At 43.8% G+C, this 72,089-nt stretch overlaps 1 protein-coding gene across 1 annotated transcript; it reads right to left on the bottom strand.

The window, feature by feature from the left end:
* Window positions 1–48,767: 48,767 nt before the first annotated feature.
* RBP2 (retinol binding protein 2) lies at window positions 48,768–70,766 on the bottom strand. The gene is made up of 4 exons (XM_037827882.1): window positions 70,628–70,766; window positions 57,646–57,824; window positions 50,534–50,635; window positions 48,768–49,002 (listed from the first exon to the last, which is right to left on the bottom strand). Exons 1-4 carry the CDS (start codon window positions 70,698–70,700, stop codon window positions 48,922–48,924), a joined length of 435 nt encoding a protein of 144 aa, XP_037683810.1. The 5' UTR covers window positions 70,701–70,766; the 3' UTR covers window positions 48,768–48,921.
* Window positions 70,767–72,089: the final 1,323 nt, after the last annotated feature.

The raw sequence follows: 72,089 nt of genomic DNA, 5'->3' as shown, positions 1-72,089 counted from the left end.
GAAGTTGTGGTGTTTAGTGAATTTTCTCAGCCACTGAATTATTGCCTTTTGTCTCAGAGCTCTCTTAGTTCTGCTCTTGACTTGACGTGCCCAAATTGAAAGTCTTTGAAGCTTTCTGTATTGGGCTTCTTAGATTAATTGTTTTAGAAAAAGAAAAAAGGATTAAAAAAAAAAAAAAAAAAAGGGTCCTCCTCAGAGATCTAATGGGTTATTGAAATGCTAAGAGACAAAGCAACCAGGGCCATTAAGGAAAGGTCCACAGGGCAGAGGGATCGGCTTTTCTTCGGGATTTGCATATGCGCCTTAGGGCCTGAGCTCCGCCCTTCCCCTTTCTGTGTTCACCAGAACTCTAAAACTCCTCTGCTTTTATTTTGGAGTTTTTCGTGTTGTTTTTTTTTTCTATGCCTGTCTCCTCTCTGCTGGGCTGGCTGCTCTCAGATTCTCTGGTGTCTGGTCTCCGTCTATCTATGGTTGGAGTTTGGATCAGTAGAATGAGTTTCCGATAAGAGCAGCCACTGCAGTTCTCCCTTCTTCCCGGAGCTGACAGCCCCTCCTCCCACGGGACTGAGCCTGGCAGGGAGGGGCGCGGGTCCCCTGGCCGCAAAAACTTACAGATTTCGCTGATCTCAGCAGTTCCACGTTTTCATGAGTGTTGTATGAAGTATGCCCAAAGTCAGATTGCTCTGTGGTGTCCAGTCCACGCAGTTCCTGGCTTTCTACCTACTTTCCTGGAGGAGTAACTAAAACATACAGCTCACCAGTCCGCCATCTTGCCCCGCCTCCGTCTATTGTTTTTAATGAAGAGTCCTGCCTAGCACTGTATCTGATACTATGCCACACACAAAAAAGATGTAATAGTGTGCTCAACAGTGCTTTTGAAACCTGAAGGAAGGCCCCAAGTGTCATGTTTGTTTTAATGAGCAAATTTGGGATAGCCAGAAACTGTTCCAAGTTGGACTTAGGTTTGGTTATCATTTACGGAAATTGTGCTCTTTTCTCTCTAGCTATATGGCAGCAAGAAAACTATCGGAATCAATCATCAAACCAGGCCTGATCCTTGGCTCTGGCTGCTCAGTGGGCTTCTTGGTTCATTTCTTATTTTATCTAAAGCCAGGTCAGACTAGCTGCATGGAATGTTCATAAAAACCAAAGCCTTAGTGTGAACATTTTCTTTAAGGTCAGGGTAATTTACAGTCTATCCAGAGAAGCTTTTAGAGTCCTAAAATGTGACTATAATCCACAAGGCACTCTCATTGCCCTTCTCTCCTATTAGAAATTGATTCTGGCACAGTTCCTTCAGGTGGAAAGTGACTCTGTCAGCAATTGCTATTTCTTTTTTCACACATTGGGGTTCCCTCCACCAAAGTATTAAAGCCTCTTTAATGTTCCTTTAGGAAAGGTTAAATACAGTTATCATCACCGTTTAGAATTTCATATCTGCCTGTTATTTCTACTCTGCTTTGCTCCTTGAGCAATTAACAGTCATGCAGAGTGGAAGACTTTTCCTGACATTACCCAAGCTTGCCCATTCTGGGTGCCAGATGACCTGGAGGAAAATGCAACCAAAAAGGGCACTTATCCCTGGCCATGGTTGGCAGCCCCTGTCTCCCTTTTTTCCTATCCCTGTAGATATCCCTTGCACTTTAGGAACAGATAACATGGTCACCAAACTATTTCCAGCATCTTGCGGCTTGACTCTAGACATCCCAGAGACATGTTGGCTTCTTTCAGTAGATGAGCAGGAGCTGAAGTAAGGATGTGGTCAGCTCATTTTGTTTATGGCCACTGGAGTTCCTATAGCTTTCAGGTACAGGATAATATCTCTTAATAGTGCCCATTGTGTTCAATTTCTGATACCATGCTTTTTAACCTGTTTACATTCATGCCCCTTTGGTTAAATGTAACAATTCCCTAACCCCATATGTTGCATGCTGCTAAAACAAATACCATACAGTTGGTTAGCTTAACAACAGGAATTTATTGGCTCATAATTTTAGAGGCTAGAAGGCTTACTTTCTCTGGGGGTCAGTAATCTTTGTGGTTCCTTGGCTTTTCAGTCATATGGCAATGCACATGGCCTTGTCTTCTCTTTTCTCTTCTGGGTTCCATTGATTTCCAGCTTCTTTTTTCTCTCATGGCCTCTTTTTCTGTTTCTAATTTTCTTTGCTTATAAGGACGTCAGCCATATTGGAGTAAGGACCACCTTCATTCAGCCTGGGCACATCTTAACAAGTAACATCTTCAAAGGCCCTGTTTACAAATGGGTTCACACCCACAGGACCAGGGGTTGGGACCAGAACATACCTTTTGTGGGGGACGTGATTCAGTCCCCCAAATCATATTTTTTCCCAGAAGTCAAGTAGATGCTGTTAATTCTCTTTAAATTTATTATTCATTTTTAAGTTATCAAATATTAAACCCTATCTTAATATTGAATGTGCTTTTTTAAAATAGAGTAGGCTCCCTGGAGGTTTGGGTCAGGCTGTGTAGGGGGGATAGTCCCTGGCTGACAGTCCAGGATTATGGCAGACCTGCAGGGTGAAAGACCCAATAGCATTCAACCTTCTTATTGTCATCTACTTTAAACATCCACTTGTTTTTCCAGACTCCCTTGTAGTGAGGGATTGCCATGTGATACAGTTGTAATAGCAATGATATACAGCAAGGATTCTGTTGGTTGGGGGTTCTGGGAAACCTCTGCGTTCTTCCTTGGGGAAGTCTGCCACCTCTAGCCACCTGTCTTTTCAATATAAAATGATAACAATACCTAACTCATGGATTGCTACAAAGGATTATAAATGTATTTGAAGTAGAGTTATCTTTTTAAAAATATCAACCTCCAAGTTTTTGTGCCTGGATTTCCTTTTACCCCTTGGGCTACAACTCCCCCACCCTCGTCTCCCATATTCATAGTCACCCATTCTGTGGTTATTACCACAGTGGTGAGATGTACTGGTGAAGTTGGTTAAACAAGGACTCACTTCTAGTCACTGGGTAGGTGGGGGTGGTGAAAGAAAAGACTTCAGGCATTGACTAGAGAATTCCTAAAGATTCAAGATGTTTTGAAATTTATAAATATCAGTACTCGACTTTCATATGTAGCATGACGAAGATGTACTTTTCCCTAGTCCTCCTCCTAAGTTCAACTAAAAGCCCTGAACATTATATATAAAACAAACATAAGAAGACTGAAAGTTGGAGAGAAGAAGACAGACAAGCTAGGGTCCTCAGGACTCAAAGAATGACATGGTGGTGAGTTCCCTGGGTTTTCTTTTTGCCTCATATATCCCAAACTTGGAGCTGAAGAAGCCAGCAACACAGAAACACCAACAGATGTGGACACAAAAACTCCAACAAAAACCTGCTCTCACAAGTCAAAGGATTAGGAAAGGGGCAGCCCAGCAGTACAGAAATCTTTTAGACAATAGCTACTCTACTCCAACCAAACATCACAGAATTAAAAATAAAAAAACAAAACCCACCCCACCAATGCCAGGATAGACTTAGTGTGCAGTCTAGACTTCTAACATCACCAAGCTATAAAGAGGCATACAGTTCCCCCACTGCTCTCACTAAGATGGTGTCAGCGAAGGCTGAATTGGGAGCTGAAATTTTCATCCCCCTGAAACTGGATAGTAACAAGCGCCTCCGCCCCAGTGTCAGTGGAGATCACCTGAGGAACCTAGACTTCCACCCTACCTGGCAGAAATGAGGCCTCTCTCCCCCAATCCTCCTGGGGTGGTATTAGAAGACGCAGAGTAGAGAGTTAGGACTTTTGCCACCACCCACTGACAATAAGGCCATCCTCCACAATTTCTCCTGCCCTGTGGTGTCAGTGGTGACTTGTTGGGGAGCTGGAACTCCCACCCTCATTAGCAGTAACCAGGAATTCTCTACCATGGGTGTCAGAAGAGGCTAAGGTGTGGGGGTAGGGTGGGGGGGTGTGGAGTGAACTTCTACTGGCACCTGGAAGCAATGAGGCAGTGCCCTCCTTCCCCTCCTGGAGGAAGCCAGCTAAAATATAAGATCCAGAATCTCAAAACATACTATCCAAAATGTCCAGATTTCAATAAAAAAAACCACTCGTCATACCAAGAACCAGGAATATTTCAAACTGAATGTAAAAGGACAATCAAAAGATGCCAAACCCAAGATGACAGAGATGTTAGAATTATCTGATAAATATTTTAAAGCAGCCATCAAAAAATATTTCAAACACATTTAAAATTACAAACATACTTTAAACAAATGAAAAAAAAAATAAGTCTTGGCAAATAAATAGAAGATATAAAGAAAACCCAAATGGAAATTTTAAAACTGAAAAAAAAAAACCCTGAAATTAAAATAAATTCAGTAGATGGATTCTTACTGGATGGAACATGGGAGAGAATCAGTGAATTGAAAGATGGAACAATAGAAATTATCCATTCTGAACAACAGAGAGAAAGTATACTACAAAAGTGAACAGAACCTCAGGGACTTGAGGAACTATAACAAAAGATCTAAAATTTGTGCCATCAGGGTTCTGGAAGGAGAACAAAAGAGGGTGGGATTGAAAAAGTATTCAAAGAAATAATGGTTGAAAATTTCCCAAATTTGGCAAAAGACATAAACACACAGATTCAAGAAGCTGAGAGCACCCCAAACAAATTCAAAGAAATCACACAAGACTACATCATAGTCAAACTTTTGAAAGTTGAAAAGTAAATATAAAGAAAGAAATCTTGAAAGCAGTGAGAGAGACATGACACTTTATATATATGGGAAAAACAATTAGAATGACAGCAGATTCCTCATCTAAAACCACAGAGGCCAGAAGGAAGTAGCACAACATTTTTTCAAGTGTTGATAGAAAGAACCATCAACCCATAATCCTATGTCTAACAAAATTAACCTGCAGGAATGAAGGGGAAATCAAGACATTCTTAGGTGAAGGAAAACTGAGACAATTTGTCACTACCAGACCTACTTTAAAAGAATGGCAAAGTAAGTTCACTAAACAAAAAAAGAAAAGATAAAATAAGGAAACTTGGAAAATCAAAATGGAAGAAAGAACACAGTAAACAATATATATGTGTGTGTGTGTGTGTGTGTGTGTGTGTGTAAATACAGTAGGTTGTTTTTCTCTTCTTGAGTTTTCTAAATTAAGTTTGATGGTTTAAACAAAAACTATACTACAATATGATGTGGTTCAAATGTATAGAGAGGAAATATTTAAGACAATTATATCATAAATAGGAGAGAATAGAGAGACATAAAGGGAAATCAAGCTTTTATACTTCACTTGAATTGGTAAAATGATACCACATTAGATTGTGAGTATTTATTTATAAAAAATGAAAGCAACCACTAACAAAGCTGTATGAAGAAATATACTCAAAAATACTGTAGGTAAGTCAAAATGGAATTCTAAAACATGTTCAAGTACTCCACAGGAAGGCAAGAAAAATAGAACAGAAAAATGAAAAACAGAGAGAACAGAAAATTAAAAATTAAATGACGACAAACCCTAATGTATCAATAATTGCATTAAATGTAAATGGTCTAAAGACACTATTACAAGATAGCGATTGGCAGATGGATTAAAAGACATGACCCAACTATATGCTATCTATAGGAAGCTCACTTAAAATATAACCATATAGGCAGGTTGAATGCAAAAGAATAGAATAAGATATATAATGCAAACAATAGTCAAAAGAAAGCAGAAGTGTCTATATTACTACCAGATAAACTAGACTTCAGAACAAAGAAATTTATCAGAGAGAGAAGGACATTATGCAATAATATATTATCAATACATTGGTCAATCCACCAATAAGACATAGCAATACTAAATGTATATTCCCTAAATAGTAGAGATGCAAAATATGTGAAGCAAAAGCTGATAGAGCTGAAGAAGAAATAGGATAAATCCACAATTATAGCTGGAGGCTCACCACCCCTCTCTCAACAATAGAACTAGACAGAAAATCAACAAGGACTCAACAACAGCATCAACCAACAGTATCTAATCAACATATATAATAGATTCCACCCAGCAACACTAGAATAAATATCCTTTTCAGATGCCCATGAAACATATAACAAGATAGACCATATCCTGGACCATACAACAACACTTGTCAACCAATTTAAAGAATTGAAATCATACAGAGTGTGTTCTCAGGTAACAGTGGAATCAAACTAGAAATCAATAGCAGAATGATAACAGAAAAATCTCCAAATATGTGAAAACTAAACAATATTATTCTAAATAATCGATGAGTCAAAGACGATGTCTCAAGGGAAATACAAAATATATTGGACTGAATGAAAATGAAAACACAGCGTTTTGAAATTTGTGAGACACAACTCATACAGTGATGAGAAGGAAATTATAGCACTAAATGCATGTATTTAGAAAAGTCTCAAAACACCTTAAGAACCTAGAAAAAGAAGAGCAAAATAAGTCTAAAGTGAGAAGAAAATTAAAAAGAGCAGAAATTAATGAAATGAAAACAGAAAACAATAGAGAAAATCAATGAAACAGATGGTTCTTTGAAAAGATCAAAATAGACAAACCTCTAGCAGACTGACAAAGAAAAAAAAAGGAGACTCAAATTACCAACATCAGGAGTATATAAAAAGAATCATACATCATGACCAAGTGGGGTTTATTCCAGGGATGCAACCCCACTTAGCCATGATGTATAATTCTTTTCATAAATTGCTGAATTTTATTTTCTAATGTTTACTTACAATAAATCAATAAAGACATCAAAGGTATAAGACCTAATCCTCCAAACCTATGAATGTTACTTTATATGGCAAAAGAGACTTTGCAGATGTGATTAAGTTAAGGATCTTGAGATGGGGAGATTACCTTGGATTTTCCAGGTGGGCCCTGCATGTAATTACAAGTGCCCTTATAAGAGGAAGGCGGGGATTGACTCAGGAGAGGAGGGGCAATGTGGCGAGGGAACTAGAGATTGGAGCAGGTGGAGACGCCGGAAACCTAGCAGCCATCGGAAGCTGGAAGAGCCAAGAAACAATTCTCCCCTAGAGCCTCCAAAAGGAATTGGCCCTGCTGACACTTTTGACTTTAGCCCAGCGGAACTGATGTCAGGCACCTGGCTTCCAGAACAGTAAGAGAATAAACCTGTATTGTTTTAATGTATGGCAGTAGCAGTAGGAAATGAATACAGTTATGCACAGTATCAACAGGCCAAAGAAGAAAAACCACGTGATCGTATCAATCAATGCAAAAATAAAACCATTTGATAAATCTCAACACCCAATCATGATAAAAACTTTCAGAACACTAGGAGTAGAGGAGAATTTCCTCAACTTGATAAACAGCAGCTACAAAAAACCTCAGGCTAACATACTTAATGGGTAAAGACTGAATTGCTTTTCTCCTAATATTGGGAACAAGGCAAAGATATACTCTCTCATCTTTACTCTTATTCAACAAAGTGCTGCAAGTTCTAACCAGTGCAATAAAGCAAGGCAAGAAAATACAAGGCACACAGATAGTTTGCAGATGACATGATTGCCTATGTAGAAAAATCCAAAGGAAATCTCTCTCTTAAGAAATCCTAAAATAATAAGTGAGTTCGGCAAGGTTGCAGGATACAAGGAAAACATAAAAAAAAATTAATTTATTTCTATATACTAGCAATGAACACACAGACACCAACATTAAAAATACAATAGCATTTACAATTGCTCTAAAAATAAACTACTTCAGTGTAAATCTAACAAAACTTGTACAGAGTATGTATGCTGAAAGCTACACAATGCTGAAGAAAGAAATAAAAGAAAATCTATATAAATGAAGAGCTTCACCATGTTTTTGGATTGGAAGACTCAACATAGTAAAGAAGTCGGTTCTTTCCAAACTGAAATACAGATGTAATTCAATTACTATCAAAATCCAGCAAGATAGTTTATAAAGGTAAGATTATTTTAAAAGTTATATGGAAACACAAAGAAAATAGAATAGCTAAAACAATTTTAGAAAAAAAGAATGAAGTGGGAGGAATCAGTCTACCTGATTTCAAGTCTTATTGTAGGGCTACAGTAATCAAGGATATGTGGCACTAGAGGAAAGTACACACAAAGATCAATGGAAGAGAATAGAGGAGCCAGAAATAGAGCCACAAAAATATGTCCAACTAATTTTTGACAACGATGCAAAAGCAGTTCAATGGAAGAAAGCCTTTTCAACAAATTGTGCTGGAGCAAGCATCAGCTGGGGGGAATAAAAGAACTGCGACCTAATTCTCACATCTTATGCAAAAAATAACTCAAAAAGAAAAGTGAATCACAGACTTAAATGTAAAGTGTAAAACTATAAAACTTTTACAAAAAATAGGATAAAATCTTCAGAATCTAGGACTTGGGAAAGAGTTCTTAGACTTAATATCAAAAGCATAATCTATAAAAGGAAAACTTGCTAAATTGAGCTCCATCAAATTAAAAAAAAAATCTTTGCTCAGAACAAGACGCTATTAAGAGGTTGAAATGATAAGCTACAGACTGAGAGAAAATATTTGTATACCACATGTCTGATAAAGGACTAGTATCTAGAACATATAAAGAACTCTCAAAATTGACAGTAAAAGAAAAAAAATCCAATTTAAAAATGTACAAAGACATGAGACATTTCTCCAAAAAGGACACACAGATGGAAAATAAGCACATGAAAAGATGTGTAACATCACTAGGCATTAGGGAAATGCAAACTAAAACCACAAGGAGATATCACTACACAGCTACCAAAATGGCTAAAATAGAAATTAATGAGAAAAAGCAAACACTTAGAAGATGCAGAGAGACTGGATCACATTGGTGGGAATGTAAAGTAGTGAAGTCATTCTGGAAAACAATATGGCAGTTTCTTAAAAAAAAAAAACTAATCATGCACCTTCCATATGATCTAGCAACTGTGTTATTGGAATTTATCCCAGAGAAATAAACATTTATGTTCATACAAAACTTGGGCATGAATGTTTACAGCAGCTTTATTCATAATAGCCCAGACTTGGAAACAACTAGATGTCCTTCAATTGGTGAAAGGTTAAACACACTGTGGTACATCCATACCATGGAATACTATTCAGCAATAAAAAGGGATGAACTACGGATACACACAGTGACCTGGATGAATCTCCAGAGAATTATGCTTAGTGTAAAAAAGACAACACTGAAAGATTACATACTGTATGCTTCCAATTATATTCAAATGACCAAAATATAGGAGAAAAGATTAATGGTTCCAGGAGGCAGTGGGCAGGAGGGAAATTGGTGTGGCTAAAAGGGCAAGATGAGGCATCCTTGTGGTAATGGAAAGCTTGACTGTATCAAAGTTATTATCTTGGTTGTGATATACTGTAGTTTTGCAAGATGTTTTCATTGGGGGACACCATGTAAAGCGTACATGAGCTCTCTATTATTTCTTATGACTGGATAATGAATCTACAATTACCTCAAAATAAAAAGTTCAATTAAAAATACCAGTACTTTATTATCTGTTCAAATAATGTGCTTTATTATTTGCAAAACAACTTACATTGACTATGAACTACTGCCCTAGAAGTTTAAGCAAAGTATTTTTTAAAACTTTTTAAACTACTTTTTGAGTTATAGAAAAGTTGCAGAAACAGTGCAGTTTCCATATATCCTTCATTAGTCTTCCCCAGTGTTAAGATCCTGTATAACCAAGTAAAATGATCAGAACCAGAGAATGGAATTGAAGTTGATACAATACTGTTAATCAAACTCAGAACCACAGTCAAATGTCACCAGCTTTTTCCACTAATATTCTGTGTGTGTGTTTGTGCATACGTGCACATGTGCACACATGTGCCATGATCCCGTTAAGGATCCTACATTGCATTTAATTGTCATTTCTCCATGTTCTCTAACGACCTACAACTGTTCTTGCCTTTCATGACACTGACACCTCCAAAATCAGTTCCTTGGTTGAATATCCCTCAATTCACACCTGTCTGGTGTTTCCTCATGATTGGGTTCAGGTCACGCACGGTGAAGGCATCTGAAAACTTCCAGCTCCCGAAACTAGGAAAGGATTCCTAGGGTGAGGCAGGGGTGGAGAGAGAGAAGCCATGGCTGCTGCTGGGTTCCAGATAACAAGGTCCTGCCCCTCCTGAGCTTTCAGCTGTGACCCCAGGAGAGAGACCACAGAAGCCCCAAATAGACTGTGGAACCCAAGAGCTGAAGGAAATCTTTGTCTCCTGTTTTTGGGTAAAGACCCAGCAGGGCTGGAATTCCCCAGAGCAGCAGGGCTGTGCGGGGTGTTTCGGGTAGACGGGACACTATAGCTGGTGTGACAGAATAATTCCTGTGTGCCAGAGATTGGCCACAGGAGTAGTCAAGACAGCTCCAGGAGCTGGGATCAAGGAGTGTACCAACAGTGACCTCCCAGGACAGACTGTCAGGAGATGCCGCAGCAGACTTCTCAGCCAGCGTGTACAGGAAACATCAAAGACATCATGTAAGTCCCCCTCATTCTGCTCCAGAATCTATATGCAACCAGGACAGAGGAGAGACTCCCAAATTGGCTATCCTTTCAGCAAAATGGGGCCTAAGACTAGAATCTATTTTGAATTATATAAAAATAAAGATTATATATTTTTTGGCCCCCTGAGCTGTGGCCAAGAATTCATACCCTATGTTATGTTCTGAATCAGTGACAGCAAACATTATGAAATGAAGTGATATATACATGTAAGTGTACATGAGTGTGTGTGTTTTGTCCTAAGCAGAAGCGGTAGCATGTTCAAAGGCCTGGAGATATAAGTGAGCATGTGTATTTGGGAAACTGCAGACCGTTCATGGGAAAATCCACCAATTAGTTGTACTTGTCAGTTTGGGTCCCCATCTGTACTGTGCTGTGTGTTTTATATTGCACAGTGGCATGTGGGTTAATGCACTAAGTCCTGATGCAAGAAAAAACATCTTTTTTGTGAAATGCATATCCACCGTCTAGGTAACGGTGCTGTATGTTTTTGGTTCTCTCGTGCCAGAGGGTGGGCTGCCGTTAACCATACAGAGGACCCCTTGGCATGTTTATGAGTGTGGGTGCAAGGACTTGCCTCTCTTTCATCTAAATGATGAGCAGGTTGAAATGACAGCTCAGTCACTGTACCACCAATCAAACTCCCCATCATCCTGGAGTCCCTTACGGACTATGACTCAGTTTACATTTCCAGAAACAAAGAATGACAGAATTTTACACCAAAAAGTTCTTAGAGGAGCCAACCTCTTCATTTTACAGATGAGGAGACTGAGGCACAAAGAGGAAATGAAGACTTGTCTAAGCTTCCTCAGTAAGTCGGTGACTAGATCTCCGGGTCTTCAGGTCCCCAGCCCAGTGTTTCATCATTACTTCCATGCTGCCTTCCCCCACCTCCAGGAAAGGACTACCTGCCTCTGTCAACCCACCTAAGTTCTATTCAGCATTCAAAACACAGCTTAACTCCAATCCCCACCCCCGAACTGACCTCCCTCATGGCATTGCTTGTCAATACTATTTGGCAATTAAGCAAGCATTATCCAGTGCCTTATCCTTTAAGGTTGTTCTGCCAACTTAAATATTTTATTGCTAGTTAACTTTTTAAGGCTTTGTGCATTATCTTATACAATAAAACTATTAAGTTCTTGAGTTTCAGCATCACAGTTTTTATGTAGGAGCTCTCAACTGTGCCAAGCACTATGTACCATGTATGTAGAAGGCATGTAATAAATATTACTTGATTAGATGCTGTTGGCACAAGTTCAGTGCAAATGACACAGGCAGTGCCACATGATGGTTTAAGAACATGGGCTCAGGAGCCAGCAGGCCCAGTGGTGCCAGGTTGTGGGACCACGGGCAAGTTGCTTAAGTTCTCTGAGCCTCAGTTTCTCATCTGCAAAATGAGATAAAGATTGTAATCTCTCGCGAATTGACAAAAGGATTAAATAGGACCGTATTTTTTATATTATTATGTATAATGCAATATAGCATCAACATACTTAAAAATCGTGACTGGAGCCATATGCCTTCAGACGATGGCAGCTATCATTACTATTGAAGTCATGGGTTGGAAATCACTGAAGTTCTGTTAACTCCACGGAGTTCTATGGCCTTAAAATAAACCTTCAAGGAACACAGTCACCTTGTGGGGCCAGGCAGGAGCATGTGGGAGTGCTCCTACGCAAATTCCCACCCACTCTCATCCCCACATCAACCCTACAAAACAGTAGCACCTAACGGGGACGTCATGCACCATTTGAATTTGAGACATAAAACTTAAGTGATGTGTCCACACACATTTGCAGGGCACCCCTCTCCAAAAACAAACATAGAAACAAACAAAAAACGGGTGTCTTGCCCTAAAGGATTAGCCACATTCTCTCCTTGCGTAAATCCTTTTAACCACTAGGCGGTGCCTTCATCCTTCCCAGGAGCAACATTTCTGCAAGTAACACCAGGGAGTCAGCTCTAAGTGTTTAAGTGAATCTTTCTTCCTCAACCCACTGCAGAGCGTGCAAATCATTTCCTCAGCTGATTCAGATGTATCATGATGTGCTGGGAAACCTGAGCATTCTCTCACCCTGCGGAGATTAATTACCTTGAAATATGCATTGGATTAAATGTATTTAAACATGCACTGTTTAAAGCTCAGTGCTGCAAAATGCCATCCTCCAGATATATATTATGGGCATTAAATAATTAATGTGTGAAAGGGAAAGAGAGAGAGTGGGAGAAGGAGAGGGGGAGGGTGAGAAAGAGGGGGAGGGAGGAAGGGAGAAGAAGGGAAAGGGAGAAAAGGGAGAGGGAGGAAGAGACAGGGAGAGGGAGAGGGAGGGGGAAGGAAGGGGGAAGAGGGGGGAAGGGGGAGGGAGAGGGAGAGGGGGAGGGAGAGGGAGATCTTATTCAGTGCTAGGCCAAAGGTGAAACTGATAGCAGCCAAGTCTAAAGCTTTCCACAAATCAGCTAAATGATGTCCAGGGTCAGCTTGGCCCTCAAAGATAAAAAGCAGCTCTAGCAGGAGAGGCAGTAAAATTAGTGGTTAAGATCTTGGGCTTTAAATTTGAATCCTGAATCCACCTATTAATACCTGTACGACCCTGGGCAAAATACTTCATCTCTGTGAGCCACAGCGTCCTCATCTGTAAGACAGAAATGAGAGTACCTCAGGAGTATGAATTTTGCCTGACTGATACACGGAAAGCACTGGGTATCAGGCCTAACACATAGTAGGTGCCCATACCAAACAAGATTCAGCTTCTCTTTGCTTCTTTAGGCCAGAGCTGGGCTGGGCAGCACTCAGGTGTGCCCACTCAGTTCTGGAAGGGGCAGCAGAACACGTGGTTAGGTGCGCAGGCTCTGGAGAAAAACTGCCCAGGCCCGTGGCCCGGCTCTGCCGCATACTAGCTGTATGCTCTTGGGCAAGTTTCTTAAACTCTCAGTGCCTCCATTTCCTCATCTGGAAAAGGGGATAATAAGTTACTTGCCTCATAGGGTTGTTGTGACAGTTGAATGAGTTATCACTTAAAGTGGTAAGAACAGTATCTGTCATGTGCTATCCAGGCTATTGTTATTATTTCAGATTCAATTTAGACCTCACCTGCATTCAACTCTTAGCTGGCTTTCATACCCAGGCAGGGTAGGGGCTGTATTGCCTTCCACTGCCCCATGCTATTTGTCTTGGCATTGTGCCTGGTTCCTGGGCCTTCCAGAAGCTCCTATGCAGGCCAAATGGCACCTGCTCCAGGCTCCAAGCCTATGGCCCCCCCCCCCCTTTTCATTAAAATTTACCTTTCCTTAGGACCGTGATTTGTGGCTCCTGTAGGAAATAGAGAACCATCTAATTCATACTAAGATGCTAATGGCTGAATATAAGTTCCAGAGGGACAGAGGTCTTGTCTGTCTTATCCACTGCCATCCTTAGTACTATGCCCAAACATAGTAGGTGCTCAATAAAGCCTCTGGGGAACTGAAATCTTAGTTGAAAGTGATGCCTCTTGAAAAATGGGATTTCAGACATCTTCACAGGCTGGGGAGGCAAATGTTGGAAGCAGAGGACTCCTTCCTGTGTCCCTCAGCTGACAGTGGCTAAGGGACCTTCTACCTCACCACACACACACACACACACACACACACACACACACAACCATATTTTTAGCTTTTTATTTTGAAATAAGTTTTCACTCAAAGAAGAGTTGCAAAAATAGTACACAGCATGATCATATACCTATGACCCAGCTTCCCTGAATGTTAACATCTTACATAAACATGACACAGTGATCAAAACCACGAAATCTACACTGATACTATTAATATTACTAATACTATTAATTACTATGAATTAAATTACAGACCTTATTTGAATTTCATCAGATCTTCCACTAATGTGGAGTTCACATTGCAGATTGGACGCCTCCTTCCAATGGGAAGCCCCTCAGTCTTTCCACCTCTTTTGTGACCTTGACACTTTGGAAGAATACTGGCCAGTTACATTGTAGAATCCTGTCAGTTGGGGTTTGCTTGACGTTTCTCACAATTAGATTGCACTTAAAGCATTTTTTGCAGGAATACCACAGAGTGATACACCCTCAGCCCATATTCTAGTGGGTACATGATGGCAATATGCCTTGTTACTGGAGTGAGCTTACCTTGCTCACTTGGTGAAGGTGGTGCCTGTTGTTTCTTCACGGTAAAGAACTCCTTCCCTCTTTAGAATTAGGGAGCACTTTGAGACTATGCAAATATTCTGCTTCTCAAAATTTCTCACACTAATTTGAGCATTCATCTGTAAATCTTGCCTGTAGTGATTATCACAGTGATGTTGGCCTAAAGGAAATTTTCTACATTCCTCATTTCTTCTACATTTATTAATTGAAATTATTCTGTAAGGAATAGCTGTTCTTTCTTACCCATTTTTAAAATTTATGCAATTAAAAATTTGTATCAGTATAGACACATAGATATTTATTTTATTTTATGAGTTATAGCCCAATTTCCCTCTCTTCCCTCCCTCCTTCCCTCTCTCCGTCCCTTCTTTGCTTCCTTCCTTCCTCTCTCACTTTCTTTTTCTTGTTCTGTCTCTCATTCTTTCTCTCTCTTTCTTTCTCAATTTTTTCTAGCTTTGGCCCATGGGAGTTCCTTCTGGTTGGCATTTTTGTCTTTTCAAAAGCCTTCCATCAGGCTGTATTTGCTAACCACACAGGTGACCTGGGCAGGTCCCCCACTGCACCCTGGAGGAAGCAGACCCGAAAAGGCAGACAGCGAGATGTTAGGTGGATTTGGGCTTAGAAGCCAGGTCCCCTGAGTGCTCGTCTGGTTGTCAGCAGAGGCACCATGCTGCACGGGGCTGCCTCTCCTCCCACTGCAACCGTTGTTTCTTATAAAGTTTATGTTCGCTTCACAACCCTCTCGCCTCTGCTTCCCAGACTCAGCCAGTCCCTGGGAAACTGTGCTCTCTCCCCTCTTCTGGCATCCCGAGCACTCCTGGAGCCATTTGTCATGGAGCCCCTTGTCTTGTTGCTGCCTGTCATGCAGGCTGAGCCCTGACAGGCCTTTGCTGGTGGCCCTTTGCCTCTTCCCCAGCCCCAGGAAAGTGTGTGTGGTAGCGGGGACTGAACCTGGTGACAGGCAGTCAGGGTTGGTGCAGAGGATGAAAATGTAGGTTATTATTGTTGTTATTGTTATACTGTAAGAGAAACATCTTACTTTTCAACCAGTGTGGTCAGCCACACCTTTTGATAGAAGTGTAGAATGGAGCACACTTGTTATCCATACAGTGGTGGCTTGAATGCAAATGAGGCTTTATTAAAGGAGCTGGGACATTTAACTAGAAAACTCCTCAGGGGGAGAGAGGGAGAGAGGGAGAGGGGGGGAGAGAGAGAGAGAGAGAGAGAGAGAGAGAGAGAGAGAGAGAGAGAGAGAGAGAGAGAGAGAGATAGAGATAGAGATAGAGATAGAGAGAGAGAGAGAGAGAGAGGAGACTAGGAACAATCAGACACCTCCAGAATGTGGAATATTCTATGAGAAAATTGCCCTGGAGTCCTTACAAAGTCAATGTCACAAAAACAAAAACAAAATAGAACAAAAGTGCTGGGGGTGTTGTAGATGAAGAAAGGCAGAATCAAATACAATGTGTTGATGCTTTGATGGGATCCTGATTTTAAATAAAAAAGCTTCAGAAGTCATTTTGGAAAAAACTGAAGAAATTTTAATTTGGACTGGATATTAGACATTAGGGATTTATTGATTTTTTTAGGTATGATATGGCACTACCATTCTGTAGGAGAATGCCTCTCTTAGGAGATGCGGGTTAATGTATTTAGAGGTGAAGCATCTTGATGTCTGCAACTTACTTGCAGGTAATTTTGAAAATAAAAGTCCATAGAGTAAAGCAAATGTGGCTAAATGTTAAGAGTTGTTAAATCTGGGTGTATGATCAAAGTGCTCCTCTTTCAACCTTTTGAATGATTGAAAAATTTCAAAATGAAAAGTTTGAGGAAAAATCACTCCTACAATCTTGTTTCATCTCTGTCACTTACTGAGGGAACACCCTTTCTCTTTTACTCCCGCAAAAATGACAAAGGTCAGTTCCATGCAACTGAAATGATCACCAAACCAGGGGTTCTGGAACCTGGTTAAGTATCACAGGTAGCAAGCCTGGGTCTGTAGAGAGATGACCAGGGGTATGGAGAGAGGGGGGCCTTGGTATCTACATCCCTGGGCTCAAATCCCAGCCCCTTTGCTGTTTCATGAGAGGGCAGGGAACTTAAGCTCCCAGGGCTGTTTCTCAATTGTAAAATGAGGATGGTAACACGTGTTATTTTTTGTGAGAATCAATATTACATTTGTACATGTCCTGTGATAATGTATCTGTGTAACAATTGCACATAAAGCAACAGACCTACCACAAGAAGTAGTGGTTGTGTTGCTGGGTATTAAAGAACAGCTGTGAGCCCCGGAGGCGATTCCTTCTGGGGAGTGCATAGGATGCAGAGGTGACAACCCAGCCCCCCAGGAGCTAGCAGTCCCCTGCTAGCAGGCATGGAGGTGGGGAGGGGGGCTGTCTCCGCAGGTCATTGGTCCCATTTTCCAAAATGAGATGACACATACAATCACTGTACATTCATAACCTTTTGGTTAACAGCACTAACTTATTATATACGAACATTTAAAATATGCTATGATATTTGTAATTCCGTTTTGACTTAGCTTCATTTTTTACAAGTATATCGAGAGTCTCAAATAATCAAATAATAGAAGGGTTGACAATTAGATATCTGTATGCAAAAACATGAACCTCAACTCTTATCTCATGCCATATAAAACATTAATGCAAAATGAATTATAGACCCAAATGTAGGAGTCAGAGGTATAAAACTTCTAGAACAGAAGAAAATCTTAGTGATCTAAGCATGAAAGATAAAATAAAAAATGATAAATTGGACTTCATCAAAATTAAAACTTTAAACATTGCTAAGAAAATGAAAAGGCAAGCCCCATATTGGGAGAAAAATGTTTTCAAAACATATATCTTACAAAATATTTGAATCCAGAATGTATGAAAGAATTCTTACAACTCAGTAATACGAAGATGTCCTAATTAAAATATAGGCAAAATATGGAAAGAGACACTTCACCAAAGAACATAGACAGGGAGCAAACAAGCACACAAAAATATGCTCTGAAAATCATTAGTCAAAATCACAGAAAGAGAGCACCACACACTCACTAGATAACTAAAATTAAAGACAATACCAAGTGTTGATGAGGATATAGAGCAACTGGAACTTTCATTCTCTGCTGCTAGGAATGCAAAATGGTAAATATGTCCACACAGAAACTTAGTTGTATGTGAATATTCATAGCAGCTTTAAATTCATAATAGCTGAAAACTGGAAACAATTCAAATGTCTATCAGCTGGTGAATGGATAAATAAACTATGGTGTGTCCAGACAATGCAATGCTACCCAGCAATAAAAAAGAGAATGAGTATGCAAAACATGGATGAATCTCAAAAGCATTATGATTCAAGAAAGAAGGCAGACATAAAAGGCTATATATTACATGATTCCATTTATATGACATTTTGATGTTCTGGGAAAAATAATCTAGTGGTGGTGTGGAGGGGGCCTGACTTATGGAGATCCCCAGGGTGGGGTGCCTGCCAGGAGGTTGACATGGTGACTCCAGCTACACCTCCTGTGGCCCTGGGCTGGGTGGGGTTACAGAGGCAGGTATGAGCATCAAGGGTGTTATGAAGAGATCTGGCTTCTCACCCTACCTCCACTAGGGATAAGCTGTGTGCCCCTGGGCAAGTCACCTAACTTCTTCTGGGCCTCAGTTTTCTCATCAGTAAAACAGATATAAAAATCTACTCCCAAGGAGAGTGAGAGGTAAGCTGGGGCCACAGTAATGTGTCTCAAATACAGAACATGGGTGGAGCTCTGTGAAAGTTAATTCCCCTTGCCTCTCATTGGTGTGCCTTGTCCCTTTCCTCGGCTTCATTTTGGTAAGAAATGTAAGCATAAGCCCAAGCTGGGCCAAAATGTGTCTCCTAACCAGCTTTAACCCAGCACCAGCCCTCAGTGGGGTGTTTCTTCAGTACACGTTGGTTAACATAATACCAGCGTCACCAACACCCTGTGTAATCTTGAGCAAGTCAACCTCCTTCTGGGGGCATCTTCTCCAGAATGAAGGGCTTGGAGCAGATAACTGTTATGGTCTCTGACTTCAGTTCCTTCACTCCAGGATTCTAGTGCAGGAACAAAGAGATAGCAGAAATCAAGAACTGGTTACCGCACAGACTGCCACGCGACAATGGAGGGAGATCAAAGTGATGTGGCTGCAGCAAAGAATGGCAGGCCAAGCATTGGTTTCAGAGGGAGCTTGGCTTTCGACTTCCAGCCTCCTCAACTGTGAGGGAACACACTTCTGTTTTGTTAAGTCCCAGTTTGTGGTGTGTCACTATGGCAGCTCCAGGAAACTAACAGACGCAGTAAGTCAAGTCATTTTGAAGCTGATCCGGACCCCAGAAACATCAGTTCACAGTGCTACCAGCTGCAATAGCTCACAAGCTCGTGCCTTCTAGGGAAACCAAAGCTAAGGAAAGGGCCTAACGAACCTAAGCTATTCTACTTACGGTAGGCCAGGATAAAGTTAAAGGGTAGGCGAGCTTTGGCTGGTGGGTAAATAGGCCGAATTCCTACTCAGATCTTCACTTTGTACTGAGCCATTCCCACGGCCTGCACATGTGGCCTGACCATCTGCTAGACACAGCTCAGCTTCCTTAGAATGGAGTTTGAACAACTTGAATGTACTCTCCGTTATGCATTACCTCGAGTCTCGCCTGCCTGAGGATGTTTCGGTCTGCATGGAGATAGCCGTACAGTTGACCCTTTTAGGTGGCCCCCTGCTCCTTCGTACACACAGGCTATATTGGATAAGTCACTTTGTCATACCTCCTTTGGAAGGCTACCAATATCCACTTACAAGCCCCCTCTCTAGCAAAGGGTGGTTTGGTACATTGGGTCTAACATTTGCATTACTGAGAGGTGCCCTTCTGCTATCTCTTCCCTAAACAAAAAGACTCCCATGGGACCCTGCTACTTTCATCTACACAGAAAGGTGTGCCAAGTTCTCTCACTAACATTTTAGGTCCTGTCTCCCGACTCCGGAGCTCCATTGTGTCAACAGGAGGCCTGCATGAGCTGAGGATTGGTGGGGAAATGATCCACTCAAGGTGAATCCACTCAAAGATAAGATCAAAATGTCCTATTAAAAATAGACTAAAGCACACCAAGAGTTCACAATGACACTTTAAAAAAAAAAAAGCCCAATAGTTATCTCTGGACTGGAGGATGCTAGGGAAACAACTCTTTTTTTTTTTTTTAACTGTAAATAAAAGGAAAGAATCAAGCACTTATTCTGCATTTCCTATATAAATTGTCCCTTAAGGTAACCAAACAGTTGATGAGGGAAAGTTTCTCTTTTTAGAAATATTTTGGCTAATAAATGAAGAAGGAATGATAGAGCATCATTTTTCAAATCCCTAATGATTTAAAGGATCTAAGCAATGATTATCTACAGCTGTTAACATCCCTAAAAAGACAACCAGGCATGTGTGCCTCCTGATGGAAGGGCCCCACTCCACCAGTGAGGAGTTCTTGCCAAAAAGCAAACCTGAACCTGGTCAACCCTCTGGCTCTAACTACAAACTTACAGAATATATGTGGGGCAGAAAAATGCGTGAAATACCACTACACGCATGCAATGAGCAATGTCAGACTGTGAGGAATTCTTCAGGGAAAACAACCCAGTTTCTTTAATATCAAAACACTGGCAATGAGGGAAGGGGGGAGCGGAGAGGAAGAGAGATGGGAGGGAAACTTACAGACTAAAATAAATGTAAGAGACACGTTAGGATCTTATTTAGATCATGATTCAAACAAACTATAAAATTTAAAAATCTTTAAGAAAATTAGGATGCTTCCAGGTTATTTGCTGACATTAAGGTATTACAGTTAATTTTAGAAATGTGATGATGATTTTATGTTTATTTTTTAAAGGTCCCTAATTTTTTAAACTTAGTTCTGAAATATTTTTAGCTGAATCTATAGAACACAAAGTGTATGTGTGGGTGGGTGGGGCTAGAGTGATGGGTGCAGACAAGGCAAGATGGGCCACGTGTCCTCAATCTATGATTCGAAGTCAGGATGGTCATTAGTTGGGGATGCATAGCTTCTGTGTGAAAATCTACAAACTGTACAATTATGACTTACACACTTCCTGTATCTATACATACAGTATAGTATGTATGTTCTTATGCAACAAAAATTCACTTACAGAAGTTGGCTAGGAGTTAGTAATTGTTCAAGTCAGGTAATGGATCCGTGGGAACTTATTATACAATTATCTCTGTATATGTTTTAGATTTTCTATAATAATAAGTTAAATTTTTATTGTAATAGGAGGAGGAAAAAAAAGAAGTGGTGGTTTAGAAAGTCGTGGGGAGGAGAGGTGCCTGTGGCCTGGCTGTGATGGAGAGGACACCTTAGGGAGGGTTCGGTCTGGAGGAATTGCTGAATTTGCTGGGGTTCCGCCACCCCTCCTGCACAGCCTGCCCTCAGCAAAGTGTGGGGCCCTGAGCCTTTCCTAGGGAAAACCCATGCGGGGCCTGAGTGCTCAGGATCAGAGGCATCGACCTCCTCTCTTCCCTGGCACGTCATCCTCACCAATAGTTTCCAATGAATAACAGCACTTGGCCGTATCCCATCTTCTTGAACTTCTGGTTTTCAAAGAAATAAAGCCCTGTGATTTCCATCCAGCTCAGCTGCCAAAGCAGTGGGAAAAAAATTCTAACTTCTTAGCTGCCTCTCTGGGGGCAACACATTTTGGGATGTTTTTGCTGAAAGGGGAACTACAGTGTGGGCTGAGATCCTTCTTCATCTGTATTCCTTGTAATGCTCAAGACATTTCATACAGGAATCAGCCACCCATTGGGGGAATGTTTCAGATACTACAGATACGTTTTGCCTTCTCGGACTCTTCCCGTCCCTCTGTTGGGTTCCAGGGAGTAGTGCCCTGGTCTCTGCAGCCAAAAAGGAGGCTCCAGCCCCCACTTGTGTGGCAGTAAGGGGCAGGGTGAGCTCAGAGTACCTGGGGACAAGCGAGCTGCACAGGCCTCCAACCGACCTGAGGACCCCCGCCCAGTCAGCAGTGGTTAGGAACGAGCAGGGCACCTCTGTTAACCTGTGGCTTCTGCCTCTGAGGCTTGTCCTCCAAGCAGGGGGCCTGAGCAGTCTCAGAGTAAAGAGCCAGAGAAGAATTTTCATTTATCTCCCCTGGGCTGAAGGGTGATTGATTCAGAGAAGCCCCTTTAAGACAGGATCCACAGGAATTTCAGAATTGTCCTATTGCATCAGACCCCAATTCCAGTTAGACCAGTATTTTGTCTCTCAGGGGCACATTTTTTTTTTTTTTTTTTTTAATTTTTATTGAGATTGTTCAGATACCATACAATTATCCAAAGATCCAAAGTGTACAATCACTTTCCCCTGGGTACCCTCATACAGCTGTGCATCCATCACACTTAATTTTTGTTCAAATTTTAGAAACGTTTCATTACTCCAGACAAGAAATAAAGTGAAAGATGAAAAAAGAAAAAAAGAAAAGGAAACGCTAATCCTCCCCTATCCCTAACCAACCCCCCTCAATTTTTGACTCCTAGTATTGATATAGTACGTTTGTTACTGTTTATGAAAAAATGCTGAAATACTACTAACTGTAGTATATAGTTTGTAATAGGTATATAGTTCTTTCCTATATGCCCCTCTATTATTAACTTCTAATTGTATCGTCATACATTTGTTCTGGTTCATGAAGTGATTTCTAGTATTTGTACAGTTGATCATGGACATTGCCCACCATAGGATTCAGTTTTATACATTTCCATCTTTTGACCTCCAACTTTCCTTCTGGTGACATATATGACTCTGAGCTTCCCCTTTCCACCTCATTCACACACCCTTCAGCGCCGTTAGTTATTCTCACGTCTTGCTACCAACACCCCTGTTCATTTCCAAACATTTAAGTTCATCCTAATTGAACATTCTGCTCATACTAAGCAACCACTCCCCATTCTTAAGCCTCGTCCTAAATCCTGGTACCTTATATTTCATGTCTATGAGTTTACATATTGTAATTAGTTCCTATCAGTGAGACCCTGCAATAATTGTCCTAATGTGTCTGGCTTATTTCACTCAGTATATTGCCCTTGAGGTTTTGTCATCGACCCATTTTTTTTAATATGGTTTTGTTCACTCACCATACATTCCATCCCAAGTAAATACTCGATGGTTTTCTGCATGGTCATACATTTATGTGTTCACCACCTTCACCACTATCTATATAAGAGCATCTACATTACTTCCACAAGGCAGGAGGGAGAGTCAAAGAAGGTAGAGAGGCAAAAGAAAGAGGAAAAAAAGAAAATGACAGCTAGGAAGCAGCAAAAGGAAAAATAACCTTAAATCAAAGTAGAATAAAGAATCAGACAATACCACCAATGTCAAGTGTCTAACATGCCTCTTCTATCCCCCCCTCTTATCTGCATTCACCTTGGTATATCACCTTTGTTACATTAAAGGAAGCATAATACAATGATTCTATTAGTTACAGTCTCTAGTTTATGCTGATTGCATCCCTCCCCCAATGCCTCCCCATTTTTAACACCTTGCAAGGTTGACATTTGCTTGTTCTCCCTCGTGAAACAACATATTTGTACATTTTATCACAATTGTTGAATACTGTAGATTTCACCAAGTTACACAGTCCCAGTCGTTATCTTTCTTCCTTTCTTGTGGTGTCTCACATGCTCCCCACCTTCCTCTCTCAACCGTATTCATAGTTACCTTTGTTCAGTGTACTTACATTGTTGTGCTACCATCTCCCAAAATTGTGTTCCAAACCACACACTCCTGTCTTCTATCACCCCGTAGTGCTCCCTTTAGTATTTCCTGTAGGGCAGGTGTCTTGTTCACAAAGTCTCTCATTGTCTGTTTGTCAGAAAATATTTTGAGATCTCCCTCATATTTGAAGGACAGCTTTGCTGGATACAGGATTCTTGGTTGGCGGTTTTTCTCTTTCAGTATCTTAAATATATCACACCACTTCCTTCTTGCCTCCATGGTTTCTGCTGAGAGATCCACACATAGTCTTATTAAGCTTCCTTTGTATGTAATGGATCGCTTTTCTCTTGCTGCTTTCAGGATTCTCTCTTTGTCTTTGACATTTGATAATCTGATTATTAAGTGTCTTGGCGTAGACCTATTCATATCTCTTCTGTTTGGAGTACGCTGCGCTTCTTGGATCTGTAATTTTATGTCTTTCATAAGAGATGGGAAATTTTCATTAATTATTTCCTCTATTATTGCTTCTGCCCCCTTTCCCTTCTCTTCTCCTTCTGGGACACCAATGATACGTACATTACTGTACTTTGTTTCATCTTTGAGTTCCCGGAGATGTTGCTCATATGTTTTCATTCTTTTCTCCATCTGCTCCTTTGCATGTAGGCTTTCAGGTGTTTTGTTCTCCAGTTCCTGAGTGTTTTCTTCTGCCTCTTGAGATCTGCTGTTGTATGTTTCCATTGTGTCTTTCATTTCTTGTGTTGTGCCTTTCATTTCCATAGATTCTACTAGTAGGTTTTTTGAACTTTTGATTTCTGCCATATACATGTCCAGTGCTTCCTTTACAGCCTCTATCTCTTTTGCAATATCTTCTCTAAACTTTTTGAATTGATTTAGCATTAGTTGTTTAAATTCCTGTATCTCAGTTGAAGTGTACGTTTGTTCCTTTGACTGGGCCATAACTTTGTTTTTCTTAGTGCAGGTTGTAATTTTCTGTTGTCTGGGCATGGTTTCCTTGGTTATCCAAATCAGGTTTTCCCAGACCAGAACAGGCTCAGGTCCCAGAGGGAAGAAATATTCAGTATCTGGTTTCCCTGTGGGTGTGTCTTAGAAAATTGCTCCACCCTTTGATGCCTCGGGTCACTGTGCTTTTCTGCCCAGCAGGTGGCGCCTGTCAGCCTATAATTCTTGACTGGTGTGAGGAGGTATGGCCCTGTTCCCACAGGCTCTGGGGTCTGGTTCTGAATGGAAAGGGCCCCACCCCTTTCCTCCTAGAGAAGAGAGACCCCCCAGGTGGAGGTCATTAGCATTTCAATGGTCTCGCTCTCTGCTTGTGCTGTCTCCGCCCTTCCCGGAGTCACAGCCCTAGAAACTTAAAATGACTGGGGCTTTCTCCACTGAGCTGAAAAAGAAACAGACAGTCCCCTTCAGACCCAGTCCAAGGCGACCCTCCAGCTCTCCAAGGTCAGTTGTCACCCAAAGCCTCTGTCTGTTTTTTGGGGCTGCGTACCTGTAGTGAGCAGTTCACACTCGCTACTTAAAACCCCAGTTGGAGCTCAGCTGAGCTGTATTCGCTTGCTGGGAGAGAGCTTCTCTGTGACACCACGCGGCTCCGCAGCTCGGGCTATGGGGGAGGGGATCTCCCGACCTGGTTCCGCAGGTTTTACTTACAGATTTTATGCTGTGTTCTCAGGCATTCCTCCCAATTCAGGTTGGTGTATGATGAGTGGATGGTCTCGTTTGTCCCCCCACAGTTATTCTGGATTATTTACTAGTTGTTTCTGGTTTTTTGTAGTTGTTCCAGGGGGACTGCTTAGCTTCCACTCCTCTCTATGCCGCCATCTTGCCCCTCTCTCTCAGGGGCACATATTTTGTAAAAAGACCATGTAGTCACACTGGTCTGGATTAGACAGGTGACTTTGCCTCTATGTGACTCAGTTTCTCCATCTGTGTATGAGATTGATAAACCTACCTCTAGGAATCATTGTGAGATGTAACAAAAATGCATGCAAACATCCGGTGCAGTTCTCCGTACATGGTGGATGCTCCATAAACCGCGATTGTTTTTACAATTGTTCTTAGGACCCCACATAGCAAGGGTCACACACACAAGAATGGATTGGATGCAACAAGGTTTATATCAAAGTGTGATTCTTGGGCCAGCCACATCTGGGAACTCGATACAAATGCAAGTTCTCAGGCCTCACCTTGAACATACTGAATCAGAAACTCTAGCGGTGGGGCCCAGGAATCTGTTTCAATAAACCCCCTAAGTGGTTCTGATACACACTAATATTTGAGAACAACTGTACTTTTTTCTTTTCTTTTTGCAAATTTGAGATAAGTGAATTTAAAATGGTATTGTATAATATACTAATTGGGCTCACTTTATGCCCCATATTTGAAATAATGCAAGTCATCTTGATTTGCATCATTTCAAAGCCGGTGGGCTGAAAGAATTTTGAACTATATTTACACTACATCTACTTGGGAGTGCCTTTTTAGTTGGAATCAGTTGGGATGCTTTTGGCAGCAGCTAACAGAAGATGCTGACCAAAAGTGGCCTAAGAAATAGGAAAATGTATTAGTTCATTAGTCAAGAAGTCCAGGTGGACGTGGAACATGTCATCAGGGCTGCTGTGTGATTCCCTCCCCTCTACATGCTTTCACGTGTGGGTTTATCTTTGGGATGGGGTTCGATGCCTGCAGCAGTTTGGGGCATCACACCCAGGCTTGGTGACACCCTGCATAGAAGTCAATTTTTGTGTCTCTTTCTGCAGGAGCCAGGAAGCCTTTCCCTCAAGCCTGAGAAGGCTTCCCCTCAAGCCTCATTGGGTACTCCTGAATCACAGCAAATAAAGATCCCAAAACAAAACAAAACAAAAATAAAAACAGCCTCTTCCCCTCACTCCTAAACCAAACCAAACAAGCTAGCTGCAGCCAATCAAGGAAAGGGCTACAATTTCATACCATAAACTCCAAAAAATGATGCCATGGAATGAAACAGCGAAGTCTGGTTTGACTTGCCATAATGCCTAAACTTTCCCCCAGAAGCCATTATGATGGAAGGAGAGAGAAAAAGATTTGAAAATTCATACAACTGTGCCTCAGTGTAGAGACAAAGGGAGCGAGGTAGGATTTCCAGCTAAAATAGAGGACATTTAGGTAAATTTGAATTTCAGGTAAACAATGAATAAAATTTTAGAAGTATATACCACAGAATAATTGGGAATACTTATACTAAAAAAAATTGTTTATCTGAATTTCAAATTTAAGTAGTATACTGTTTTGTTTGTGCTCCAGCCTGACTCAACCCCAAGACCAAAGAATGCACCAGGCAAAAAGTTCCCATGAGTTTTAATAGGGACTGGCTTACAGGAGGATTCTTCCCAATGGTGGTTCCTCGGGAAAGGAAGTCAGTGATCTGCACAGACAAGAGGAAGAGGAGTGCCTCATATAGCTCAGCAGAGCTTCGCAAGGTTTGGTTGCAGAGAAACCTCGGCTGAGTCTTGTGAAAGTTGATTACCAATGGTGATTAGGCTCAATGACCTTCCAAGTCTGTGCTCTACTCCCAGGGCTGCTGCATGCTCAAGGCTCCACCCTTTTCCCTAACGGAGGGGGTTCGGACCCCTGGGCAGCCACAGTCCACCTCCATGCAGCAGTGTGCGTTGCCCATAGGACAAACATTGTACCTATGTTTCACAACAGTATAAGAGATAAAAGAACATTAGGAGCCCCCACACACCTACATAACAACTTCACAAAGTGACACCGCCATGGCCAAGAAAGGGAATTAAACCATTCTACTGATAATTGATAAAACCTGTGATTTCAGTCTGTCTTTTCCAGATTTTCTGATCTGTTGAATTCAGATTAGTGGCACCTGACGATGGCAGTTCAGCTTTGAGATTTATTGTGTACATAGATTACTGCAGAAGCCTATTGCAGAAAGGTGTTTGCTATGATGCTAAGGGCAAAAAGAAAGATGTTTATTGGGAACTATGAGAGGCAAATCCTGCTGCTCTAATAGAATACAAGCAAAATTTCCATTAGTAGACAGAAGTGTTCCCAGAAAAGGGATATTATGAGGGGGGTTCAGATACCATAATTTTTCTCCCTAAATTTGCAGGAATCTATCTGGGTTACATCCATTGTTAACCTGGGCATAATGAGTGTCCATAAAGTCACACATATATTTCCCTGGGGTATTGGGGTCCCTGGATTAATGATATAAATAACCGGTGGCATTTTTTGTATAAACTATAGTTTAATGCTTAAATTTTGGGTGACCTCAATATCCCATGGGCTTAGGATTCTCAACCAGGGCAGCTACATCTGCCAGGACCATGGTCAATCACCCTTATTTTCCCCACTTTCTAATGCTTGTGGCACAGGCAAGAGCAAATTATTTTCATTACCTCATTGTGTTTGTAACATTACCGGTCCTTTTACCTGAATTCACAGTGCTTGCATGGGTCCCACAGTTACCAACTCATCAGGGGTGGGAGCAGCTGCTTGAGGTCATGAATTGAGGTCACTGAAGGCTGAATATAACCAATGGGTCCACTGCTGCAAGGACCTTTTGTCATCTTCGAGCTGCTCTTTCAAAAGCCCATGCATTCTTTCAGTTAACCCCACTGCTGTGGGGATGTATGGCAAATGAAATGTCCATAAGATGTCATGTTCAGTAGCCCAGGCTGGGGCATAATTGTCCAGTAAAGAGGGTCCTTCTATCACTGTCCACATGTGCAAGGACCCCAAAGAAAGGATTTAATTTCACTAGGCTGCATATTGTAGTCCTCTGGTTGACTTTTCCTAATGGGAAGGTCAGAAACAGCTCAGTGGCCATATCTATGGCTGAAAAGGCATATTTTGTGCCCTCAGATAAGGGAAAGGGCCTACTGTAAGTCTATTTGCCATCTGATGACCAGGATCTGCTCACAGCTGATGTGACTGAGTTGGTGAGGAAGCATTCTTGGTCATCACAGCAAGCAGGAGGGGTAGGCATCCACAACGTCTTTCAGCTGTTGCCTCGGAATGGGCAACTGGAATTGCTGTGCCAGCCCCCACAGAGTCTGGATTCCCTGGTGTCTTGTTTTCCTATGTAGCCATTCAGCAGCCTCATGTGATATTGTCTTCAGGCTGCTTCTGCTAAAGCATCTGCTTCGATATTGCCAGGTAAAAGTTTTATGGGCAGAAACATGGAGCACAGTTACCTTGCACTTGTGGCAGGCAGCCCAGGTATCTTCCCACATTTCTTTCCCCCATAAGGGGTGGTCAATAATGGTCCATTGCTCTTGCTTCCACATGGCCATCCACACTGTTAAGCCCTGGAATACTGCTCAATTTTTAGTATAAATAGTGCATCTCCTGGTTTATGAACAATGACATCCATACAGCCCTTAATCCAGCCCATTGGCTGCTTTGCATAGTCCCAGTTTCCCACCATATAGTAGGTTGCATGGCTACTGCTGTACAAGTGGTGTGCTGTCTGTGTGCTGAGCCACCAGTGTACCAGGCAGAATCCAGTATACTGCCACATCTGTCAATGGTGAGCACAGATATAGTCACCTCAGGGGGATCAGCAGAGAGGGGCAAAGTAGAGTTGTTCCTCCACATAGGAATCTGTCCTAGAATATCTTGCATTTCTGCACTTAAGGGGCTGTTAAAGACACTGTGTTGCCATAGTTTTTCCATTTTGTCAGAATGCTCAGCTGAGCACTCCCTGAATGCAGTTCATTTGCTCTTTTATCCACCCCTGTATGGGGGTGGCAGTGTGCAATGACATGGCATTTTGGGGTTAATCCTTCAACTTGCAGCAGGGCATTATAGGCAGTGCATAGTTGCTTTTCTAAGGGGTATATTGTAGCTCAGACCCTTAAGCTGAGACCAAAAGCTGAGGTGAACTCATTTTGCCCGTTGCCTTTGCCACAAGTCCCTCCCAAAGCCAATATCAGTACTTGCCACAACCAATTCACAAGGCATGTCTGGTCTATCCCCCTTAAAGACTGAGTTGTTCAATGGCTTGTTTAGCCTTTTCAAAGGCAGCCTGCTGTGGAACATCCCATTCCCATGTTTTTTCTTTCCTGACTAGGACATACAAAGGTTTCAGGATTTGCACTAAATGGGGTGTAAACCACCACCAATAACCCAATAAACCAAGGAATGCCATTAGCTGTTTAGGTGTATGTGGGGTGGGATAATTTTGCACTTTATCAACAACAGCAGGGGGAATAGTCTTAGTCTTACCCAACCAAACAACACCCAAGAATTTGGGAGAGTATCCTCACCCTTGAAATTTATTCCAATTCACTGCCCATCCTCAGCTTTCAAGGTAGGCCACTACGGTTTTGGTGGTAGTCTCCAATTCTGCATGAGAGTTACTGGTCAACTTAACATCATCAATATAATGAAAAATAGTGGCCTCTGTTGGAGTTTTCCACATTTTTAAATCTTGGGCTACCAGACCATGGCAAACAGTGGGACTATGGAGATATCCATGTGGTTACATGGTAAATGTCCATTATTGTCCTTCCCACGTGAAGGTGAATGCAAGCTGGCTGGAGGGGTCTAAGGAAATACTAATAAAAGCGTTAGCGAGGTCTAACACAAAATGAAACTGGCCGAAATTGCGTACTCATGTCCTATAACAAAGTAGCTATATTTGGTTCAGCTGCAAAAAAAGAAGTTACTTTATTAAGTTCTCTACAATCCATAATAATTTGCCAGTTTCCATTGGTTTTCCTTACTGGCCAGACTGGGCTATTGAATGCACTGTGAGTGGGAATTATAATGCCCACTCTTTCCAATTCCTTAATGGTGGCAGTGATTTCTTCATGTCTGCCTGGTAACTTATATTGATGCACTGCCACCATGTATCTGGGGGAGAGTACCTTTACCAGTGACTGCTTAGCATGTCCTCTTTGGATGTGTTTGACCACCTGGTACTGGAGAACAGAATTCACCTACAGTAGTTTGCAAAATGATATTTTGCAAGATATCAACACCCAATATATATTCCGGAATCGGGGATATGTACACTGTGTACTTTTGAGGTGGTAACCAGCCAATCTGCATTAGTAGTTGTGTTGCTTTAATACTTTGGCCCCCATATCCAGCAATATTAAGGTGCATTCCACTCTGGTGTCTACTAAGGCCAAAACTATGTTCATTAGTGGGGGACCAAAAGATAGTTCTATAGGTGGCCTCTGATCCCCAGTGTCCCTGTATGTTCTTATTGTGGATTTCAACCTACCCCCTCTGCTAGGGGGAAGGGGGCCTCCCAGACCTCTTCAGCTGGGTGGGGGGTGGAGGACTCTTTATATGGTATTGGCTGTGTCTTTTGGCCAGAATCCATGTCCTCCTGTAGTGATCTGGTTTCAAGCTTAATAAATCTCTGCTCCTTGGGCAGCTTGCTCCACAGTTTAACTAATACTGCATTTGGCTGCTCATCAATATCCTCAATTTTAGTTCCAGCAGCTATTAGATCTCTCCACATTTGTCTATGAAGCACCTGGTTTGTACCATCTTGTCCCCTTGGGATGCAACCCATAGCACTGACTCTAGCTCCCCTTTGCCTTCTGCGATCTGCCTTTCCCAGGTGTGCAATCATTTGGGCAGCCTGTGAGATGGGCTGTCCTATAAGTGGGCTAAGAATGGGCACCAAAGTCCCATACCACTGATTTGGAGCAGTATGTAAAATTATCTCATTAATTCCTTGGTGTAAGTTACATTATCTGGTCCAATGGCACCTGGTGTATAAACCACATGCTTTGTCCCTAGCCCCCTCAATACATCTTGTAGTTCACCAGTGGTATTCCAATAGGGGGTTTGATGAAGCAAATCCCCCTTGTGCAGCCACACCTCCTTACACTGGAATATAAGCCTGTTAAGTAGCGATTTTTTTTTTTCCATTTTAGGGGCTAAAAAGTATATGCAATGATGCAGAGAAGGATGGTTTGTGAGAGAGGACAATTTACTCATCTCATACCCCAAAAGCAGTACACCATCTGCACCTGTATCACATAATCACAGTAGCCAATTAGATAAAAGTTCTTTAGGCTTTTGCCTATACTGAGTCCCAATTCCTCATAATTCAGAAGCAATAAAATCTCACATTGTAACATGTCTTCTTTGCTTAACAGGTGTGGCTGTGGCTGTGGCTGCATCAGCGGTGTCATCCCCATCTGCCTGGGGAACCCAGTTGGGCTGGGACATGCTCTGACTTAATCTTACATTGCACCAGAGAGTGAACAAATTTACACCCTTCACTTCCTTCTCCCAGTCAGACTGGGAATCATCATCATCTGAAGAAAAATCCACTGGGTCCCAAGCTTTGGGATCCCAATCAGGGGAAGTTAGAATACCTCTTACTTGAACCTTAGGTAATTTCCTCCCCCTTACTCTAGCATAACAACATGCTAATATTTCCAAATTTTCATCTACTTGGCATAGCCTCTTAAAGCATCTTTCAACTCCACTTGAGCTACTGCAGAATATCAATCTCTAACTTAAGTTCTCCTCAGGAGGTGAACTGCCACTTTGGCCTTCAAGGCCTCTTCTACAGCTGATCACAGGGCCTTCATAGGCAGCCAGGCTACAGCTGTGGTGGCCCAGTGGCTTTCCTTTTTCTTATGAAATATCAACTTTCTTGTGGCCTGTTGCAGGAGGGCTATTAGTCCAGCTGGAGAGTTATAAGCATCTTCATTCTCCCTCAGGTCCCCATTCATCTAGGAGGGTAGCCACCCCTCCCAACATGGATGTTGCAGGCCATTCCAGGATCTCCCCAGGAAATCCTTGCTTCCCGGTATTCATGCTTTCTGCAGCCAATGGGTCTCTGGCCTCCTGGCTGGCTCGCCAAATGCTCCAGTCCAACTCAACTCCCAAACCAAAGAACACACCAGGCAAAAAGTTCCCTATTAATTTTATAAGGGACTTACTTACAGGAGGAGTGTAGAGACAAAGGGAGTGAGGAAGGGTTTCCAGCTTAAACAGAGGACTTTTAGGTAAATTTGAATTTCAGATAAACGATGAATACTTTTTTGATAAAAGTATACCCTGTGGAATAATTGGGAATACTTACACTAAAAAAGTATTGCTTATTTGAATTTAAAATTTAAGTAGTATATTGTTTGTTTGTTTTCTAAATCCATCAACCCTACACCAAGGGAATAAGCAGACATTCTTCAAAAAAAATCTTAAAGGAAAAAAAAAAGCCTCAAGTAAAAGCCATCTACTCCAGAAAGGTCTCATTGGAAATAGGACTCACAATTCCTTGAGTTCCTTTCTGAATTGGGGTGCCATTCTAAATCCTGAAGGGAGCTGCCTGTAGGCTTTAACAAGATCCCAGGAGAGAGTGCCAAAGTCACATAATTTAGAAATGAGTTCTCCTCCCTCCTGCAACACCAGGCTACAGAATTGGGTAAAATTACCCCAGCTTCTAGAGCTTGGAAAAGATGACAAGCTGGCTTTGGGTACAATAGAATGGAGTCCATAAAAAAGTTTTTCCAAAGTCACCTACATTATAATGAGCAAAATAAAAATAAATCCATCTCAAGTAAGATAGCAAATAATTTGTAGAAAGCAAAGGGTACACGAAGAACCAAGCCTGGAAGAAAACTCAGGGAACCAAAGAAAATTCCTTCTTTCCATTTGGAAGCAGCTGCTTTTGTCCAGTTGGCTGTTTACCAGATGTTATCCTAATTTGGGGGAAAGAAAAGGCCTTAGATTTTTCATTAACTCTCTACTTCTGGGAATTAATGTCTAAGGAGATAATCACAGAATTGCAACAAACAAACAAATATGATATCTGCTCAAGAATATTTGTTCTGTTGTTTATAATTGAAAACAAACAGAAACTATCTCAATAGTTGGAGAATTGGTTGCATAAATGGTGGAAATTTATACAATGAAATACCACATGGTGTTCAAGAATGAAGATTTAGATCTGAGTTTTCTATTTCTGAGTGAAAATAATTAGGTTATGGAACAGCATGTAAAGGAACATGTGTTTGCTGTTGTTCTGCATACCTGCGATCATGTGCATACGTTCAGAAAAGTGCCCAAGAGGATGTTTTCAATTTGTTATGAATTGCTGTCTTCTGAATGATGGGATTTCTGATTTAACTGCCCTTCAATGCACTTCTCTGTATTGAACTGACTTTTCCTTTTACATCAAATATGTATTGTTTTTATTTTAAAAGAAGTTTTTTGATCTTAAAGTTTATACCCATGTCTTCCTTGAGCTCACGGGACTTGCAAGACACCTGAGGCATTCTGGGATAAGGGAGACCAGAAAGAAGATTTGGCCATATTTGCTTCAATTAAGGCCAAACCTTGCTTGGCCTTATGAGAGTTCTGCAACCCTGAGCCCTTTCAAAGCCTCAGCAGCAGCTGCTTGGCCTGAAACTACCCTTGCCCAGCCAGGCAGGCAGCTGATGGGAAGTTGAGGCTGTGGCAAATTGTTTCGAAAAGCACAGTGGAGCCATGAAAGAGTAAGAACCCAGCAGCTTATTGGCCAGGCAATCTTGGACAATTGTTTCTCCTCTCCAGCTTCAGTTTCCTTGTCCATAAAATGGACTCAATAGACTTTACATCACATGGCCATTATAGGAATCAAATAGAATTATGTACATGAAAGATACTCAATAAATATCAGTTCTCCCCTCAAAGTCTTTCCATTGTCCCATTAAACTTAGATTTTCATTTTATTGATGATTGGGCCTTGGGTTGAGGGCAAAGTTATTTAGAAATGCTTGTGGCAAGATGAATGTTCTCCTTGTCCCCCCCAATCTATACCTATACACCTGGTATTCAACACACTTGAGGATTTCACTAACAGCCAGAGTTTTATAACTCAATTATTTGTTTCCAGAATTTGTTTTCTCTGGCATTATCTTATTTGATATATGGAAAACAGAATTCTACTCTAATTTCTATGAATAGAACATGATTAAACAGTTGTCAGGAAATCAGCATGAAAGGGAATACTTTGTGCTAAAAAGGCTGGCAATCAGCAATGAAAGGTCAGAATGGCAGCTCTCATCTGAGACGAAAATAGGGTTTCCACTTCTCCCTCATGGTCACAGACCCTTGGTTCCCAGCTTTTCACATCTGGGTTTCAGCTCAGTTAAACAACAGAATCAACCTGCCTCCCTTGGCTGAAACACAAATTGAGCACATTCTGTTAATTCCACTTTATTCAGAGCAGCAATTTAGATTTTTAAAAATAATTAAGATGAGTTAACCAGCCCTCCATGCTCTCTTTGGGGGACAGTCTGTCCTAGGGTATGGTGAAAACAATCCCTCTGAAGTTAACTTAAGACAGGAACCCAGCAAAATGTAATTGCCCTATAGAACAGAATTTGGGAAAAAGGTTTAAAATGAAAAAAAGAAAAATTGTGGGACAAATATAAATCAAAGTGGTGAACTCAGAGAGCTGGGCTCCAGTTCAGGCACCAAGCCTGTGGTCCTGAAAGCCAGAATTAAATCAGAGCAAAAATAACACATCCACATACAGTCAAGGCAATTTCCCCCTCAGATGACTTGTTTTTGCACTGAGGTTAATGTTTAAAATCAACAATGTACAAGTTAACCTGGATGTGTACTTAAGCCAGGAACTTTGGAATTTAGAAATGTATGGAGAGCCACGTCATAATTTTCCCAAGTCAGAGTCCTCCACAAGGACAATTTCACCTCTGTTGGTGTGGATGTGCATCAGCACAGTGGCTTGACAACATTTTGACCATCAGAAACATCCTCTGCGTGGGTGGAGGTGAAAGAGGAATCTTTTAGGGGCTACATCTTGGGTAGACCACGATTAGGAAGTGATGACGCTGATGAATCAACAGTCACCAAATGGTCCAACACTGAGGTCATTGGTTACCATGGGATTAGGGACTTGGCCCATCTTGTGCGTGCACACACATGCACACATTCAGTGGAATGAGAGAACAGAAATAAAAGATTCCGAACAATTGCCCAATTAGCTGTCCTCGCAATTATGGGAATGTGACATTCAGTTAAAAATGCAATGATCGTTTTAAATTCAATGGCCCATTTTGAAAGCATCCTCCTGGCTCAGTTGCCATGCCAACTGATTCTTAGCATGGTACCCGTTGCTTTTAACAGGCAGGACACAATAGTCTCCCTCAGAACAAGCCTGAGACTGCTTTCTTAATTAACAAAGTGAAAACCAGGGAGGGAAAGGGTTATGGTTGGCAGCTGAGGGCTCTGGCAGACTCCCTTTTTGGTGATTTCTCAGGGTTGAGGGTGCGCCAGAGAAAATATTGTAGGGTGAAAGCAGGAAAGAGCTGGGAAAACTGCCCAAGCAGTCATTGTCATCATCTAAAGGTCTTTCTTCATAACAGGGTGATGAGATGGCAAAAATGAACTGCAAGTGATGTGAGCAACAAAAAGCATTACTGACTGTGGACCTGCTGGCTTCTTGCCAACACTTCCTACTGGCATCCAAACAAATGAGAGGGGGCCGGAACCTAAAAACTCTTCTTTTTCCTCCTTGTTTTCAAGGGTCTGGTCTCATGGACTGACCTGCTGGCCTATCCAGGGCCCAGCTCCAGGACACAAAAAGACCTCAGTTTTCTCTGGCATTGTTCCTTCTGGCATCATGCCCACCCACTGCCCCCAGAAAGAGAACACAAGCTGGGGCCTGCAGTTCCCACATGTATCATTTCCACATTCCCAAGCTCAGAAAGAAGGTGGCTGCAGGGAATCAGGATTTCAAGGGCTGTATATATGCGCACTATGCAGTGGGGCCTTCTCCCAGACAGGCAGCTCGGAGCCCAGAGCCTAGGGAGGGCTCTGCACCCAGTGAATGCTTCACAAATGCAAGCTGATCTGATACAGTGTTCCTGAGAAAGCCCGTTAGCCAATACTTCTGCTCTGCAGCACTGAGAAATGTGGTGTTCTCAATGGACATGGTGTAGGGCATGAACCAGCACTGTGAATGCTAAATAACAAGGGGGGCTTTTGGACCTGGGTTTGACTGCAGGCTCTGCTCCTTCCCAGCTGGGGGAACTTGGACAAGTTACTTAAACATTCTGAGCATCAGGGAGCCTTGTCTGTAAAATGCAGAGAAAAAACAGTAGAAAACTAAGAAAATGCATGAGAGGAGCCTAACACAGTTTCTGGTACACAGTAAGTCCTCAAAAAAAAAAAAAAAAAAAAAATGGCAGCCCTTATATAATTATTTATATCCTTATTATTCCTTTCAAAAGGATGATTCAGTGTCAAAGCTGGAAGAGAATCCAGAGAGGATCCATCAACCCTTGAACCTTGGATGTAGACCTTGCTTTTGGTCTGAATGCTGAGACACGGGCAGCCTGGGCCCACTTTGGGATCCTTCAACGGTTACTGTTGACTTTAGGATATAGCTTGGGTCTCTTGCATGACCAGAGGATCCCTCAGAGCCTGAAGACCTGGGCTGGGCTCAGTATTTGTAGAACCAGCTAGCACCTGGGGCCTGGGCAGGGGCCTGAGCAGAAGCAAGTTGGGTATGTTCAACTGAGGCCCCTGCCCATCAGGGAGACGGTCTGGGTGCCTGCATGGGTCAGGGTTCAGGGTTCAATCCAGTTCTAAGGAAGACTCAGGAACAGAATAGAAACAGATTCGGGGCAAGCATTTCAGGACCTATGCAGGCTGGAGGGAGGGGAGGGTCTGCATGACAGCTGGTACTGAAATGATTGTTGATCCTGGGGTAGTGGGGGGTGCTGGCCTCCCTCTGCCCCACTATCAGGCTGCTGTGCTTCCTGGTGTGTGTGGAGAAGGTGTGGCAGGCTCCACCAGCATCTGTGATGACTTCAAAGACTGAGTCATGGGAGAAACCCTTCCTATCTGCAGTTGAGATGCTTTTGGCTGCAAGTAACAGAAACCCCAACTCAAAAGCCTGAAAAATAGGGATATTTGTTTTCTCAAAACTCTATACATCAAGAGGTAAGGCAGGCTCCAGATGAGGGCCTATCAATGGCTCAACGATGCCATCAAGAATGCAGGCGCTTCTTGGGTCTCAGCTCTGCCTTCCTTTCAGTGTCCTTTCCTTCTGAGTCTCAGGATGGCTGCCAGGGAAAATGGCAGGCACCTACCTCCTTGTGGGAACCATGAAATGGTTAGTCTTTCCCTTCGGACTGTCTTGGCCAATATAGTTGCCAGGGAGTGCTATGGTTCACCTCTGGAACTAGGTGGATCCCAGAATAAAATTGAGGCTCTGTTGGAAAGGGGATGGGGAGAAATGTGGGTTGGGTAGGAAAGCAACCTTTCAACACTGTCCTAATGAATATATACCTCACACTGGCACATGGTAAGCACCCCAGGTTTTGGGGGCTGTGACATCCTTTAGCTCCTTAAAGACACATGGCAAACTTGTGAGGAAGGCAAGGATTCATTGAGACACTTGACAGAAGAGGACTCAGAAAGGCTAAGAAACTGGCTGAAAACTCTGAGAATTGAATTCAAGAGCATAGGTTATTAGGGGATAGAAAGTGGGCAGAGATTGGGCAAGAAGTACAGATTGTTTGATAAGGCTCATTGTAAAGGTTCCTAGATTGTAAACTCTTACAGCAGTCACATTTATTCCTGAGTTTTAACTGTTATTTCTAAATTTTTAGATGCTGGGCTGTTTGAATATAACCCGATAGTTGCCTGGAACTTTAGGTATCTGTTTGACACCTGAGACTCAGAGTTAGAGTTCTGCAGCTCCGAAAATCAGCATTACTCCATACAGCAACTGTTAAAGAAGGTAGAAGAGAGATTGGACTTCAATTAGAGGTAATAATGAAGCAGATCTGGTTAGGCCTGAGGTAAATCAGAATACAGGGTAAAGTATGCTGTTGTCTGTATTTTAAAACTTCAACTTTGGTGTGAGACCAAAAGAAGAGATGTTTATTTTGTCCAAAATTTAAATTTTCTGTAACACATTATCTAATTTAACTTCTCTGTTCAGTTTATTTAAACAACCTAATTACATGGAACCTAAAAAGGGGATAAGATCTTGTTATTCTGTACAGGTTATTGTAATACCCTGATACATTCTTTAGTATTTTGGGCAGAAAATAAAAAAAAGTATTTGCAAAGTCCCCTTTAGGGACTGGGGGAAAATGCGGAACTATTAAACTTCCCCACCTGGGGAATTCCTGATACTCTCTCAAGCATTAGGGACTCCCAATTTAATAAGATAAGCTCTCAATCTTGAGCCTTGCTCTTATGAAACTCATTTCTTCAGTGTTTCCCAGGAGACAGACCTCCCACTTCCGGGTGTTTGAAGCTGGCAGGCCTTTAAGACTGCCCCCCGCTATAGTTTCTTATGCTCTTTCATTGTTTCAAGCTGCTTTTGCCTGGAGGACAAATTCTAGGTGGAGTGCATAGGGAGAGGACTTTTCCAAGTCAGTCTTTCCAGTCAAAACAGGACCAGGGACCTATGAAGGGGGCGGAGACCAGCTCCAAAGTGCCCTGGGGAGGTGACCAGGAAGGGCACTAAGAGTTTCCCTGATGGTTTCCCAAAGCCAAGCTTTCCTGGCCTGCCCAGCAAATGCTGCCCTTCAGCTAACTGTCCCCCAGAGCCTTGAGTAAATGTTGTATCTTTAAATCTCCAGCCACCGCCCCTGTCCAGGACAGGCTGAAACAATGTCTGCCTCCAGAAATCTGAAACTGCTAATCAAAAGCCATGATCAGTGATTGGCTGTGCCACCCCTGTTAGAGAGCAAGAAGATTTTTACATCTCTCTCTGTCACCACGGAGCTGGCCAGGGGCTGGACCCCATGGTGGCCTGCTGTAGAACGGGGGATGCGCACCAGTAGCTGCAAGGTGGAAGGAGAAACTTTCTGTTCTTTATGGTAATTTATCAGCTTCTTCCTCCTGATCTTCCCTGGATGCTATTTGGTCTTCTGTTCTCTGGAGTTTCAAAATAGTTGTTTCAGACACTCCCTGCCTGTTTAATAGCTGTTCAATAATTGTTTTGGTGGAAGGACTGAGTCCTGGAGTTCCCTACCCCATCATCTTCCCACAATCCTCCCTTGCCAATAGGATTTTAATTACACCTGCCCTTCCTTCCTGGCTCTTAAGAAGATTACACAAGGTATAAAAGTGCCCTGAAAATGGAAAGTTGCTTAATAAATACAAGATAGCCCTTTTACAAAAATCCAGTTATCCCAACCCATTGCTGTACTTGCTTTGTAATTTCTCCCTGTATGGAAATAATAGCATGGGAGGGGGCAGCATAACTTTTGATGACGTGATTATTTTCCTTAGGCTCCACGTAATTGGAAAGAGTTCTGGAGTGAAGTTGGGAATATCTGACTTTGAGTCCCAGATTCTCCATTATTAATTAGATGATCCAATCAAGTCCCTTCCATCTCAGGGCCCTGGTTTCCAGGCTTGTAACCTGGTGGGATAGGGGCAGATGACTGCTAAGGCCTCAGTTCTGTGAATTTTATTGAACTCTTTAAACCTATAGCCAGAGATGACCAGGTTCCTACCACAGAGTCTTCACTTAAAAAAAAAATAGCTCTTATGGTGCATAATTGGTGTACAATAAACTGGGTGTCTTCTGCTCCCAGTCAAGATAGAGTAAAAGGTACCAGAGCCTTGGCTTTTATAGATTTTCTGCATTGTGCTTAAGAGGAAATGTAGTTGTTTCCCAACATTGATGTCTTTGTGGTCCTCAGAACCTCACCCCGATTAGAGAAAGCAGCACTATTTTTTCTAGTTAATGTGACATTTCTGACAGGACCATTGTTCCTTATGACTAAAGGGCGTTGTAGTTAGAAGGTGGCTGAGGTCATGTCACAAGACTCCGGGGTTCCTGTTAGTTGGAAGTGAGTAACATATCCTAAAGGTCACGATAGGACTAAGGAGACCCCAGACTTGTGGTGTGGCAGAGGAGGACCTTTGAGGGAGTTATTATTTAAAAATATTAATGAAATCTTCTTGTCTCCTAATACTAAACCCAACTGACTGACCCCTGACTCTTCCTGCAAATAAGCAGGTTTGGTCCAAATCTTTCATGTTCCCTGGGAGCACCAGCAAGACAAAGGGGAGCACGATGAGCAAAACAGTGACAACACCCCAAAGCCATTCTGCAAAGGCAACCTCATAGGCAACTGTAACCGTTTTGGAGCCTCTTAAGTTAGGATAAAACATGTTAATCCTATACTTAATTAAAAGAAATTAGTCTTCCAACCTACTTTAGGAAATCATCAGCCATGCGGCCAATCACTCTGTCTCCACTGAAAATAATGTTATAAAAGAATAATGACATAGGAAAATCCCCCAAGACCAGAGTTTCTCAACTGTGGCACTATTGACGTTTTGAATTATTTTTTGTCGTGGGGGACTGTCCTGTATATTGTAGGAGTTTTAGCAGCATCCCTGGCCTCTACCCACTAGATGCCAATAGCTTCCTACCTCCCAGTTAAGACAACCAAAAATGTCTACAGAATTGTCAAATGTCCCCTGGGGGGCAAAATCGCCCTTGGTTGAGAAACACTGCACTAAAGTGATCCAATCCCAATTTGGCTACATGCCAGCTATGCACTAAGGACATTGCAGACAGGATCTTGTTTATCTGTGGCTAGTGGATTACAAGGGACTTTTCTTCTTTTATTATCAGAAATGCAGTGTTTGCAAATAAAAATTTAAAAGAAGAGAGAGAAACCTAAAAGAAGCAACAAGATTTACCAATTTGTCTAGTTAATCTGCAGGTTTTCCCTCTGCCTACCACCCATCCAACGAGAAGGAGAAGCAGTGCATCAGTGCATCAGAGTCCTGTCTTCTTTCAGTGTGCTTTTGGATTCGCTTCTTACCATTTTGAGCCTCAATCTTCCCATTTATAAAATGAGGATGATGACATCTGCCTTGCAAGACTGTGAGGCTTAGAAATAAGGTCTGAGATGAGAGGGAACATGCCTGCTTTGCTTACCACTATATCCTCAACAACTGGCTGGTGAGCCTGGCTCATAGTAGATGATCAATAAATGCTCTAGCACGAAGGTTGATGAAGAAAAATGACTGGCATCCAGCACAAGCACATGCACCGATTATGTGCTCAATAAATACTTACTGGCTGACCGTGAGTGTCTGTGATATAGACAGGTAAAGGAGAGAGACACTAGCAGGCATTGGGTGCTACGGAGAGCAGGACACAAAATAGAATTGCCTCTACCCCTTGTGGAGTTTATGATCCAGGAGAATGGGAAGAACAAAGAACATTGTCAGAAATCATTAAATAATTGCAAATGTGAGAGGTCCTGCAAAGCGGAGGTTCAGAGTCACTCACATGCTCACGCATATGCACACTCATGTACACACTCATGCATATGCACACTCAGCCACGGACAGGGGAGGCCACCTGCCCAGAAGCAGTCTTGTCTGCTAGACCAAGGACCCATGCTCTGGGGCGGTCTTAAGGAGGTTTTCATTGCTTTTTAAGCATGAAACAATGAACTTTAATAAAATACAACATTTCCATTGTGCTTTTAAACACTCAATACGAGTTAAAAGCAATTAGGCTAAGAAAATAGTCTATTTTGTTCCAATTCAATAAGTGCTTTCTTTTATTCACTTCATTGTCCTTTAAGATTTGGATTAAGGTTCGCCCGCATTCAGGAAAGGTCACATTTGCCCAAAGACTGATGGACAGATCCCGTAAGGCAGCCACTCACACCAGGGAGCAACACAAAAGAACTGGACTCTATACTAAGGTGTTCAAACTCGGCCCTTCCCTGCTTGGCTGGGTCACTCCGGGCACATTATCACACCCTTCTATGTCTCAGTTTCCTCATTTGTAAAATGGGGATAATAATTCCTAAAGTTGTGATGATGACTGTGAGAGCTAAGGTATACAAAGCACCTGGCATACTGCAGAGCAGAGGGAGGTGTTGGTTAGTGACGACCCCCTCTCCTTTTCCCTTTACTTCAGGGAAGGCCTCTCCCAATCATATTCACTCTTTAGAATGCAGGTCTGGCAGTAGTGCTGGTGGGAGGCCTTCCTACCCCAGGCTGGGCTAGAAGCCCTCCTTGGGGCTCCCATGGGCCTCCTGGCAAAGGTCTAAGCCTGACTTGGACTCCTTGAGGGTAGGGGCTGGGAGCCACTCCCCTGTGTGCCCCTCCGTGCCTGCTTGCTCTCAGATGCATTCCCTCCCTTCCATGTTCTGCTCCGCCTTGCAGGGAACTACATTTCCCAGGCTCTCTCACAGTGTGGTTGTGCTGGGTTCTACCAATGGGGATACTGATGCGGGATTGGAAATTGGGAAGAAAGGAGAAGGCAGGGCATTTGTCTTCCTCCCTTTTTGTGTTGGGGGTGATTTTTGGCAATGGCCGTATCTCCTTGAAGCCCTCCTCCGCTCCTCATCTGGGTCCACCCCTGCCTGGCAGTACTGCATTCTGGGTGCTGAAAACATCATTTCCTCCCCATGTCTCTCTATCCCTGATGGTACTGGCAGCTTCCTGCTGTTGCTGAGCTCTGAGCTGCTTCACCATCAACTACTTGGCTTCACAGCTTTTCTATCTTCTGTGTAACCAATTCCCTGTATTAAATTTCCTCCATGTGAAATACCTAGTGTGGTTTCTGTTTCCCTGATGGACTCAGATGGATACATTTATTTAATACCAGCCTCTGACACAGCATCTGACCTAAGGTAGGATCTCTACAACGTCTTGTCTGCAGAGTTCATTTTCTGTTCCAATATTCCCAAAAGCTGGGATTCTGTCCACCTTTTCCAGATCTTCCCCTTTGTCCCCTTCACTTTCAATAACCGCAGCAATCCAGAAGTACCAGGAGCAAGCCCTAGAAAATCCACAACACTTCTTTAAAGTTCTTGAAATTCTAATTCTTTTCTATTTCATTTTCTCCAGCCCCGGCTTCTAATGTATCCATCTACATAACAAGTGCCATCAATGAACCAAAATTAAAGATCCCCAACCTCTGCTCTTCTAATCAATCACAAATCACAAGTGAAAAGAACAGGTTCAAGAGGAAAAATCAGCTCTGGGAAGCCAGCTCTGTCCATCAGTTCAGTTAGGCTATCCACAGAGGTGCAGCCTGAATTCTCCAACCAGGGGGAGTGCAAACGAGTTACATCCAATGATGTCCTGTCTGCAGTAGAGTTAGTCTTGAAGGAGACCTAAAGTGAATGCTGATTTAAGAAAAATTAAGTCTGGTTTCAAACAATTGGGAAGAAATGGGATCAGAGGTCTTCTGAACACGCCATGGTGCTGGAGCCTGCTGGGGCAGGTCTCAATATCTGGGGGGAGGAGAAGGGCCACTCCATCCCTGTCAGGGGTTACCTGCTGCATGGAGGGGCTCAGACTCTGGAGAAAGACCCACCTGGGTTCAAATTCTGCCTCCGCTACTTACCAGCTTTGGGGCCTTGGTTGTAATTGACTCCGTCCAAGCTTTGGACCTCTCATCTGTGAAATGGCACCTACATCACAGTGTTGTGAGAAGGGAAAGAATTCCTGTGAGGACAGAGAGTGCTTAACAAAGGGTGGGTACACTTGCTCTGCCTTGACTTACCTAGTTGGTTTGTAAATGAACCTTCCTGTGCTTTGAAAAACAAAAACAAAACCCCCCAAAATACAAAACAAACAAACTAGAGAAAGCCCCCTGACATCTGCTCCTCTTTCCTGCATTTGCCCGTGGGGACTGGTGGTTGGTTCTGTTTAAGCCTCTCCTCCTTCCCTCTCTTCTCTTCTTTCTTCCTCCTCTCCTCTTTGTTCTCCTCTCTCTTCTGCTCTTTCCCTTTCTCCCCCCTCTTCCTTCCTCTCCCCTCGTCCATTTTTCCCTCACTGCTGACATTTTCTCCTTCTCCTCTCCTTCCTCTTTCTTCTTTTCCCTTCTTTCCCATCCTCCTCTTCCTTCTCCCCTCTTCCCCTCTCTTCCTTCCCTCCTCTCTCCTCCTCTTCTCTTTCCTCCTCCTCCTCCCCTTTTCCCTGGTGATAGCGCCATCTCCATTCCTCCCGGATGCTGCCTGGCGTCTCCCTTAGCTCCCTTCCTCAGCCAGCAGTGACTGGCATGTTTATGCAGGGGGCAGCATTTAGCCATTGGAGGGCTGCGGTGGTGGTGGTGGGGAGAAGGCACACAGCCTTTACAGTGGTGTGCTTCAGTCACCTCATGTGCCACAGGCCTGTCCCAAACCCATGAGCTGCCCTCTGGCATCCCCCTCTCCTCCTGCAACTGCTGTAATGGGTTGAGGCCATCCTTCTCCCCCTTCCCCCAACTCAGAACCATCTTGATGCGCTCCTCCCTCCTGCAAGCGTCAAGGAACCATTGCCAGGTGCGGAGGCGCTTCTGAGCACCTCTCACGTTCCTGCCTCCTTGCTGTCACCACTCCCCGGCCCTGATGTGGGTCCCTCGCTGTTTCTCCCTCAACCACTTAGTCCAACAGCCCCTGAACAGGTGACCATGCGCCGGCCTCCCCACCTCCATCTGTCCCGCCCACAGCGGATGGAGCGTTTGTCCTGATCCGCGTCCCGGGTGATGTCACTCTGCGCTCAGAGGCCGCGTTAGCCCCCTGGGTGTTCTAACCAGGCCCCAGCGGGCGTTCACACCTGAGAACCGGCCCTCCCAGCTCGGCCCTGTGCTCCTGCACACTGCAAGCGCCTGGGCTCCTACCCTCCCGGCGGAGGGTGACATCACTTCTGTTGACCTGCCATGGCCCTGTCTCTGTCTTCTTCAGGGTCCATCAGGCACAGGCCGGGGCTCTAACACAGCATCAGCCAGAAGAACATGTGGTGATTTGCATGGCCTGTGACTACTGGTTTACCCAGCTTTACCCACCTGTGGAGATGGATTTGGATTTTTGCTTGAAAGTGCGTGTGTGCATATGGGGGTGAATATGCATTTAAAATGAATTGCCTTTTGAACACACTAGATGGAATTAGTCAGTTTTGCCAAGCACTGGCAGGAGAACCACCTGGGAGCTTGTAGCAATAAGGAGGTGGGCAGAAATCTGTGTTTTTAATAAGTCCTCCCAGTGATCTTACAGTGTAAGAACAACTGTAATAAGGGATCTCAGTGTTAACGTTTTGGGAAAGCAAATAGTTTTGATGAAATTAATCACTACATCATCATATATGTGCGTGTCAACATATGGGGTTGACAGGAAAAAGTGTGTGTGTGTGTGTGTGTATGTGTATTGTTGAGTATTGTTTCAGGCACTGTGCTAGGATTTTTTTCAATCCTTCCTATGTGCTATGAAGCAGGTTCTAGAGTCTTCATAATACAGATGGAAATAGAGGCTCAGAGAGGAGAAATAGCTGCCAAATAGTCACACAGCTAGAGAATGGGATTTGAACTAAGAGTTGATGTGGAAGTCTATGCTCAAACCACTTCACAAAGCTGCCTATTGTGAGCCTGGATTTTCAAAGGCCAAGTTTGCTTTAACTTTCAAGATCAGCCTCCCTGGTTTATAGCTAACCTGAACCCTTCTCATGATAGCCCCTGGAAGTTGGGGCTCTGAGGTTCTGCAAGTCCTTCCCATCAGCCCCTCCCCTCCTCAGTATATGCCTCAAGTGGGCGTTGAAAGGAAACCCCTTCCACTTGGTCTCCCAGTCAGCCCTCTCAGTTCTGGGTGATGCATTTCTGTCATGGTTTGTGCTTGAAATACATGGAGGGAGCAGAAATATAGGGCAGGTGACTGGACCTAGGTTATCTATAGCAGGTCAGGAATGGAAGGCAAGCCCAGGCCCAAAATATCTTCCCTGGCTTTGAAATGAGTACATCAGAGTCTACCACTTCTGAGTTTAGATGCATGTGCCGGTTTGAATGTATTGTGTCCCCCAAATGCCATTATCTTTGTGGTCTTGTGGGACAGACGTTTTGGTGCTGGTTAGATTTGCTTGGAATGTACCCCACCCAGCTGTGGGTGGTGACTTTGGTGGGATACTCCCATGGAGGTGTGACCCCACCCATTCAGGGTGGGCCTTGATCAGTGGAGCCATATAAAACATGCTGACTCAAAGAGACTGAAGGAGTGCAGCTGTGAGTGACGTTTTGAAGGGGAGCAAGCTTGCTAGAGAGGAACGTCCTGGGAGAAATCCATTTTGAAACCAGAACTTTGGAGCAGACTCCAGCCACGTGCCTTCCCAGCTAACAGGGTTTTTCCGGATGCCATTGGCCATCCTCCAGTGGAGGTACCTGATTACTGATGTGTTACCTTGGACACTTTATGGCCTTAAGACTGTAACTGTATAGCCAAATAAACCCCCTTTTTATAAAAGCCAATCCTTCTCTGGTGTTTTGCATTCTGCAGCATTAGCAAACTAGAACAATGCATCTTCTTTGAAAAGGAGTGTCTAGAAAGAAAATGAATATAGCCATTATCAGTCTTTCACACTATAGTTAGTGTTTATGTGTGGAAAAATATGCTGAGAACATACCACTTGGAAAATGAGAGTTTTAAATTATATTAGTCATTGTCAGTATTTTAAACAGTGCCATGCACATGGCAGGAATGAATACAGTTTCCAAAACACCCTGTGGAAGTGAACCCCTGTAGGACGAAAGGGGATCCTGTGGTTTCAGGTCAGGCTTCTTGGCTACAGAACTTCTTTTGGCTTCAAAAATACTAATTCTTGTGAATTTCTAAGAAGGGGATATAGATCTCAGCATTCCCTAAGTCCATTTGACATGAATCATTTCAGTGACATCTCCTAGAATATACTTTGCAAAACTCAGGATTGAAAATAACTAATAAATTTTGTGCAGAACACTTTATCGTTAGCTTCCAAAAGGCTTTTAGACATGATCTCATGATCTCATGATTTTCTGGAGGGGTGGTCATTTGAGACTATGGCGGCAAGGGCAGGATGGGGGAGCCTCAATATGGGGACATGTGGCTCCTGGGGAAGCTCCACGGGAAGGTGGGGATACGGGGCACACTCTGTCAGCTCCTGCACTCAGCTCCCAGTCTGCCCAGGGGATGGGACCTGCACCTCCTCAGGAAGCTCCCTCTGCCCCCTCACCTCTCACTGACTTGCTAAAAGGGCTGGGCCCATGGGAAAACTCACCCACTTCCCCCAAGGGCCCCACCCAGCGTGAGGCTCCAGCCAGGCATTTCCTGTCTTTCTTGCCATAGGAATTCTGACATGGTTGTTGGGATGCACAGCTTTGTATGGATGCCTGGTTAGACAGACTTGAGCCAAGACTGGTCCTGAGCCTCACAGCCAGGTTGCAGCCCTTCTATCTACCCCCCACCCCCACCCCGATCCCATTTAGGATGCCCAGGATCAATGAAAGAATCAATCAATCAAATAATACCAAAGTGTGCTAGTACTATTTGCCACCCCTCTTGGGAGTAAACCTGCTTTTCCAAGGCAATGCTTGTCTAATGGTGGGATTCCAGATGCTGCTGCAGAAGAATGAAGGAGATGGTTTTTCCCTAGCATGTCTTCCCAGTACCTCATGAATATACCACCACAGATCCATTCCCATTAAATACTCCATCCTTGCAGCGCACTATCTCATTTTTGTATCCAGCAGAAATACAACTCTGTTCAGAATAACAAACCTAATATTCAAAGAGCATCAGGAGGCCTTGGAGGTATTATCTTACTGCTCTTTAGCATCTGACCCTCTGGATCTTTAGGATTGTGGGGAGAGTAACTCAGCATAATAGCCAGAGCTAATGGGTACTGAGCCCCCACCATGTTCCAGGCCTGGATCAAGCACTCTGTATATTAACTTAATCCTCATGGCGACTCAGTGGAGAAAGTGCTATTTTGTCTCCCCCATTTGATGGAAGAGGAAAATGAGGACAGAGAGGCTAAATGAATTGCCCATGGTTATATGACTAAGAAGTGAAACGGCAGCACTCTGTGGGGTAGTGGATGAGAACCACACTGAGGCTGGACGGGCATGAGCTGAGTGACCCCTCTGCAGGGCCGCCAGTCCATCCAGTGCTGAAGGACAGAAGGCCGATCTGGGCCAAGGGCAGCTGGTCCCGCAGACCCACCAGAGGCCTTTAGGGGTAGCTCTGCCAGGCCACTCAGGGCAAGGTGTCAACTGGAAGACATATGCATCTTAAAAGAGAATCTTGGAGAAATAGATGTGTTACCCACAGGAATGAATCTCAAATAGGGGGTGTGCAAGAATCAGTGGGGGTGCTGAGTTGGCCAGAGAATGTTTCTAGGTAAAACAGATTGCCAAACAAACAAAAAACCAACCAACCAAACAAACAAAAAAGCCACGCAAAAAGCCACCATAGAAGTGGTCACCTCTTCCACCTATGGATAAAATGGACATTCAGGTCTAGAAATAAAGGAAGATAGAAATAAAGGGCTTCAAAGGGTAGGAATGAGTTGTGTTTTGTTTTTGTTTTTTTTCATTTAATGCCAGATTTTAAATAAAAGAAGAATTATGTCTGCCATTGTTACACACTCATTCTGTTAAAAATCTGTCCAGATGCCTTCATGGGGCTCTGTCAGCATTTGGAGGGTCCCCTTGGCTTCTTCCCAAAACCAATAGAGAACCAGATGGGCAGTGGGGAGTCTCAAGCCAGACAGGCATCCTGTGTGTCCATCACTTCTTTTTTGAACACTTGACGACACACCTGGTCACCACAGGTCAGTTCCTGCAAGGTCAAGAAAGTGGGTGAGTGGATAACGAGCGAGGCCTTCCTTCTGCCCAGACCCCGGCCCCTCTTGCTTTCTGGGGTGCAGGGGAAGCGGGGTTAATGAGGGCACTTAGTCATCCTGGGCAAAGTGCACTTCACAGATGCAATCAGCTGGCACGCCCTGCAGGCAGCAGTGATTTGATTTTGACACTTGAATTGAGCTTGAACAACTATAAAAATGAAAAATGCAAAGAAATTATCCTCTTGGGCAGGATTTCTCTTACTCCCAATTAAAGCAACATTCTCTTATTTATAAAAGGCAGCAAGGCCACAAAGAAGGGAAGGATCTAGTGGGGAGATGTGTTTGGAAGCCTCCACCTTGTGGGCTTCTGGCCTCTGGTGATTAGAACATTGTTTAGAGGTTACACAGCAAAGATGGGTTATGAGCAGCAGAAGGGCTCCCCAGGCCTGCCTGTGTGCACACATACTGCTGCTTTTCACCCCATTTGGGGACCATCAGGTGTATGTGCATCTCACTGACCCTTTAAAGGAGGAGAGAAAAATATGAGTGTGGGGGCAACCACCACCATCATTGCAGTTGATGACAAGTCCATTGTCTTGCCCACTGGGACCCTTGGGGATTGTACTACAATTTAAAAAATATCCATCCTCCAAAGTAGAGGAAGTAGGGAAAACCTTCAATGGAGAGCGTGGTGAATGTCTGACATTTATCACCAGTGACGTTGCCTCTGAAAACAAGGATCTCAGGTGAAGCAAGGCTGGCTCTGAAGGGCACGTGGTGACCTGAATACTAACTTTGGAGCCAGGTACCGGCCAGACTCCATAGGTGGGTGAATGAATGAATGAAGAGCCATTCATTGAATGAGCCATTCATTTAATGGATGAGTGACTGGATGCATGAAGGAGTGAACAATTTTTCACTACTTAAAGGCTGGATCCAAAATGGTGACTTGAAGATTGAAGAATGAAAAATTAAGCTGTCTAGCCAGATATAATTTACTAAAGGATATCAGCAATTGTTCCTACTGCTCTATTCTACTACCAAATTAACCTAAAATATTTGGGAGTCATGTGGACCTACCTTATGATGGGAGGTCAATGTCTGTGGCTTATAGGCAGTTCCCAGGCTCCACTGCCCTCTCCCCACCCCTCTCCCCCTCTCTCTTCCAGGCTCCCAGAATAGTGAGGAGGCCCGTTCCCACCCTCCTCACATTTCTTCTGGGCTCACATTTCTTCCCAGCTGGTCTTCAATAGGTTCCCTGCATTTCTTCTTGGATCTCAGCTTCCTAACTCAGCATTTTGAACTTTCTTTTTAATTGCATCCGTTCACAGAAACAGCCATATAGATTTCTTCCTCCAGTCCCCTGAGTCAGATGGGAATGGCTTTCTGACTATATGACCACATACATTTGGCTTGCAGCTCAGGGGAAGAAAGCAGGAACATTTTTCTTGTCAAATGAAAGGCTAGGTGAGCATGGTAGTTTGTTTCTGCACTGTGGATTGGAGCTGAGCGGACCCCAGGACTTACCAAGTGCAGCTTGTCCCCCTCAACCCACGATTTCCAGCCACGGTTCTCCTTTTCCCCCTTCTGCACGCACACGAGGACATTGCCTTCCCAGGTCACCAGCGACTGCAACGGCAGATTCCCGGGCAAATCAAATGTATGGTCAGGAGGTACTGAACGAACTTGAACCTGAAGCTGCAATTCCTGAAGCCCTTCCCCAGCTCTGCTTGTCCACAGGGCTGAGCCCTGGGCCAGCCTGGGTCAAGCCAGGGTCTTTCCAATCTAATTTTCCATACACATCCTCTATTCCAGTCAAACCAGCTTATTGTGATGCCTTGTCTCCTAAGTGAAGAATCCTTAAATTTTGTTCTCTTTTGAAGAATTCTACTCCTCCATTTTATCATCAAATCAATGGGGTTCAAGGTGATAAATTTGATTACAAACAAAGTAAAATTTCTGGAAGGGGAAAATATACAAAGTTAATAGATAATTGAACCTGGAAAAATAGTTGTAACATATATTGGGCAAAGACCTGATTTATTTCTATATAAAGGGCTCCTGTAAATCAATAAGAAAAAGATTTTCAACCTAATAGGAAAATCAACAAAGGACATGAACCAATGGCTTACAGGAAAAAAACACACACACAACAATACACACAAACAAACAAAACCCTAGCATATGGCTTTTAAACATGAGAAAAGATATTCAACCTCACTCATAATAAGAGAAATGCAAATTAAGACTTTTTCAGATCAATTTATCATATGGTCAAAGATCAAGGAATTTGATAATACACTGAGCTGGAGAAGGTGTGGAAACACAAGCACTCTCATTCATGGCTGGTGGGAGCATGAATTCTTATAAATCTTTGGGGAGGACAATTTTATGTTCCTTATCAAAACATAAAATTGCATATACTCGACCTAGAAATTTGATGGTGGGGAACTTATCCTCCAGGATGCTTGTGAGGTCTGCCTGGTGCAGGGCGACGACAAAGGCAGGGAAGCCGCCTAGCCAAGCAGGAGGCTGTTCTGGTGGCTTTGGTCCCAGCCTTCTCACCCAGCCCCTGGAAGGTGGGCCTCCTCCCAGCCCTGGGTTTCCTCCAGGCAGTGATGCCAATTGGTTAGTAGCAGTGGGGAGGCGGCGGAGATGCAGGGCTCATGGTATACAGCCAGGCTGAGTTTACCCGGCAGGTTGGAGAAACCACAGCCTGGGGAACCCTAAGAGTACACAAACCCATGTGCACATATTTGCAAATTATACAGCCCCCAACTCCTCCTTTGGATTCCCTCTTTTACCCCTCCTAGGACCTGCCTTGGAGCAATTCATGCTACCCTCTAGGTGGTCCTACAGAGCTCCCCACCTCTGTGCCCAAATTAGGCTTGCAGATCCACCTCCTGAGATGATTATGCCATTTGCATTCAGGGAATGGTTTTGTGTCAAAAACATCAGGTGACCCTGATGTTAGCTGGTTTTCTTCCAAGTATGTGTGTACAAACCATATTACACTTCTATGAACAATATTATGTTGAGGACAAGACATTTACTTTCTTCTGTATCTTGTAAACCCAGTTGGTGATACACTGACCTGTTTTTTTTTTTTTTTTTTTCCCACTGTTCTTGTACTTTCAGATCTTTGTTTTTTTTTTTTTCTTTTTCTTTTTTTTTTTTTAGGTACAAGTCTGTTTTCTACAGATTGTTAAGTCTACCTGGTTCTAAAATAATATTTGACCTTGACCATATTATCTATTTTATGTACAATTTTATTCTTCCTCATTTTACTCCCCAATGCACCACAGCATAGTTTGTTACTAGTAAAGGACTGGAAGCCTCATAAATTCTGTCAGTGGGCGGCTGGTTAAATATGGTGTGGTTCATCCTTGCTATGCAGCCATTGAAAGAAGAAGGCAGTTCTATACCTGTGGAGAAGAGTAGCCTTCATATTGTAATGTTTGAGCTAAAAAAGCAAGGAGCGGAGCCATGCACATAAGGGGAGAGGGGCATGTGCACACGTATGTTTGTATGCATCAGAGTCTCTCTGCAAGGAGATAAAACAAAACAAAACAAACAAAAAACCCTTCACAGTCATTGTCTCTGGGGCGGGAACTGAGTGGTGGAGGACTAGGTTGAGAGGGAAACTTTTTGCTATTAATTTTTTGGGAACCATTTGCATGTATTACTTACTACTCCCAAATGAATTTAAAATGAATTTAAAAATAAAATTCTACATGTTTCCTAAAGAAAATAAGTCTCCCCCTCCTTCAGGGCCATCTGTAGTCTCGTATCTTTGAATGCTTTGTCGAGGCTCAGTTTATAGGGTATTCTCCTCACTCTTCTGGCAGGGAGATTTTGTCTGAAACTCTCATTTGCTGTTGCCTGTCCTTGGCCTTGGACTCTGAGTTCCCTACCAAATAGATGAAAACACTTGGAAGGCAAGGACTGTGGCTTCTGGTCCTCCTACCCTCACATTGGCTTACGCAGCATCGACACACACCAAATGAATCAATATGTCTCCCCTCGTAGACCACGTGCTCCATGAAAGAAGAGGCCACATCAGCTGCCCATTTCTGCCTGCCCAGACTCGGCTCAGCCACTGACACTGAGGAGCTGTTGAATAAAACTGTGATGGAGTGATTTGGTGGAAACACAGTCTTGAGGTAAGAATAAATAAGCGAGTGTATTCTTCAATGATGAAGTTATTGACAATGACCCACCCAGGAAGATGCTATGTCTTAGTTTCTATGGTACCAACAGAGTGCACACATGTCCATCTATTTCAATACCGGATGGTAATTGTCCATCTGCTTGTCTGTCTTCCTCATGGGGCTGTGAGATCTCGGAGGGCAGGAAAGGGGGTCTATCTCTAGCTCCTGACACAGGCCTGGAGTGTAATAGGGGCTTAGCAAATTTTGTGGAAGGAAGGAAGAATAAAAATGTTAGTGCACAGGGGCCTGTCCTCATATTTTATTTTAATAATCCATATTGAGTAGCAAGATTAAAAGTTATTCTGACCCCAAAGTAAGTTGGTTATCAATCATGATGACATCTACAATATTATAGCTTTACTCCTACTTAGAGCAGACAGTGAGAAGCAGAGAGAAGAGAGTGACTAAACAAACTAAAATTCCACAATTCAGTTTGCTTTTGGTTGGTGCCCTTCACGCCTGTATCAGAGGGGGCTTTAAAGAGGCTCAGTTGCCTTAAAAGATCCTGAGGTTGACGAGATGGATGCTGGCAGGGAAAGCCATTGCTTCTGAGCTGAGGGATAAAGGAGAGTGTTCCAGGGATGGATAAACAGTTAAAGAAGGAGGTGGTGCTCATGCTGCGATTTAAGGGACACCAGAAACTGTATCCTTCCAGTCACAGTGTCCAACGTCATCAACATTAAAAGCAGCTGTTTGCTTTATGGTAAATTAGATACAAATATTATATCAATGTTAAATTTAGAAAAGTTGATAGTTACATTGCAGTTATATGAGAGAGTATCCTAATTCTTAGGAAACACAGAATTATTTAAGAATAAAGCACCAAATTGTTCAGAAATATATACACACATATATATTAGTGAGAGAGCATGTGCAAATGATAGAGCAAATGGAGCAAAATGTGAACAATCATTAACTGTGGGGAAAGGGTATACAAAGCTTGTTATATTCTTGCAACTTTTCTGTAAATTTGGAATTGTTCCCAATAAGAAGTTGATTTTTTTTAAGGTAAATAACAGCCCTTTAATTTAAGACCACTGAAGAACATTGTTGATTGTTAACGTGCATAAACTATCCCCAGCAGAGAGATATTCCATGGCCTGCAGCTCCCCCCCTTTTCCCCTGGAAATCTCAGCTGTGCTGCTCCTTCTCCAGGCAGCTCTCCCCGCCTGCTCTCTGCTCTCACATCTCAGGACATCACAACTGCATTTTTGTCTCTAACTGCCATCATCTATATCTGCTTGTTCCCGCCTTTACTGTCTGCCCCATTTCAATTACTTATTATTATTAATATTTTTACTGAGAGATAATTCACATACCATAAAAATCACCCTTTTAAAGTTACATTCCAGTAGTTTTCAGTATAATCACAAGGGTGTGCAACCAACACCATTCTTAAATTCCAGAATATTTTTCAAATCCCCATTTGAAAATGCATCCCACTGTACCCTTTTAAAGTTATTCCTGATCCCTCTCTCCTTTAGCCCCTGGCAACCACTGAATTATTTTCTGTCTTTATAGATTTGTCTAGTCTGGACATTTCTTATACATCACACAATATGTGGCCTTTTGTGTCTGAACTCTCCTGCTGAGAATACTGTTCTCAAGGTTCATCCAGCGGTAGCCTGTGTCAGTACTGCATTCCTTTTTATGGCTGCATGATATTCCAATGCATAGATATCAACGACTTTCTAATTTCACTTTATTTGGGGGTGGCCTGTATATTTTTGAAAGAAGCTTTTAGGAACATATCAGGGGTGGGAGTTAGGGATCTCTATGACCAGCAGAAAGGAGGAAGGGGGTCTCCAGGCCCCTCAGAGAAGCATTGACTCCATCATTCACAGTGGGGTTTCCTTGCTTTGCTCTGTGCAGAACAAAGGGGTGCACTCTGCTGCACCCCTATCCCACACCTACCTCTCCTCCTAACTGCTGAAGGGGGGGATTTTCAGAGGGGTTGAGAAGTAGCTCCCTGGAGAACAGGAGCACACACGCACACACACTCGCACAGGCACTCGGCTTGTATGTGTGCTCAGGCGGGGCACCAAGTGTGGGCAACAGAAATCAATTAGGGAGACATGTCCTTCCAGCTGAAGGGTTCCAGTCAATTCGAGAATGTAGTGGTCCCCAGGGCACTGCTCTTTGTGCTGTGATTCTCCTGAGAATCAGCCCTTTGCTGGAGCCTGTGCAAACTGTTTTGGGTACTTCTCAGTCCCTGCCAGTACTGAGTGTGTGTGTGTGTGTGTCTGTGTGTGTGTGTGTCTGTGTGTGTGTGTGTGTGTGTGTGTGTGTGTGTGCTTATTGGCGCTAGTTTTTTGCTGCAGGCAAGGCAGAAACAAGATGTGGGTGAGGGGGATTTTGTTTCCCTGCAAAGCTAACAGCTGATCCCAGACAGAGTTCAGGACTCAGAGTGGGTGGGAGGAGGTGGAAAGTAGAAGAGGCAGAGGATGGAATCCTTTAAAGGTCAGGAAGGGTTGGAAGGACATGATTTCTTTTAGGAAAAGTGAGTTCTATACCATCAAAGTCTTAAAAGGATAAGCCAGAGAGGGCTTCTTTTCAAGAACCCACACTTCAAACTGAAAGGTGAGGGGAAAATGAATCATTTGAACCCATTAGGTTAGTACAGTAGAGTGATGCAAAAATTGTGAGACAAATTTTTCCTATCACTTCTGGTGTCTGAGGAATTGGCCTTTCAGCCACACAGTTCAGAAAAGCCTCGCTGATCCATCACACCTTCCGCGAGGGATTCTACAAGGGGATGAGCCAGGGCTTGGAAGCTTATGCTCTTATGCCAAAACTGCTCTGATGGGAGAATTTCCACTTTTCCTTAGCAAGGAACACTAAATATAATTCATCACTGACTTGATGGTTAAGATTATCAGTGTTTCAGGACAACTTGATTGAGAAATAAAATGTGTCCTGCCCTCTGAGCTTTGGAGTCATCACAAAAGGAAGTAACAGCTTTTCCTCCCCATTCCAGGAGAGTAGCCAGAGCTCCTGTCCCATGCTTTGGGGACAGTCCAGCCTTCTGGCTTTGAAAGAGCTCCTGGGCGCACTGGATGAGAGTCTGAGAGTGGTGGTCTGGGAAGAATGGGGCTCACGGGAAAGGGGGAAGGGGAGGGGGGAAGGTCTTTGAGTAGAACCTGCACTTGCTTCCTTGGGAGGTCCCAAGGGGATGATGGGATGCTAGCATGGACACCTAGGGATGGAATACTTAGCCCCTTCCTCCCTTATCTTGGGAGCCAGGGCAGGGGTCCTCATGGCTGGGTTTGGCACCGAAGGACTGGCTGCTATTCAAGCTGTCCATCCTCATCTAAATTACATGGGCATGGACAGTGAGCAGTCAATGACAACCATGATAAATGACAAACCAGAAATGCTTCCAAGTTTCCTGGACTGTGTCATACCTGAAGTCCTTGAATGATGCCAAGTTTGGGGTGGGGGAATCCTTAAATATGATGGAGATTGGATGTCTTCATAATCCTGGTTGGTGGGGACAGATCAGTTATAATTTGATTTGGAAGATCAAAGAAAGGTGCCCTGAGAGTGAGTGTGCCCCGTGAGGATCAGTCACTGGATGTGACATCACTCAGTGATGCCCTCCAGGCCCTAGAGGGGAAGAGGCACCTGCAGCAACCCCACCCCCACCCCCCACTTCTCCTTGCTGTTTGCCATCCTTTGCCTGGTTTACAGACTGCTCCTCTGGTTGAGGCCCTGTGTCTTCTGCAGACTCAAGTTTTTGGGCTTTGAGATAATACCTGTCCCCTCTCCACTCAGAGCTGTTTTCTCCTTCTTTCAGAGTCCTACCTATATCCCAGTGGTTCAAGTAATTAAAAGTGTAGCCTTGTGACGCATAGGGGATTTTCCAGATGATGTCTTGAGAGTTAAAGGTTATGTTAGGATAGAAGCCATAAAACTTGCCAGTGAGTTCTCCAGGCTGTTAGATCTGGATAAACCCTGACTTTATTTAGTCTACTGACTTTTCTGTTTGGTTTGCATAGTACTTAAAAAATTGAGATATGTCAGATGAAAGTACGTGAATTCTCAAATTCTCTTAAAAAGAAAAAATAAATCTGGCCATATGAGGCCCTCAGTCCTCCATGGCATTGCTTGGCTGGAACTGAGCAGTGCTGCCCCTTTAAAGGAAGTTATTCTATGCTCAGTTGCCATCACTGCCCTTGCCCTTTTTCACTTTACCTGCCTGGCCCATATGAGTTGGGCCCCTGCCCTAAATCCTGGAGGTGTCACGATCCTTTAATCTCTCCTTTGCTCAGAAACTTAGTGCAGAATCCAGCCTGCCTCTTCCTACTAAACGTTTAATAATTGCCTTTCGCCAACATCAAGTCCTTTTTGGTCACCCTCCCCTGAAGCCACATAGCTAGCCCCAGCACAAAAAGTGTGTGAGTGAAAAATGGCAGCCTAGGCCTGTACCTTAACATGCCGGTTGTCCAGGCCCTTTGTGTACTCGTCAAACTCCACTCCAACAGTGAAATCCACGTTGTAGTTGCGGAACGTGCTGTTGGTTTTCGTCTTGAAGTTATCACCATCTTGATCAATGATCTTCGTCTGCTTCAGGTGTACCGCGATCTTGCGAGTGGCAAAATCAATATCTGTTGGCAAAGGGAGTGGTGGAGGTTATGATGTGCTCAGCTGGCCTCATTCATTTCTTTAAGGAGGCCAGACATTCAGGAGCAGGGGCACAGATCACAAACAAGCCACACTTCTTTGCTTAAGTGGGAATCAAGAACTATCTTTCACGTGGCCAGTTTGGACGTCTCTGCCAATTGCCTGGAAACCCAGGAGTCTCTGAGTATCTCCTCAGGGGTCCCAGTGGCAGGGGAGGTAGCAGGCAGGGCTCATGCTGGAGTTGCAACTCCCCAACACACATACGTGTGCTCACACACACACACACACACACACCCCTCTCTACCACCACAGCTCTATTCTGTCTATTCGACATACTGGACTTCCTCCTAAGAGTTTGCTTAACAAAAGATTTCATGGCTTAAAAGAAAAAAGAATTTGAAAACCACCAGTCTAAATCATGAATAAAGGTGAAACTTTTGTTAATGTCTGCAGCAGGGAAGGAAAACTACAATTTTCATTTAAAAGCACATTGGAGGCTTACTGAGCCAAGCTGTTCTGTCTCAGTTATGAGACCCCAGTATAGTTTTAAGCATATTCCAGGCACTTAATAAACATGCATTCAGTGATTTCTTTTATCGCTTTTAATGGAAAGATTAACAATTGTTTATGTTTTTATTATGAAAAATTTCGAACAGAACAAAGCAGAGAGAAGAGTACAATGAACCCCACGTGCCCATCACCCAGATTCAACAAGAATCAAGATTTTGCCACATTTATTCTATCTACATCTTTTCTTTGCCTTGATATTTTAAAGCAAATTTCATTTATTTGTTAGAGACTACTGGTAAGTAAGAGGGAATGTGCCCTTCAACAGGAGTGTTTAATTTCCTAAACTTTGTATTTTATAACAAGAAGCTACTTGCTAACATCTGGCTGTGCATACAATGTCACCCAAGCCAAAAGTCCTTACCTATGGAATAAATCTAGAAACAGAAGATAATTCTGTAGCTATAAACAGCATCAAGCTCTTGGTCTTAAGTCAAATCATATTTGACCCCCTTTATGCCTGTGAAAATTCTCCAGATACCCTTGAATACCAATTTGAATCTTTAAATTTTCTTCAGAAAATCCACTGAGAAGGGCCATTTGTTTTCAAACACTGAGATTGATTCTATTATAATCCAAGGGATAATAATGTTCTCAAGAGTAAATTTCATTACCATCTCTATGGCAGGTGACTACACCGCAGGCTGTGTCCTTTCTGATGTATATGCGGGTAAATACTATTGTGTCCATGTGTGCAACCAGTGGGCATCAATAGTTCAGGGAGTTCCTGTCAATTTGGAGGCTAACACCACTGCTGCCCTTATCCATGAGAGTGGAGTGTCATGTTCTTCATCCTCTCTCCCCATTTCCTTCTGAACCCCTCTTTGGTCACTATTGGGGACTGAATCTTGTGCCCCACAAAAGGCATGTCCAGGTCCGAACCCTTGGTCCTGTGGGTGTGAACCCATTGTACACAGGACCTTTTAATGAGGTTATTTTTAGAGAAGGCCACAGAGAGAAAGCTACGGCAAAAGCAGGAAGCTGGAAGTCAACAGAACCTGGAAGAGAAAGGAGAGGATGTCCCCATGTACATTATCATGTGATGCAAAGGTCAAGGACCCAAGGATCACTGGCAGTCAGCCCGAAATGCCACAGTCTTTGGGGATAAAGCATCACTTTGCTGATGCCTTGATTTTGGACTTCTAGCCTCAAACCCTTGAGCCAATAAATTGCAGATGTTTAAGCCAAACTGTGATAAGGTATTTGTGTCAGCATCTGGGAAATTAAGACAGTCATCATAATTCTCCTTCTCCCAGAGGACCAAGAAGAGACCTGAACTGACTGAACCTCATTTTGGGCTAGCAGTTTGACCACAGCTGGGAAATCACAACAGAATCACTTGTGAATGGGGAAGGGTCCTGGCTAGTCCTTTGGACCCTACATTGTATAAAGTCAGCTTTGAGCATAAGGGAATAGTTTTAAGCAACATTAGTCAGCCCAGGAGGCAAAGGGATTACACACCTGTATCCTAAGTTGAAAAGAGAAGGTTAATGTTGGCATCAGCTGGTGCATGAATGAGAATGTCTTGCTTGCCTATTGTTCCCTATTATTTGTTGAGCACCCGCCATGTGTAGGAGTTCACCAATGAGTTCCAAAGCTGGCTGCCCATCAATATCACCTGGGAAGATGTAAAATTACAGATTTCTTCTCCCTACTCAAATACAGAAACTAGGGATGGTTGGTCCTAATGATTTTAAATGTTGTACTTCCTCATCAGAGGCTGATTACTGAAAGAGTCCCATGATTTAAAGAACTTGAAAGCCACCCTTTAAGCACCTATCCCGCATCTTATAGGTGAAGAAATGGAGGCCCAGAGAGGTTGAGTGACTTATCTAAGCATATATAGTTGAAGAAGCAATCACAAGGGTTTCATAATGGGCTGGATGTGTGGAGGGAATGAGTTGGGAGGAGAAGACAGTGGTTTTGAACTAGGGTGACCAAGATGAGAGCCCAGGAAGACAAAGATTGGACTCATTTTATGGAGTACATAGTGAGCTGAGTTTTAGGTAAGGTAAATCTGGGGGTCACTCTTTGTGGGCCCTTGATCATATGGAGTGGAAATTAAGATGGTTCTTGAGAACTAACCATAAATGGTGTCCCACGGTGGAAACTCCCTTGGGAAACTTCCCACTGGCTCACTCCATTCTCCCAACAAACCCATGAGATAGATATTATAGTATCTCCATTTTGCCCATGAGGAAACTGGTTTAGAGGAGTTGTGTCACTTGACCTGGATCATATAGTGAAGGAGTAGTAGCGGTGGTGTTTGAACCCGGTGAGAACACTGTACTCCACAGGCTCTGGGCTGGCTCATCTTGCCAGAAGTCAGACTACCCCAGTTTGTGCACTTTCTGTGACTGTCTTGGATACTGGTAACTTTTTCTTCTTCCAAACATTTCTTCTGGAGCCACAGTGACTTCTGGATCCAGCTGGATGAGTCCTCCCTGTCTGGGGCAGTTTATATTTTCCAGGGCTCTTGTGTACTGTCCCCATCAAACAGCAATTGCTTTCCAGGCCCAGGGCACCATAATAAGTCAGAGTTGGTCACCCTCTAACCCCTTTATATACTCTGACAGCTTATTTAGCTTCACCTCGTGGTTTATGGAATTGTATCTAAGCATGTCCAAGCCACACAGCCTGCAGGCCATGGGAGGGGGACAAAATACATGCTCATTCTGCTTCCCTTTGTGCTGTGAACACTTCTAGGCTACTCCGCCAGCATTCCCAGAACCCACATTCCCCATTTTGTTTGCCATGGGATTTGAGCTCCACAGGCTTTTTGGTGGTCATAAAAATAGGCTGTGATCAACTAAGTTTGGGAAATGTGGAATTAAAACCAAGAGAAGGTGGTTTCTGCATTGAAGAGCTTCATGGAGCCTTTAGTAATGGCAAGATGCTCTGTAGTGCCAAGAAAGGGATGTAGGATCCAGCCTTTCCAAATATTATGTGGCCCTAGAACCCCTCTGTGGTAGGACATCCAGCTGGCTACAAGTTCCACAAAACCCAGTAAGGAAAGGGTTGACAAAACCTCCTCTGAGGCATTTAGCTCAGTCTCCTCGACCAGCAGTCGTAGACAGTTTCCTTTTAAATTTTTCTCCCCTTAAGGCAATTGCTGGCTGGTTTTGAAAGGAAAAGACTAGACAGGACCATGCGGTCAATTATTTCTGACTTAAAACTTGATCCTTCCTTAAAATTACTAAGAGCCACAAAGGAATGTCTTCCATATTCTGAGTCAGTAAAAACACATGATTGTGACAGGCAGAGGAGCTAGGAAGATGCTAATATGTCACATTCCAACTCATAGTATTTCAGTCTTTCTATCCCAGAAACACAGACTAATGAGTCCAGTGATGTGTGTGTGTCTAACTTTGGTCCTAACCCTGGACACTCAGGTCCGGATCAAGAAGCAGCAGAAAGCAGTGGCCATAAGTAGATCTATTATTAACCATATCAGGTTTGAGGATTAAATTTGATAGTGTTTGTGAGGAGTTTTGCCCAATAGCTGGAGACTTGTGGCAATTGCTCCATAAGTGGTAGCTGCCATCACTATAATCATCATTATTATACCCCCGATCTCCCAGGCCAGTTGCCTCAGAGTCCTTTTTCATGTTTCCCTGATACTCCTTATAATTTTGCTCCCTGTAGCCCTGCCTCTATCCACCCAGCTCTCCAAATTTCATAAGGTCCAGCCCCAGCCTTGCCCCTTCCAGATTCTTCTGCTTTTTCCTGCCTGCTTCCTCACCTGCTGTTCAGACGACACAGTTTTACCCTCCAGGAGACATGACCTGGTATTTTCCTCTGAATTTTTCACAGTCTTGATTGTTCTTTCCTCCAAAGTCTCACCTCTATGAGGACAAGGACAATGCTGTTTCCTTGCTTTGTGCCTCCCATGGCACCAGGCACAGGGCTGGGCACACAGCAGGTGCTCAAGAAATATTTATGAGATGGTTGTTGGAAGCAGCATGGTCTGGAGAAGTGGTTCTCAAAGGGGGGTTCCTGGACCAACAGCATGAGCAGCATCTGGGAACCTGTCAGAATGCAAATTCTGTGGCCTACACAGACCTACAGAGTCAGAAATTCTGGGGGATGGGTCCTCCTCATTTTTATAAGCCTTCCAGGTGATTCTGTGCACACTGAGGTTTAGAACCACTGGAATGAAAGAATGAGGGTGAGGGGCAGATCTGGGAACAAATTCTGTCCCTGATTTCTCAGCTATGTGATTGCAAAAAAGTCACAGTTTTCTCACGGTAAAAAGGGACAAAGATTGCTTGCCTCCAATGGTTCTTCATGGTGAAGATTCAGTGAGAATGATCGTAGAATGATTTACCCAGTTCCAAGGACCTGGTCAGTATTCAATGCACATTGTCCTCCACCCCTTGGCCTTACCTGTTTGGGACAAACTGATCAGGTTGGCTTTCAGTGCAGAGTGGAATGCTTAGGTTATATTTTGCATCTCCACAGCCATCTGCCACTCCATGCAGTCTAAGGGGACAGGGAGTCTGAAGGAGCAGCCAGAATGGCAGCTGACCTACTCCCTCATTCTCATAGCCTCGATCCGTCACGTGGGCATTTTATCTGGCCGGTGCAACATGTCCCTGTATGGACTGCTTCCTTACTCTGTAGTTTGGCTGCTGGGTGGAAACAACTCGAGGTCCTGCTAAACCCTCAGTGCTGAAGCCCCACTGTGCTAGACATTGTTGCTTGAAGCATAGTTAGGAAGGGGAGGGCACCAGGCAAAACTGCTAAGGAAGGTTTGGAAACCACAGAGAGATTATATCTGACGTGCCCCTCAAAGAGCAAGTGTATTTTCACTCTATGGATGTGGAAATCAAGCCCCAGAGAAGTAAAGTGATGGATTTGGCATCACCCAGCTGGGAGAGAGCTGCCAATGGTTTCTCCACAAATACATTCTGTTTGTCATTCACAACTAAGAAACCCCTCACAAAAATTATTTCTTGTTCCTGGTTGCTTGGAAAGGTAGATCACAGCTAAAAGTGCCAAATGCTGAGAGGACTGGTTTGTCCTGGAAATGCCAGCCCTAGCCAATCTTTCTGCCCAGCACTGGGGAATCTTATTAGGGGCTCTATGCAAATGGAAAGCATCACTTCTCCTCCGGACTGAAAAATGGCCTGGCCTCTTAGCCACCCTTTAGCATTTGCACAGGCCAATTAATCATGTCACCCCTGCTCCACCCCAGGGAAGGGAGCCAAATGTTCTGTTGTTGGATTCGTGATATTTCTAATCAAAAGAAAGGATTTAACTGCAGCTATAGAATACATGCATGCATTCAGATCACAAAAACGCTTCCTCTTTGTACTTTGCAGTGAAAAGTATTTTCCTGATATGGTATTGTAACACCAGCATTATCAAGTGTGTTGTATCTGCTTTTCTGGATTAAAGGTATCTCCAAGCCTGATTTATAGCCAGGTGAAATGAATTTCTATCTCAAAGGTAAGGGTCCAAAGGCAAGCTATTTCTGAATAATATATATGGCTTGTAACTGCTGCAGGAGAAAAAAAAGCACAACACCGAAGTGACTTTATTAAAGCATACTTTTCATAACTGCATTTTGAACAATGCAAGTCATAAAGTTAAAATATGAGCCTGCTATCCAACATTAAAATGCTTTATAATGTGCTTAAGAAAAAAGCTAAAGTTGCAGGCTAAAAGGGCAGGCGCATTTTTGTAAATTAAAGAGCAGAGATGCACACATATTCATCATAAGAAATTCGAGACCCACTCAAAGTGCAACTTCCATGGGCTTCGAACCTGAGCTCCTTCATTCTCAAATCATTAGCGCTCTTAAGCAATTGTGAGAAGCAGAGTGGAAGAGCAATCTTCTCCTTTTTTCCATGCCATTTCCTCTTACAGATAACACATTTACAGAGGTATTAGTCTGGCCCCCTGCCCATCATCTTCTCTCACTCCCTCATGGGCATCTTCAATTGTGTTTAAAACTTTCCCTGGAGAGGCACACTAGAGACCCCAGGTTGCCTCCTTGCTCCCCTTGCACCATCTTGCCCCCCACCCATAATCCAGGACTCCCCACCGGGTTGAGGGTAGGGGTTCAGTGCTGCTACCGCACACAAAGGGAGCCCCATAGGAGAGGGCTGCATTTATCTTCACCTGGGCTTTTTCCACCCCTCAGCACTTTCCTGATTGAAAGTCCAACCAAGTACCACGTGATTCAAATAAAGACTTCAGTAAGGTGTATAAATGAAGTGGTCTGTGAGTACCAGCAGGAATCAAAATTTTGTGAAACTAGTTCCTCCTTGGATTATCTGGCATTTATTCATTCATTTTTACCCAGGGTCTCCGAGTGACTCTCTCACAATATTTCTGGGGTCCTGCCTACCTACTTTGGAAATTCCCATCCTGACAAATCTTGCTCAGAAAGAAGTTCTTCCTTTCCTGCCCCCCATGCCTAATCCCCCCACTAGAACAGCGCTGTGGTAAGAGCTGGGGTGTCAGAAGCAGAAAGAAGGGACTCCTGTCAGAGCTCTACCATTTCCCAGCCACAAGTGACCCCAGGCAAGCCCTTCCACCCCTCTGGGTATTAGATTCCGCACCCCATAAAATAGAAAGAATTCCTACTGTCTTCCTCCCTGACTACACCCTGAGCTCTAGATCTTATATCAAAATGCCAATTTTAATACTCCACTAGGATGGGGAATGAGCATCTGAAACCAAAATATGCAAAGCAGCATTCTTGATTCATTCCCCCTTTCCCAGCACCTTCTGCCTGAACTCATTCCTCCCCACATCTTCCCCATTTCAGCCAGTGGGACCAGCACCTTCCTAGTCATTCGGGCCGAAACCTAAGAACCATCTTTGATTCCTCCGTTTCCTCTTGCTTCATATTCAATTCACCTGCAAAGCCTGTGGCTTTATCTCCAAAATACATGCTGAATCTGTCCTCTCTTCCCTAGCCAACCAGCACAACGTTAGCCCAAGCCACCACCCTTTCTTGCCAGGACAACACAGCAGCCTCTTAATGGGCCTTCCTGCTTCTAGTCTTGCACTTCTGTGATTCTCCACTCCATAGTGGTGGTGATCCTTGAAGAACATAAATGAGGTAGATTGAGGCCCTGGTGGTCTGACCTCTGCTGACCTTTCCACCCTCACCCGTCCCTCTCTTTCCTCTTAACCACCCTCCAAACACACTGGCCTTTCCTCTTGCAGTTCCCTGTGTCTGGAACAACACTTCTCAGCGTTCCAGCCTCGGCTCGGATGTCACCACCTCAGGTGGCCTTCCCTGACCTCCCATCCCTCCCCACCCCATCATTATCTTTTTTTCTTTAAAACACTTCTCGCTACCTGAAACCATCTTAAACCATTTGTTTATTTTTTGTCTCTCCCTAACATGCAAACTCCAGGAGGGCAGGGAACTTGTCACTTCACTCACTACTATTTCACCCATGTCTAAAGCATGTCCTGTCATGGCCTGGGTGCTCAATACATTTGTTGAAAACGGAACTAATTAAATGAGATAATGTATATAAAGTTCTAGTACAAGGCTTATGGTGGTATGAGAATAATTTGTGCCCTTGCTCAGCTTGGATGCTGGCCTGCGAGCTCCTAGGCAAGCCCAGACAGGAATTTGAACATTGCAGGTCTTCAGGAAATATTGCCTGGTAGAGACCGCTCAGGTGGGAACCATTTGACTTCAGCCTCCAAGGTGCTGCCTTCCCGGTGAGCTGCCTGGAGATCCACTATGACCCTTTGCAGAGGTTGCTGCATTTAAACTGTGCTTGCTAATTTAAATGAAAAAGATGGTCTTTACAGAAGGAGCCCCTCACCTTCTTTTGTGAATTAAGCGAACCATTGGGTGTTTCCCAAAGATTTATGATTTGTGGAATAAGGGTTTCTTAAAAGAGGGGCTAAATTTAACATTTTCTGTATCATTTGAGGACACACACCTTCCAATATCCATCCATCCCCATCTTCACTGATGAAAGTTGTGTGATGGTTTTTAATTTTCCAGGCTGACTCCTGCCTGCCTCCTTCCCACCCAGTCACTAAATCTAGGCTGTTTCCCACTCAAGATATCTCTGCCCCCCACCCACCCTCTTCTCAGCATAGCTCTCACCATCTTCCCAGGGCCTTTGCAATAACTCCTTCAGTGCTCGGACAGTCTCTCTGAACCTGTTCACTCCATGGCTGTCGAGTGAGACTTCTGATGGTGTCTCTCTCCTTGGCATAGTTCCTCCTTGCAAGATGAAGTCCACATGTGACACACCACTTGCCCTCCTGTCTTCCCAGGCTCTCCTCTTTCACTCCTTCCTTGCAGTTCACCCTCCAGCAATGTCAGCTCCTTCTGCTCTCCCTGCGCACACCATGCTCTTGCTGGCCTGTGCCTTTGCACATACCATAGAGCCAACCCTGGACCGTGGCTCCCTCCACCACCCCCCACACACTTCTTGCTACTGTTGTTAAAGTTGCACTATAGCTTTTTCAGCCCTGTGGCATAGAATCACCCACTGTCCCATCTGTGGCAGATCATATATTTTTAAGTGGAGGCAACACTACTTCTCATCCTGCATGTCATTCTTAGAATACAGCTCTGACACTCCTTCCATTGAGAGGTGGGACCTGTGTCCCCTCTCCTTGAATGTGGGTGAGTTTGTGACTGACCCAACTACTAGAATACAGTGGAAGTGATGCTGTGTGATTCCCGAGACTGGATCATAAAAGGCCACGCAGCTTCCGTTTCCTCTATCATTGGATATAGCCAGCACACTGGGAAGAAACCCGGGCTACAAGGCGAGACTGCACATAGATGTTCTGGTTGACAGTCCTCGCTGAAGTCTCAGCTGCCAGCCGGCCTCACCCACCAGACATCTGCGTGAGGAAGCCTCTGAGATCTCTCCAGCCCCAGCCACTGTCCAACTGCAAGCAATGAGAGAGCCCAAGCAAGGACCACCTAGGGGAGCCTGGGCATCCCCCACAACTATGAGAGTTAATAATTAAATGGCCATAGTTGTTTCAAGCCGCTAAGTTTTGGGTTGAGTTGTTAGCCGACTTGACTGTCTTCACCAGTCTGTGAGCTGCTTGGGAACAGATGGCACATCCCCAGCTTTGTAAGAGAAGCCAAATGACTGCCCAGCAACTTGCCATGCTGGCCTCACTCCTGGCAGAGTTAATGGACTCTCCCACACCCTAACTTCTCCTCCTTGGTTCTCTCACAGCCCCAGGACTTCATTCATGTGCCCTCCTAAGGCTTCCCTTTTAAAATGAAGGCCATTGCTCCAGCTCTCTCATCCCTTGCTCCAACCTAAAGGAGAACCTCAGGACATGGCAAATTCCTCAGGATAAAACGCTTTTCCAGCTGCTTTCTTCACTTCCCAGAAAGAGTATAGGGCCTCAAGTAATGCCAGCTGTCTAAGAAGGCAGGAGAGGAGGTCCCATTGACCTTTGGCACTCACACTTTGATCGCTTAATGACTTTGATAATTTGGGGCAAGCCCAAAGGTTGTTGTGACGGACATGTGTCACTGCCAAGTCCTGGCGGGAGGCCGGTGTGGACTGAGGCACTCAGCGGTGATAACCAGCCTGCCACTCAGAGGAGCCTCTCCACAGGATTCTTTCCTTCCCTACTGAACTGACAGAGAAAGTGAGCTCCTCAGTGCTGGTGATTAAAGAGAAAGGGTCTAAGAAAGTGATGTTTCTTAGGCAGGGAATGGAGTTACACACCGTGGTATTTACACAACTGAGTGATCTCAGCGCTCTCCCTGCAGGTTCTTTCTAAATGCCACGGGTCTCGGAACTCAAAAGGGTAAGGAAGGCAAACTTCACTGACTCCTCACTTTGGGGAAAGCAAGCCCTGCCCTGAGGCCTGGGTGTGGGAGAAGCAGTACAGATCTTCTGGGATGCTTCTGGCAGGTTAAGTTGAGGGGGCAGCCCCACCTCGGCTGCTTCTGACTGAGCCCCTTGAGACCTGGCTGTGATTACCACCAGTCCCTGCCCTGCCATGTCCCCACACAGGTGAGAGGGGGTCTGGTGTCCTGTCTCAATGGCAGGAAGGTGATTCCAGCTGAGGCACATCTGCACAGGGTGTCATGAGCTCTAGCAGGGGCCAGGTCCTGGGCCTTGAGACACCTTGGGCTATTAGCAGCTGGGTGAACTGAGGCACCCAAGCATACCCACATTCTGGATTTAGCCAGAACTACCACCTATAGTGCTCATCTTAACCAGGAAAGTGTCAGCCCAACCCTCTACACTGAAGAGACCCTGGTACAAAGAGGCCAAATAGTTTGTTCATTAGAGGGAAATCAATGTGATATGATGTTGAATTGGAAGTTTTGACTGAAGCTCTGGGACACAACAGGTATCTGATACTGAAGGCAATTAGAAAGACCATTCCAGAAGTTCATGTAAGGGAGAGATCCAGATACCACATTCATGACCCATGAGCCCCTCACCTACATTGAGGGTCTAAGTAGGTGTGAAAGAATGCAGAGGAAGGCTGTTTTTTTGGAGAGGTTTTTTCTTGGAGGGAGCTGAGGGTGTGCCTGGTGTCCCACCGTCCCCTGGGGAGGGGAAAGGTGGTGGATGGAGGTGGAGTGTCTGCCTCTCCCCTTAAGCCTAGGCGGAGGGGCCTGCCCTGCAGAGCCGTAGACAAAACTGAACTGGACTTTACACCTTAAAGTCATCAAAAGACTTTTTATCGTTTAAGCATGTTTGAGGAGCCGTGAAGTTTTCAAGAAAAATCAAATGACCCAAAGTTGCTTTCTAATTATATTCCATGAGTCCAGCTAGTCTAGCACAACTGCTGATATCCTGAAGCCCCCAAATAGCCATTGTTAAAGTGCTTGCAATTGTGCAACATGACAACTACATCCAATATCATTCTGGGAAACAAGCAAGGCTGATGCATTCTGAGGTTCAGAAAGGTAAAAAAATATTGGTTCAAAGTCACATAGTAAATCCTGATCTCTGGCTCCAGCTATGCTAGCCCCTCTGGTTTAGTTTCCTCATCTATGTGACCTTGTTCAGAATTATAGTTCTGCCCTATGCTCCCAACCATTTACCCACATATGGAATCAGAATTTAATTTCTATTGACCACTCATGGTATTAAGAAGTAGAGGGGCAGCATGGTTGGGGATGGGACCCTGGGAGGAGGATTTTTGCCTTCTCTCACTCTCTCCACCACCACTGTATTGAGGCAAAATTCTGAGATCCAGGAGGAAAAAAAAGCTATACAGGGTTGGAAACACATCTAAAGCACACGAAGAAAGCTCACACTCCATAAATTGTGAAACTCATCACAGCTCTCCTTGTTCCTTGACACGAGAGGAATGTTCATCAAGCTAGAAGTTAATTGCCCAGAAAAACTCATGATTCCCATTCTTGGGGAGACCTTCCACCATCATATCCAAATTATTGAGCCTCTGACCCCACCTGAAGCCATTTTTCTCGTGCTTCGCTTGGGGAAGTTCCAGCGAGATAACTCCTTATGGAGAGCTTAAAGCTGGAGAAGGTGATAAGGAGGCTGCTGCAGGGATGAAATAAGACAGGAAGCCAAAGCGCCTTGCCCAGTGCCTGGCACACGGTAGCTGCCCAACAGTTGTATGCTCCTCTCTGTGGGCCACTCCCTCTGGTTTCATGAAGAGCCTGCATTCCGTAGGGCAGGGCTCTGTGTTTTCTGTCAGCCCCAGAGGAGATCCACCCTGTAGTCAGAACACGCTCTATTCAGTAGCCTGGGCCTGAGCCCAGCCCAGAAGTCAGATAAGCAATGGGTTGTTTGCTCTATATGACTAAAGCCTGTCCAAGCCTTCTATGGGCCTTCTTTTCTCTAGGTTCAGAGACTTTTAGCCTTGCTTTTTCTGCTTCCTCATTAAGAGACTGAAAAAGGGTAATGCAGGGATAATTTATGGATAATATCAGGTCCAACTGATCACAAGACAGGAGAGTGACTACATTATCCTCTTAAACTTGGTTTACTCTCTCTCTCTGTTGTGTACTTTCCGTTCAGTATATGTTTTCTGTGTGCCAGGCTCTGTGCTAAATACATTCTAGACATAATCTCATTTATTATTATTCCCAGTTTGCAGGTGAGGAATCTGAGCCTCAGAGAATGTGTATGACTTGCCAGATTTTACATGGCTAGTAAGTGGGAGCAAGGATTTGCATATAGGTCTGTTGGACTCCAAGGACCAGACCCCTGTCCTTCCGATGTCCCCTTTCCTCCCCCCGACCCCTGGTCACCTGCCTGCTTACCCAGGGCCTTCATGTAGCCTTCAAAGTTGTCATTAGACTCCATCTCCCAGGTTCCACTCTGGTCCCGCGTCATGGTGATGGCCTTGGGTTCAGCCCGGGTGTGTGGTGGGATGTCACGTGTGTGGTGGGATGTCACGGAGCAGGCTGCCGGGACAACGTGTTGGAATGAGCTGCTTTTATAGCCTTGTGGGTCAGGTTTATGGCTCTGAAGATAACAGGTTCAAAGGTCATAAATGCAACACAAAGAAACTTTCCTTTTTTTTTTCTTTTTTTCTGCAAAGTTCAGCGGGACTACAGTAAACCTGGGTACAAAGTCCTGCAGTGGCCAAGTGGCCTCCACGATTGCAGGGCCATGGAGCAGCTCATATGTGGCAGGACTCCCACAGAGCCCCTGGCCTGACACAGAATGCACTCGAGGGAAACAAATACCCAGTGTCCACCCCATATGGAGCACAGGCAAGTTGAGGTAATCACCAGCACCCAGGCCTCAAACCTGGAGTTTGTCATCCATGGAGCCAGCACTTCCAGCCAGGGTGGCAATGACAGGGAGAGGGGACACTGTTCTCTACACTGCCGGGCAGTGTACACACTTCATCTTGCTGTACCTTACAAAAACTCTGTGTGTTATATTTTACCACACCCAAGCTAAAATGCTCAAAGAGGTTAAATCACATGCTTAGTAACAAGTAAGCAGCAGGGCCAGATACGGACCTAGGCCTGGCTGGTTCCAAAGCCTTTTCCTTAACAGCCTGGTAGGATAGGTATGGATATTGGGCTGGATCCCGACTTGAGAGCCTGGCTCTCCCTTGCTTTCCAGGAAAGTGCCCCATGGCTTCCAAGCAGGAGGGTGACATGAGAAAAGCATGTTCCAGGACATGAATCTGCTAAAAGCAAGTAGAGCCTGGGGAGAGGCCAGATGGGAGGCAGAGGGTCCGTGGGAATCTGCTTCAAACTCCCAAGAGTGAGCTGGACCAGGTGGGGTCTTAGACAAGGATCCTTGGTTCAAGACTGTTCTCCAAACTGGCTGTACCAGTTCATCAGAAAATGGGTTGGTTTATTGCTCTAAAACCCCATTCTGAGAGATGTGGCCAGAGAAGAGGCCTCTATACTTGGAAAAATGGAGGTGTGGGCAGAGATGGATAAGCCATGAGTCCTCAAAAGTGAGGTCACTTTTGATTATGACACTTTGGAGCTCTACTGTATATATTCTAGTGTTGTGAAACGTTAAATGGCCAGTCTGTGTGTAGTTTGGGGGATGTAAAACACCATGTCTACTTTTCAGTAAATATGCTGGAGTTAGGAAGATGCAGAGTGAAAAATGGCCCAATTGTAAAGGCCAACATGGATAAAGGGAACTCATTTACCACCAGTGGAAAATGTGTTGAAGGCAGCAGAAGATGATGAATAGGGAGGTCCAGCCCAAAGCTGCTGTAGGCTGAGCAGCTGGCTTCCCGGGGTGGAG

Source organism: Choloepus didactylus, chromosome 1 (assembly GCF_015220235.1).
Source record: "Choloepus didactylus isolate mChoDid1 chromosome 1, mChoDid1.pri, whole genome shotgun sequence".
Classification (NCBI taxonomy): Eukaryota; Metazoa; Chordata; class Mammalia; order Pilosa; family Megalonychidae; genus Choloepus; species Choloepus didactylus.
The sequence above is the reverse complement of the archived record's forward strand: the minus strand, read 5'-3'. Positions and strand labels throughout refer to the sequence as shown.

Coding starts and splice junctions, on each gene's coding strand:
- RBP2 (XM_037827882.1), bottom strand. CDS start 70,700: ATGACGCGGGACCAGAGTGGAACCTGGGAGATGGAGTCTAATGACAAC. Junction 57,825..70,627: donor AGGCTACATGAAGGCCCTGG/GTAAGCAGGCAG, acceptor CTTTGCCAACAG/ATATTGATTTTGCCACTCGC. Junction 49,003..50,533: donor AGGGGGACAAGCTGCACTTG/GTAAGTCCTGGG, acceptor TTGACCTTGCAG/GAACTGACCTGTGGTGACCA.